Genomic DNA, 58,154 nt, shown 5'->3' with positions numbered 1-58,154 from the left:
CTTGGTTCGCATCACCCTTCATGCCGCGGAGAGCCCAGCGGTGCCATCCATTCGAGCTCACAGCAGAGGAACGCTTTGGAATTGTTGGCTATTTGGCTCCCCAGCTGAGGCACAAAAGGTCTCCTTGCGTCATCCCAAAATCCGCTTGGCAAATGGCTGGTCCCGGGAGGGATGGGGACCAGTGGCGCTGGTACTGATGGGGGTTTGGGTTTGAGGTGGCCCAAGCACCCAAAACTTAGCTCTTAGCTCTGTGTTAACCCACTGAGCAGCTTTTGGAGAAATCACACGCTTCTCAGGGTCTTATTTCCCCTCTTCAAGCTGCCTGGTTTAATTAGTTCGTAAAGCCTAGTTTGTCGTTTGGGATTATTTTGCAGGATGCTCACGCCGCAGCCAGTATGATCGGAACAATTCACTTTTCCACGACACTTTTCATGAATTGCTGTAAATCTGGTATATGAAGAAGTCAGCATCACGCTGTCGCTTCTGACACACGAGAAAGTCAAGGCCCTGGGTGGGGAAAAGATTTTCCGGGTGGGGAAAAGAAGTTAAAGATAAAAGGTTCCGGCAAAAGCTGGCTGTGCCCTTACAGCAGCAGTGCTCTGAAAGCAGGCTAATTCAGCACGAAATTTTCTGCAGCTTCTAATAACAACACGGTGGAAAAGCTGCACACGTGCATGGAAGCTGCTAAGTTACATTCTTTTTGGATGAATGTAGACTAAGGCATTTCTACGGAGCGTGCGAAATCCCCACCGGCTCCTCGCAAAACGCTGGCACAACCCGGTCCTGGAAAGGAGGGTCCCGGAGCTGACGGTGTCGTGGGAAGGGTCTCCTGGGCCAAACGCTCTTTGGGGCTTTCACAGGCTGTTGTGTTGTGTTTGGTCTCTGCGTGTTCCTCCCGATACGTGGGCTGTGACAGGTCTCACCAGGTATTTGTAGAGGCAGGGACTGCAGAAAATACAGGGCTGCCGAAGGTGTGGCTCATCAAAAAGCCAACACACGTCAAAAGAATAGATAAATCTGAATACTTCGGGGAGGAGGAGGAGGAAATGGCTGAGATGGCCCCGACACGGTGATGTCCCAGTGCCCGACCCGCAGCTGCAACCGTGGGGGGAACGGGGAGTGGGAAACCCCCGCCTGGCCAGGGACAGGCAGGAGGACGTGGGATTTGTCACTTCTCTCTCCGTCCTGTGGCCTCCAGAGGAGGGACGTGGCCATTGCACTGGGGTGTGCAGCTGTAAACGCTCCGGGGATGTGCCCGCCGGGTGGGAAGGTTGGGTTGCCGTCCTCCTAATCCAGCTGAGACGCGAAAGGAGCCGAGGGAAATGTGGATTGACAGGTATAATCCAGAATTGCATTATCTTGTCTTACGGTTCTCTTTTGTGTCTGTACAGCAAATAGACCTCTGAACCCTCGTCTTTAGTCTAGCAATTTAAGTTACTATTTTGTCATTAAATCTTGTTTAGGGATAAAGCTGAGTGTGATTAACATTCTTGAGTGGGGGCCCTGGGGGATGGACAGCACAGGGGGTGCCTCAGCCAGAGGCCGACAGGAGCTGGGCTGCTCCCCGTGTGAATCCGGGGCTCACCCGAGGTGAGGAGAGACATCCCCGTTGGCAAGCGTTAGCCAGAGTGTCTGAGGGCCCAGCCACGGTCTCTAACTGAAATCCTCTCAAGTGTCCTTTTCTTTGTGGTTTTACAGCGCTAGAAGATGCTGGAGACCCCGATTCTGATGCGCAACCGGAGCGGCTTTGCAGGAGGCACTTTGGTTGGGCAGAATTTACACCTGAGCGAAGCCTTCTTTAATATGATGTATTGGGCCTTGATAATGTTGGATCGATGCGCTGGGCAGGGGGGGACGAGGGCTCAGAGGAGGCCGGGAAGATGCTCAGACGGCTGGAGAACCTCTGCTATGAAGATAAGCTGAGAGAACCGGGCTTCATCCTTCTGAGTCACTGGCTCAGATTCCTCTGTGAGCTTCGGTACGGGCTTCTGGTGGGGCAAAGCTGCCCGCTGTAACAGCGACACCGAGATGGGACCCTCTTGGCTACCAGCAGACCCAGGGGGTGGAAGGACATGGCACGTCGCTGCTATATTTTACACTACTACATAAATAGCAGGTATTGTCCAGGAGGGGCAATTCATGGGGAGAACCTGAATAACCAGGATAAGGGGACGACAAGAGAGCTGGGGGGGTTCACCCTGGAGAAGAGAAGGCTCCGGGGAGACCTTGGAGCCCCTTCCAGTCCCTAAAGGGGCTCCAGGAAAGCTGGGGAGGGACTCTGGAGCAGGGAGGGGAGCCATGGGATGAGGGGGAAGGGTTTTAAGCTGAAAGAGGGGAGATTTAGATGGGATATCGTGAAGAAATTCTTGGCTGTGAGGGTGGTGAGCCCCTGGCCCAGGTTGCCCAGAGAAGCTGTGGCTGCCCCATCCCTGGAGGGGTTCAAGGCCAGGTTGGACGGGACTTGGAGCAACCTGGGCTGGTGGGAGGTGTCCCTGCCCAGGGCAGGGGGTGGCACTGGGTGGGCTTCAAGGTCCCTTCCAACCCGAACCATTCGATGAGAAAATGATCGGCTTTCGGAGCCGGATGCATGGCAGCATCCCGCTCGCCCACCCTCGCCCCGGGGTTGCCCGCGAGCCCGTACGGGCCCGCGGGCAACCCCGGGGCGAGGGTGGGCGAGCGGGATGCTGCCCCGACGGCTCGCCCCGCCCCCACCTCCCATCCCCTCCTCTGATTGGCCGCCCTCCCGGCTCATTATGCGGCAGCCGGCGCCTGCCATAGGCTGAGAGCGCTGCCCGTCCCGCCCCCGCCTCCGCTGCCTTTCCCTGCGCTGCCGGCGGCGGCGGCGGCGGGGGGAAGAGCGGCGGGATCGGGGACGGTGGCCGGGGCTGAGCTGCGGGATGGAGGGTGGGTTTTGCCCATGAGACGCCGGGCAGAGCCGAAGGGAACCCGGCGAGCTCCAGCCATGCCTCCCGGCCCGCCCGCCGGCACATGGGGCAGCGCTTGAACCGCTGCCTCGATGTCCCCGTGGCGCTGCCGCCGCTGAGGCGGAGGCTCCTGCTGCTCTTCATCATGCTCTTCCTCTGGCTCTACATGTTTTACTCCTGCGCCGGCTCCTGCGCGACCCGCGGCTCCCCGGTGGCGAGGGAGGAGGGCAGCCCGGAGGAGCAGCGGGGACACCCCCCCCTGCCCGCCGCCGCCGCCAGCCCCATCTCCAGCTTCTTCAACGGCTCCGGCACCAAGCGGCTGCCGCAGGCCATCATCATCGGGGTGAAGAAAGGAGGGACGCGGGCGCTGCTGGAGTTCCTGCGGGTGCATCCCGACGTCCGAGCCGTCGGGGCCGAGCCCCATTTCTTCGACCGCAACTACGAGCGGGGACTCGCCTGGTACAGGTACGGGACGGGCTGGGGCGGGCGGCGGGGACGGCAAGGTTAGGAAGAGGGAAGGGTTCTCCCCCCCCCCCCCCGCTCCCCTCTTATCCCCCCCAGTCCCCCCTTTATTCCCCCAAGCGCCCCTTTATTCCTCCCCGGTCCCCCTCGCCCCCGTCCTGCCCATGCCGGCCGGGGGCAGCCGCCGCTCCGTGGCCCCGGTGCGGGGGATGCGCGGGGAGCGCCCGCTCCGCAGCTCCGAGGCGAAGCGGGGATGTTCCGCTAAATGCGCACGCAAACCCCTCCGAAAAGAGGTAAAAAAAAAAAAAAAATAACAAAAACCAAACCTTAAAATCCCACCCCAACCCTGCGCGGAACTTGCGCTCCCCGTTAGCCCAAGAGGCGGGTGGGCGTTTGCCGGCTTTACGCTGCCCAAACCGCGTTTAATCTTTAAATAAAGGTTAACTATCAATTCGAAATTATATATTATTTTTTTTTAGCACTGATTTCGTGGTGCTTTCAGGGCTTTTGCTGGAGCGTGTGTTTTTGCCTTCAGCCGGGGGTGTTGCTGCGGGATGGCCGAAACCCCCCTCGGGTCGGGGAAGGCGCAGTTTTCCCAGCAAAAGCAGGGTTTTTTTTTTTTTTGGGGGGGGGGGGGTGTCCCGTTTTGGGAGCGCCAGCGGCAGCCCGGGACTGGCGGGCGGCAGCTCCGCGTTCCAGATGAAACTCCCTCCATCGCTTCATACGCTTTTCCCCCCCCCCCCCCCACCCCCGTTAACTTTCTCCTGCCACTATAATCAGCTTTATGGCTGATAAATTGCTCCGGCTGGCGATTCCCAGCCGAGCGCCGGGGACGAGATAGCGGGGGTGCTCTGGGATGCTGTAACGCGCGGTTTGGGGACGGGATGGAACTTTTTGGCTGGGGGGGGGGGGGGGGGGGGGAGATGATAAACGAGGGGATTGCATCCTGCGAGGGTGGATGGAGAATTTTGGGGGGGTTTTAAGGTCCCTTCCAACCCAAACCATTCTATGATGATTTTGCAGCCCTGAGCGTCGCGGGGTCTGCCTGCGGGTGGGCTCGGGGAGAATCAGGAGGTGATGGCGCGGGGGAACCCTCCGGGGCTCCTCAGCCCTGCTGGGACACCCTGCTCCCGGCCGAGCCCCGTTTCGAGGTGTTTCAACCCTAAAAGGATGAAAGTTCCTTTATCAAGAATATTTTGCATAGGTCTTTCTGCTGAGCGTTTACAGGGAGGCTAAAAGAGCAGAGCTGGAGACTTTGAATCTGGATGGGAGCTGTGGAGTTCTGCATTTTAACCTCTTTGTAGTCGTGAAGCTCCCACCCTGCGAGTCCGATGAGCTTTATGTCTCTTTTTTTTTTTTAAATGTTGTCACCCCTCAGCAGTTAGTGAAATGCCCGCAGGATAAGATCCGGCGAGCAGGAAGTCGTTTCTGAAAGCACTTTCGTTTTATGAAATATTAGAATTTTGGTGGAGGGTGCAGCGTGTCGTCCCGTAGCGACCGAGGCGAAATCTTTATAAATTCGGTTGGTTTTAATAAAAAAAAAAAAAATTAATCTAGCATTTGGAAAGGAGAACTTGCGTATAACAGAGCAGAAGACCTGTCAGGATTTATTAGCAAAACGGTGTTGTACGTGTTGAACTCTGTTTTTAATTAGGCACCTAAATTAGACCATAAAATGGTTGATTAATCTTTTACAAGTAAGAGGTGGAAGGGGAGAAGGAGAGGATAGTGCTTATGATTACATTAATCTGTTATCCCAGATGCAGTGGGCGAAAGTCAATATTTAAAGGGTACACGCTATTTTTAAATTTGGGGAAGCTGGCATCCAAGCTGCATGTAACTCCTTCAAGTTTCACCTTCTCAGCCGCTTAATTTTAAGCGGCAGGGGCCCCGGTCCTGCAAAGGCACTGCTACGTTATCACGTAGTATTTTTGCAAAAGAGGTGTTTTAAGTGAAACGGGACAAATCTTCAGGTCCGAGCGGCGACGCTCCCAAGCAGCGAGCGCGAGTGATGCTGAAGGTCTTGAAACCGCTCGGGGACGATTCGCCCCGAGGATCGGAGCGTGTCCGTCCGTCTGTGGGAGCGGGACCCCGGTCGATTTGTGGGAGGGGAGAGTAAATAATGCAAAATATACGTTAGGGGGAGGATGTGTTTGCTCCAATCAACAGACAAGTTGTTTGGTAATTCTGCGTTGTTTCTAACTTTAGTGTGAATTCGATGCAGAAGTTTGTTCCTGTGAATTGCAGCGATCGAAATCAGATACGGTACAGCTCAAAACTCCCACTGACTTCGGTGAATCTGGGCTTCTCAAGAGCTTCCTTATTTCCCCAAGCCCTAACGAGGCTTTTATGTATTATCTTAATGTCAATAGGGAGATGCGTTTGTATTTTCTTGTTAATGGCCCAATAAAATCAGATTAAAAAGATGCTATAAAATATGCGCTGTGCCAGCCGGCGCGCGGTGAGCGGGGCAAGCCTTGTCTCGGGGGTTGGTTGGTTGTTTTTTTTTTTCCAGATACTTTTGCCCAAATTGACTGAACTTTGGAACTGGGGGAGTCGCCCGTGTCCTCAGCTCCCGCTCCCTGCAGTTTAAATCCACTCGCCTGGCTTTGAAATGATGGAGATGCAATTTTTGACCCCCGTCTCATTGAAAGTGTATTTTGTTCGACTGGCTTCTGGCTAAACGTGGTTATATCTGGTAGGAGTTTCTGTTTAAGCTGTTCCTGCCATATCATGAAGTGTTCCAACGTGGTTTTTTCAGATTTCCGAGAGGCAGACGGCATCACAAATTTGCTTATTTAGCCTTGTATTTTGGGGCTTATTTGCGATTAATCATATTTACGTGAAGTGCTGATCTCTGTCTAGAGTTTTCATCTGTAGAAAATAACTTTCGAAGGAGGGAATGCAAACTTGGTTTTTTTTTTTTCCTGCTCCGTTTTCTGTCAAGCGAAACGAAATCTGTGGGTTTTGGGTTGGGTTGTTTTGTTGGGTTTTTTTTTTTTCCTCCTTTGCGTGGAAGGGAAAATGGCATCAAGTGGTGCTGACCCACCGTCCCTAAAAAGCCGGGGGGGGGGGGGGAAGAAATTGGCTTTTCGATAGCGAGATAGCTAGAAATCTAATGGAAATAACTCCTGTAGGCACACTGCGGGGTTTTCCCTCCCCGGTAATGAATCCAGCATGTTAACTGCTTCAAGTGAAAATATGTACCATGACAGAGGAGAAACGGGATCCAGCCACTATTGCAAACTAATTCGAAGTAGCGCCTGGAGATTATTTGTATTTTTTTTTTGATAATAAAGAATTTTCCCCTTCGCAACAGTAAGGAGTTCAGCTCCACAGCCCGTGCGCGCTTGCGTCCGGCTGCCCGGACCAACAGCCTGGGAAGTTGTTATTTTCTTATGGGTTTATTATATCAGTTTTGGGGGGGGGTGTGTTTTGAAGCATTTCTTGCAAGCCTAGAAAATCGGTTGAGATTGTTATTTTTTTATTATTATTATTATTATTTCCTTTCTTATTTCATGCAACAATGATGCATTTTTAAACATACTAGCGACTTGAAAGCCTTTTCTCTTATAATTAATGTAAATTAAGAAAAACGGCTCATGTCGTTAGTGTTATGTGCGGGTTTTTTGGTGTTTGTGTTTGTTTTGGGGGTTTTTTTATATCATTTTAGGCCCAGTGGGCTGTAGTACCCCGTCCCTCCTGCCGTGGGCTGAGCGTTCCCAGCCCCACTTGACATCACTGATTTATATTTCGGGTCTGAAGCCCTCTGCGAGGAAACCCCGTGCCATGGCTACTCCGGCTGTGATCTCGGTAGCGGTGCTAGCCCGAGCCCCTCCGCCCCTAGCAGCGCAGAGGGGAGACCTCGTTTTCTTCCTCTCCTCCCCCTCCCCCCTTTTTTTTTTTTTTTTAACTTTTACATTTTTTTTTCGTAAAATTCTTAGAACGCTGGGGCTTCATCTTCCCGCTCTTGGGTCAGCAGGATGAGGCCTCGTGGTCTGGTGGTGTGCAAGGAACAGCTTCAAAAATGCATTTTTTTTTTTTTTTTTTTTTTAAACTCCTCAATCACCTAAATAAGCATTGGGGGCCTTAATGTGCAAAGTGCTGCTTCCCAGCAATTCCTGAATTGGGAGAAAATGCCTCATTTATTTACTTACTTATTTATTTATTTTAAAGTTTATTAATTTTTCCCCAAAAGCCTCTGTTTTCGCCCCAGCGAAGCGCGTCGCGGTGCGAGCCGCGCGGGGCTGGTGCTTGCAGAGGGCCGGGCTGGCAGCCCGGGAAGGAGTAACGCGATGATGGTTAAAAGTTCTGGGGCGAAAGCCTTGCAAAACTCAACGTGTTGTTTCCGCCGGGTGTCGCAAGGTTCATTGGCCCCGGGAAGTTTGGGAAAGGTCTTGATTTTTTTTATTTTTTTATTTTTTTTTTCCCAACTGGGCTTTGTGCGCAAATGACCGTATCCGAGTGAGGACCGGTTCCTCCAGTGCCTTCCTGCGGGCTGCGTTGGCTTGGAACGAGCGTATCCTCAAGGAGAGTTGCGTTCTCTGGGATGGCTTTGGCTGGCAGCTTTCCCGTTGAGATTTTGTTTTCTTGATTGTAAAAAAAGAAGTAAAAATCAATTATTGACCTTGCATTGTGTTGTGTTTAAGCGAGCGGGGACTTTTAGTGGTCCCCTGGACACACGCACAGGGTTTGGTGTCCCTTTGGCCGTTGCGGCAGCTCCCCATGACGTTGCCTGAGCCCCTGTGCGTGGTTTGGAAGAAAACGTCCCCAAAAAAGAAGGGCTGGGCTGCTATAATCAGTCAGCAAGGCCCTTGTGTTTGCATGGGATCATTCCTCTAGATCTGAGGAGGGTTGAGTTGTTCAAACAGATGGCAAAGATTATTCGTGTTGCTGGGGTTTCAGCGCGCTGCTCCGTTTCAAGCATGTTGCCCGATATGACGCACGTGACAAGTTCTTCCCAGCACGACGCTGGGGCGGGGGGGGGGGGGGTGGCGGGGGGGGGACACGACATTGTCTGCCGTGATCGGGTTTCATGGCCTCACCTGTTGAGCTGCTGAACTTTTCAAAGTTGACCATGCGTTGGGGGTGACTTATGGGGATGGTGGATCTGCCTGGCTAATCGCGTTAGCGCAGCGCCGCGCCGGGGAACCTCGTGCTCCTTCTTGGCATGAAAATGATGGGAATGAAAACCCACGGGCTCGGCTCTGGGTTTGGGATTTTTTTTTTTTTATTTTTTTTTTTTTTTTGCTGTTCAAGTGGGCCATGGCAGATGTCTGTAACACACACCAAGCTTTGGATACCTCAAGGCGCTTCCAGCAAAGGCTTTGTTTTTGAAAAGCATCCAGCAAGCCCCGGATGCGGCGGCTATAAAAACTCTACCCAAAGCGCCGTTCTTTTGAGCTGTGTTTCCAACCTGGCCGGATCCTGCACTTGTCTCGCCATCAGACCTCACTTGTTAAACTGCTCTGTCTGCTGGGCCCTGGATTTGGTGCTGTTAATTCATCCCAAGTAGGAAGAAGGTCTAATTTAGTGATCGTTCAGCCCGCGTGTTGGTGTCTTCTGCTGGTGTGGCCATGGGTGGTCAATGGGTTCAGGGGATAATGAATGGGCCAGGGCCGTGCGGGACGGTGACCATATGGCCTCAAAGAACAACAAATAGCAGGGCAGGTTATTTCAGAGGTGTAATTAGGGGGTCAGGGGCTATAGGCTGCTACCTGTTGTCACCATGTGGTGTGCGAGGAGGGGCTGGAGGAGCTGCTTTGGTTTGTGAAGTGACTAAGTGCTGAGCTGGGTCCTGACTTGCTGCTGCTGATGACTGTACTGGGGCTTGCCCACGCCGTTGCAATTTCAGGTCTTTCAGCAGCTCGCTCGTGTGTTTCTTAATTAGCTCGCGAGAAATGCCATGTGACTCTTTTTTTTATTTTTTTATTTTTTTTTTAAAGGAGCTCAGCCCAGTAGCTGCCACCAGTGGCAGCTGGAAGGCAAATGAGTAAATGGACCTTATTTTGACTTTCTTAATGGAAACGAGGGCTCCCGTGATGAAACATATTGATTGTCAGCTGCCTCAGAGGAAAGGTGGGGTTAATTCAGGGCTGGGGTTTACTGGTGGCATGGTGTTGCCATTAGGGAGTTGCTCCTGGACCGGAGGTGGTTGCGAGGACCCATCACATCTTGCCATGGGTCAGGCGAGAAGAGGAAGCCAAGGTCAGGAGCTTGGTCCCTCTGTCTTGAGGACCTTTCTGCCTGGGGATGGTGGGGACTGGTCAGATGTGATCCTCAGTAGACCTTAGTTCATTCAGAAATGTTATGGGAAGGAGAGAACCTTTTCTGGTGCCACGTTGGCTTTGAGCATTCACCGTGGTGGTTTTCCTCTTGGGTGAGGAAGATGGAGGAGGAAAATGGACTTGGTGGTAGTGATTTTGCAGGTGGTGTCCTCGTGCTGGGAGGGGGTGAGGGCCACCGAGGGGCGAGGATGGGTGCGTGGGAAGCTGTGAGCTGCCTTGCTTGAGACCTTGCATCCCGGCCCTGCAAGCACGTGTGCTTCTGTCTCAGGAGTCCTTCAGAGGGCATCGGAGACTTCGGTGCCTGGGGGTTTAGATGGTGCTGGTGAGAACGTTAGAGGAAAATAAGTGTAGAAGTGCTGCTGGCAGAAGACCTCACGCTGATTTCTGGTAAATGAATAATTCAGTTGTTTTAAACTTCTAAAGTATGTGAGAATGGCAGCGCTCTGCCACGTGGTGGGTAGCAGGGGAAGAGACAACTTTATTTAGAGGAAAAAATAATGCCGTTTTCTGCTAAATGCTTTACATCTGCGTTAACCTCCTCGGAAACGCCCTGGAACCGCCCTGCTCCAAAATCAGTTTTGTTTTCTCCTCTCCCTACAGAAAAGGGATGGAGAAAGAACGTCTGTACCGAGGGATGCTGTGACTTAGGCTTCGAGGGAGTCACGACACTTTGTGGCAGCGAAGGATCTGACCCAGAACTTAATTTGCAGCCGGTCTTGGCTTCGTACAGCAGCATCCACCGCGCTGGGCTCTGCGAAGCCTCGCTGGAGGGAGACGCCGGTGTCCTCCTTCGTAAGGACACCCCCTTCGCCTTCCTGTAGATCTTGTGCTGCTGAGATTCGTAAAGCCAGAGCTGCAATCTGGCCAGTCCTCTCGGCTAGTGCCACCGGGGACTTCTGCAAATCCAGCAAAGCGACTAGTTTATAATAAAAGCGAGCCGTTGTAGCCTCTCCCTTGAATTGGCACGGCCTCTCCCCTCCGGTGCGCCTTCCTGGCAGGCAGCGCTTCCAGGGGAAAGTGCGAATTGTGCACGGGCTTGTATTTTATATCCCGACGTATAATATTATAGGTGGACGGCTATATTTTATGCATCCCTTGCTGAATATGAATGCAAGGCCAAGTCCTGCGTTGCCGCAACGGCAGCCCAGCAGTACTGAGCACGGCTGGGGTGAAAACACTGATTTTCTTTAAATAGATGTGCTTTTCACGTGGGAAATTGGCTCTGGCAAGGAGACGAGTCTTCGGCAGCGTGCTGGTGGCCAGGACTGGTCCAGGTCCCCAGACTTTGCAGTGTTTAATGCAGTCCAAAGCCCTGCCCCGGGAAGGGACTCCAGGATCGGGCCCTTGGCGTGTCACCGTAAGTGCAAAAAATATGACCCCAGAAGCCAAAATCCATTACAATGATTAACTTTGATAAAGCAGCTAGTCAAGCTTTATATTAGAGCCCCGGGCTTACAGCCTGTCTTGAGTATCGAATACAAACTTGTCTCGAAACTGGAAAGTCTGCGAAGTGCGGGCGAGCGGCACGTGGAGGCGTAGGAAATCTTTAGAAAACTGCTGATTCGGCGGAAGACTGATTAAATGCGGGGAAAAGCAGAATGCACGGGCGTTACGCTGAGGTGAAGTTGCGTTAGTGCGTTTGATTTGGAGCGGGGTCGGGCGATGCGGCGGCTCGGTGCAGGGATCTTCCCGACGCTAGGGGGAGGACGAAACCCCGGCGCTTTATTAATTAAGTGCTTTGCTGCTTCGTTGAGCTCTTAAATATTTGTTTTAAAACTGGCAAGGCCTGCAGCTTTGGCGTGCTTTTGGTTTGTTTTATTTAAAGGTGTACTAGACTTGGAATGAAAGTGCTGGAGGTGTGTCCTGGGACTTCGGTCCCAAACGTGGCTGTACACGGTCCTCGGCTGGTTTTCCCGTGGGACTGGGAACACGGTGGCTGTGGGTTGCGGAGGGACCCCATGGCTTTGCTTTGCCCCATGTCTCTGCGTGTCGGGGTGAAGGTGATGCCGAGATGCCGTGCCTCTCCGCTCTCAACCCCCTGCACCCACCTCTGGTGCCACGTTTAGGGAATTGTGCCGGATCGGAGCCGGTCTGCCCGAGCTCCGGGGCTGTCCCCATCTTCTGCAGGTGGGCTGGGACGGAGGGACCTCTTGAAGGTCTCGCCAGGGAGCAGCAAGGCGGTGGCCTTCGTGGGTGCCTGTAAACGTCCCCGAGCACCTGCCCTGGCTTCACCGTGGCTGGACCGAGCTGCCCAAGACGCAAACAGCCTGAGCATCGCCCCTTCTCGGGGGGCAATTGCAAAGGAGGAGGCCTTCGGGAGGGCTTAGCAAAGTCCGACTCCCTCCCTCTTCCCCAGCACTGAACTTGTTGCAACTTAACACAAAGCTCCTAGCTTTTTCCTTTTTTTTTTCTTTTTTTTCCTCCTTTTTTTTTTTTTTTTTTTCCTGTTTAATTTCCCTCTCGAGCTGGTCTGGTAGCTAATGAGCCTTGTGCTGTCTGCCCGGCGTTTTGAAAAGCAGAGGGAATAGCTAATCGCCGTGTGTGGGGGTGCATGTGTTGAGCGGGGAGCGAAGCCTTGGCAGAAGATAGCAGCCTTGCCAAAGCAGAAGTGGAAGAGCCGGTTAGGGTTTCAACCTGGGTTTTGCTGCAAGCCGAGAGGGGCCGGGAGCTGCCGTCGGCTCCGAAGCCTCTCTGTGCCGGGATGGGGCTGGCCGGAGAGCGGGACGAGCCGCTGCTGGCTCCCCCCAGAGCTCATCTCAAGGTCACACGGCTAAACGCAGTGTAATAATTAATTGAGCTATATATAAACAGCAAGCTCATATGGTCCTAAAGCAGATTAAGAGCCCGGGAGTTTCCTCCCGCCCGCCTTCCTCCCCACCGTCTTCTCCGTCCTCGGTTCCTCTGCGGGCCAGCCCCACGGTTGTCGGACCCTCCGCCGTCCCAGCAAGGCTTACAGGTTGGGTTAAGGACCTGCACGGCTGGGTCTGAGCCCTAAAAAGGGTAGGAACAGAGCAACACCGGCTCCAGGGGACTCCGCGGCTCAGCCAGTTCCCCCATCAAGCCCAGTTTCCTTCTTGCTGGTGCTGGAAAGGACACGTGCAGCATCTCCACCCTCCCGGCGGCGATCGCTTCGCCCTATGTCAGTGCCTGATGCTGGGAATAGCCTAATACTGGGAATAGCTGCTGGGGTTTGCCTTCAGCAACAGGCTTTTCAAGACTCTTGCATAGGCTCAGTATAGCTGAGCTGTGTAATTTTATTAGCCCCACTTTGCTGTGGGGTTAAAACCTCCGCGGAAAGCAGGTTTGCGTGGGGCTTGCAGCACGGGGGTGGAAGGAGAAGCTGGGCTGGGTTTCCTGGAAGAGCTGCAGCAATGGCAAGTTTGTAATGAGCCTTGAGGCTAAAGCCAAACAAATACTCGTCTTGCGACTCCTGGGGAGTTGAGATTTGTATGGTATCGAAGCTGATGCTTATTTTTTTTACTCTTGTACCTGTCCAAAAACTGTTCAAAACCCTAAAAGTAAAAAAATGTAAGGATTAGGTTTAGCTTAAACTCCGGGTTACTTTTTATGTAGCTGCAGGAACACCCCAGGAAAATTAAAAACGATGTCTCTTAATGAAGTGGAGGTGATGTGCGCTGTCAGGTGTCGAGGTACTCGGAGACGGGCAGAGCAGCTTTCAGCGCTTCCAGATCGGTCCGGCTCTTGCAGTCGGGGCACGTGCAGGGCACGAACCCACCAGCAAAGTCTGATCCTGGGCTTTGCACAGCGAAATCCTGGGAAAACAGGACAGACTCCGTGGCTGGCTCTGGGAGGAGTTGGGGGAATGTGTCTGCACCGCCCGTGCTTGCTGCTGTACTGCTTCTTGGGCCATCTCCTCCTGCGTGTCCAGTTGACCGAGGGCCACCATCGGGGCTGGGGGCTGGTGGGAAGAGGTGCCCGGGGCTAATGGCCTTCGTGCGAGAGGTTGCGTTTGGGAAATTTGGGTTGCCCATCTCCAGCTCTCCAAGGCAGAGCTGGCTTGTCTCCGTTTCCAAGTGCCAGGCTGTATCTACATCCAGGAGATGGAGGCAGGGAGAAAAGGCTTTGTGAGGGCTCACAATGGAGTCCCGAATCAGTTCAGCCCTGATCAGAGGGGGCCGGGGTTCTCTTTGGGAACCCAAGGGTGTAGAGATCAAAGGTGTGGGTGAGTCAATTACAATTCACATTTGGTTCATCCATATGTTTGGGTATTTGAAAGGCTTCAATAGTAACCCATTTTATATCTCTTATGCCCATTGATTTGTTAATCTGACACTTGGTTTCATCTGAATAACAATAGCTCTCATTCAGACTCCTCAGTGTTCAGGGAAAAGTCATTTCGCTTGGGTTGTGCTCCAAGGCCTCAGCAGACCGGCCCACTGTGCTCTTTATGTAGAAGGGCTTGAAGGACTACGGGAGAATTCAGCCCCGTCGCCGGCTCTGGAGGGAAATCGGCTCTCGATGGAAACGGGGTGGGATGCTGAAAGTCGGTGTGCTGGGTTTTGGCACGTGTGGTTTTGCTCCGTGAGGTCCTTTCTGGTTGCCACCGTAGCGGTGGACCTGCCATCGCAGCCTGCGAGGTGCGAAGAGGCGGGCAGGGTTACCAAGAAAGACAACCCAAGCAGTCAGAAGTGGAAAGCAAGCGTGGAGAGCCCTCTTAAATACAGCCTGAGCGAGCGTGCTGGACTAGATCAAATCATTGGTATGGCGATGTGAGGTCTCTAATTACGTGAATACCTTTTTAATTAGAAGCAGCGCTTTGCATCTGTTGTACTTGCAGCAGAGCATCTCCACCAGCTGAGCCTGCTCTTTAAAGAGCTCTTGACTGTATTTCGTTGACTGTTTATGACCACGTCACGATCCCACGTAATGACTGGGGCAGGAGGGGTGTCTGCAGACAGACCTGCTCCTTCATGTTTCCCTAATTGGTGCCTGTCTCCCTCCTTTGCCGGGAGTTTCACTCCTTCCCGAGGCTGTCGTGGTTCCTTCTGCTCTACCCTGAGTCCTGCAGCGTCGGTGGGGACCCGCCTTGGGATGTGGTGGCACCGTGAACCTGTAGCTCGATTGCCTCAGTGGGCACGCTGCGTTCTTGCCCTGGAACTTAATAGTATTTTCTGTCTTTGATGTTTGGGGGCAGGTGAAAAGGATAGGGAGAGACTGGGGAGGGCTATACTGGTCTGATTGGAGATGTTGGGGGGGAAAAAATCCCATTCTGGACAAACGCTTCTCACACACTGCCCTGGTCTGTTTACCATGGAGCGTTCCTAATTTCCAGTGCTCCTCCTTTATGACTGTAAATCACAAATCCATTAACAAATGAGTTGAGGGGACAATCCCATTTCTGTGAAAATGCATTTAGGGATCAGTACTGAGAGGATCACCGGTGTATTAATTTGCCAGGCCTTTTGTTCCGGCGGGTGGCAAATATAGCTCATCCCAATGGGGGTCACGCTGTCTGGGCCAGCATCCAGATTGCCACCGGTTCAGGTCATGGTTGGTGCCACCCCTCCTTTGCTGGGAAGGAAGCAGGAGACCTTTGGAAACAAATCGTGTGGCTCAGCTTGGAATAAAGTCTAAACCAATTGTGAATTCTTGACCCACTCGATGGATGCTCCGGGTAATGAGCAGCCAGGTGGTGAGTACGGGATGCGCTTCCTCGGTTGGGCACCTTCCTGCAGAGCCGGTCCTCCTCTGATGAGTTTGTTCTTCACCACCTTTACCGGCCACCAGGAAGGTGACCCGTCCTCTGACGGTCAGATGGGGGCATCCCCTTATTTTTAAGGCTGTCGAGGAGGAACCTCGGTGGCGCACGGTTACGTGGCTGGTTTGGGTGTTGCTGAAGAGGCAGGTGGAGTCACGCAGCTGGGGTTTGGCAGCAGCTCGCTGGCATCGCTTGCCCTGTGTTAGGAACGTACGTGTATTATCAAAAAGGGCAGAAAAAAATGTAACTTTCTTTTTTTCCATAGTGAAAATGGAAAGCTGGCCACTTTCTGAGCTGTTATTTTGAAGGCCTCCACCATCCAAGCGATGCTGGATGCCCATAGGATCCCTTTGGGTGCAGAAGGTGGATTCCTGGAGACCATGTATGGCTTTTTTAAAGACTTGTAGATATATTTCTGCTGTAAGGCTTGTTTCAAGCCTGCCCTGGCCCTGCCACCCCGAGAGCTCCCTTCCCACCTCCTGCAGAGGAACTAGCGGGCTCTGGCTCAGCCCTTGCATGGAAAATGCTCCATGGGCTGTCGGTGCCCGGAGGAAAGCGCTGCTGGGTGAATAAAGCAGTTTGCCTGCTCTGCTGTCCCCACGGGGAGGAGGAGGAGGAGGAGGAGCGGAGTTGTCACACGACTGCTGTTGGCACAAGACCCTTTTGGGGCTCTTAACCCAGCAGAGTGGTTTAAGCCCCCGCTTTGGCGTGTTTTTGGCAGACGAATCACGGAGGATGCTCCTCCTGCATGGGTCACGGCCCGAGGGGTGCGAGCTGGGGCGTCGCTCGGGGCGGAAGGGGGCTCCGGGGCTTATCAAGAGGCTTTTTCCTCTGCTGGCGGCTGTAAAGCCCCAGCGCAGGAGGGCTGGGCTTGGTTGGGAGAAATGCGTGTCAAGGTGGCAGGCAAAGCCCTCCCTGTGCAAACGCTGGGCCGCTCACGCGGGCGTTTAACAAAAGGCGGCATTATCAGCGGGACTTGTTACCTGCCCATGCAGGCACACAGATTAGGGCATTAATTTCTGTGTTGGGGGAAAACACAAAAGACCTCTCAGCAGGGGCGTGATTTATGACCGCAGCAGTAGGGGAGCGTGGTCCTGCCCGTATCTCGCTGGGTCGGGTTTGTTTGATGGGTGTTGACTTGGGCAACGTTTAGTTTGAGGTTGGCTCAACCCAACCCTGTTCGTGGGTTGGGTTTGGGGTGTTTTTGTTGTTTTTTGTTTTTTTTTCCCCCCTCTTCTAGCAAAATCAGAGCAGGTGAGACATGGTGGCTTGGCATTGCCTCAGGGGAGAGGGACAATGTGGGAAGAGTTGCTGAAGTTCGTCTCTTTGTAGTCCTGTGCCGGGTTGAAACTTGTTAGGTGCTCCTGAACCTTCAGCCTTGGTGTACCAGGATCTGCCACCCACGTCCAGCTGGTTTTGGTGGTTAGAGGGAGGCGGCTGCAGTGGTCACTGCTGCGTGCTCATTTAACCAGAAAGTTGATTTATAAGTATGTGCCATTAAAATCCATGTCCATATAAACCCGACAGACTGCTGTCCTAAAACAGCCTCCCAAAACAAACTCAGGAGGGCTTGCTCCTCCTGAATCAAGCTCTTTTCTGGGAAACTTCTGCCTAATTGCAGCACAGCTATAGAAACGCTGCAGCAGTGCATAGCTCCCATACATACCACTAGGGTGACTACGTGAAGTGACCGTCTCCCCCTGCATCAGAAGCTCCAGATGTGCCCTTTGGGTCCAAGCTGAGATGTGCTCTGCTCGCTGGGCTCCCCACCACCAGCAGACGGCATAAAGGTCCCCGGAGAAGGGCCTCGAAGGGATGTTCTGTAGGGATGGGGCTGATGGGATAACCTCCCACGGGCTACCTGGATTAGGAATACCTCCTGGTGTCCTAGCTGGGGAGAGGAGCCCCAGGATGCTCTGGTGTGACAGGTCATGGGTAACGGTGTCCAGCCCCATGGTGAATCCCTTTGGGGAGCCAGGAGGATGCTGTGCTCCATTGGCAGTGACGGGCAGTTTGGCTCTTGGACGAGTCATGATGCTACCTGGTTTGGGTGTCTAATTCTTGAAAGACTCGGTGCTTCTGGGACACCAGCTGAAGGCCGGCAAGCTGTACGCAGTCTGCAGTGCCGGCTCTGTGCACCTCAGCGTACGCTTCTGGCTCCCCCATGGCCCAGATCCTCACGTCCGTGGGGTTTAACCCCATGGAGATTTATTTCTCTTTTTGCCGCAAGGAAGCGTTTTCCTGAGACCTCTTGAGGAGGAGGGATGTCCAGAATGGTGAGTAGTGATGCCTGTGGGGTTTTAACGTCTTTGAGAGGATTAGCGCCGTTGCTGCAAATTAAGAGAGCAAATTGGTGAGTGTGGGAGCGGTTCGGGGCTGTGGACTCTGTGCGGGGCTGGCAGGTGCATTGCTGATGGCTGAACACTGCCGTCGCTGGGTGATGCTCCTGTGTCGACGGTTGTGGCCGTGCCTTGATGGCAGGGACGGGGCGAGAGGGAAGAGCCTCGGGAGGAGGCTGCGGTGCGAGCAGTGGGCACCGGTGCCGCTTGGCCATGGCCGAGCTGTCACTGCATGGCAAAAGTGCTGACGGCAAGCGGTGGGCTTCGTGATGAGAGTTATGGAACAGCCTGGGGTGTTTTTTTTCCTGATGGAGCTGAAGCCAAACCCCTGAGATCAAGGTCTCTGGGGTTGGCTGGAGCCAAACGACAGCCACGTTGGCCTCACGTCCTCTTCCCCAGGGGACACTTCTGTCACCTGCATGTACCACGGCTGTGTTTTGGATGTCCCACCAGCTATGATTTCTTTATCCTGCTTTTAAGCCGCTGCCAAGCCAGGCTTCCTTTGCTTAAGCCTACCCTGAGCTAGTAAAAGCCTTGCAACAGCCATGGTTTGGGGTTTGCCCTGTTGATATCTTGACACATTTCAGCTGGTAACTCCAGACCTCGACTCTGTTGCTTTGCCTTTTTCTCAGGATGGGGACATTACTTCTGCGGTTGCAGCTGCAAAGCCAGCCCAAGCTCAGCAGATACTAGTTCCAGCTTCCCGCGAAGGGCAGGGTCAGTGGAACCCAAGTAAAGCTGGGTTCGAGAAGAACCATCTCTGGTAGAAGGATGTGTCAAACCAGCAGCCTCCGCAAGAGGCTCCAAGAGCAGAGCTTCGTCTTGCAATGAATTCATAAGTGGATCTACCAAATCTTTGCGTGGCAGGAGCTTAGTACACATAACGTTAACTCAAGGCTATAAATTTTTGAGGGAAGAGAAACGGCTGGTCCTTCTGGTTGCAATAGAATAAAAGGCAGAGGCAGTCTGGGGAATTTATTTTTCCCCGGGAGTGAGTTGTGAGCACTGAAATCTCTGCAGATGCCTAAAATTCTTCCTCTTTCCTCCCTTTCAGGCTGTTGTCTGTTTAATTTATAGAGAAAAATGTTTCTACCTCTTTGCAATAAACTCTTGGACACAGTGAAAGTAATCTTAGCTTGTTCCGGACCCGCACCGGTGCCACTCTGGAGTAGCTGCTGACTTACATCCACTCCGGGGCAAGCAGACCTGAGCCACCGGTTTCTGGTGGAGGTGGCGAGGACTTGTACTGGTGGCCTTCAGGTGCGGGGAGAGAGGGGAGGAGATTACGCTGGTGCCACTGGGGCACTCCTGCGGGGATAAATTCCAGTTAAACGCTCCAGCGGGGCGCCCTACGAGGCGACGGGGCGCAGGAGTAAGACGCACAGCGTGGCGGCGGCCGTCGGCCCCGCGATCTGCTGGGCAAAAGTCTTTCGTCCCAGTTTGCCAGTTAGCTCAGTCATGTTCCCTGCTGGCTTTAGGGGGTTTTTTCCCCGCCCCCCCCCCCCCCCCCCCCTTAAATCATGAGTTTCACAGAACTGCCCCCTCGCTGCTCTTCTTTTAAACAAAACCAGTCTTTTTTCCTTTTTTTTTCTTTTTTTTTTGGGGGGGGGTGGAATGGAGACAGATTAGAGTGATCTCACATGACTTGACCAGTGGGCAGTGAAGTCCGGTGATGCTGGGCGATATTCTAAAGAACTCGCCCATAAACAGCAATTAGCCTTTAATCGCGGCGCTGCTCCCCCCCCCCCGCCGCCGCCCGCAGGAGCAGCAACGTGTGCCCTTTATTGGCCCCGGGGGCCATGAAAGGGAACCGGGGTGTCGGGGGGGGGGGGGGGGGACCGAGAGGAATAAGATGCTCATTTCAGCCCCACCCCCTTACTGCGCTCCAAAAGCTCTTATTTTCAGAGCAAAGGACTATTGAAGCATCCGGACAATGGAGACCAAATCCTTCTGGGGGAGGGGAGGTGCCGGCAATTGCATCCTTTGTTGCTTTTACTTCTTTACTTGCCTCTGGCCTCCCCCATCCCACCCCTTCCCAGAAAAATCCACATAGATGCTCGCTAGATGATAATGCAATCACTTTCTTGGGACCTTGCTAATAGGATTATAATTATTACTGGCGATGGACTGGAGTGAATAGAATATTTACCACTTCATCGCAAATTATTGTAAATCCCTCCAAAGCAGCCCTTTGATATGTAAAGTGCTGCCCCTCTCCCCTCAGTGAAGATAATTATTTAGTGGAAGTTCAGAGCTTTTAAGTATGACGGGGGAACAGAAAGAGGCTCCGGTGTTTACATAAAGAGGGCCTATATTATAATTAACTGGTGGAGTTGATGAACGTCTTGCCTGGCTCCAGCAAAGGAGGAGAGAAAGTTCTTGCTGAGCAGTTGTAACATCTCAAGCTGTTGCTGGGGGAAGAGGGAAGGAAATAATTGCAAACTTGGCCCTTCGTAGTCCAAAGAAAGCCCCGCATCTCTGCAGCCCGCGTTCAGTCGGTGCATGAGTCCACCTGGTGACAGCGGCAACGTTTTGGGTTTGTTCTTTAGGGCTGGAGGAATTTCTGTCTGAGGAACGGCGAAGTAGGCTGGGAGACCTCAGCCTGGCAAAGAGGCATCTCGAGGGAAGATACGGTGCTCTACGAAGTCAGAGCTGGGCTGGAGACGGAGGGATGGATTGGTGTCATGCTGCAAGGACTGGGGCTGTGGAAGGAGGCCAGCAGCTGGTGCACAATGGGCAAAGCAAGGGCCCAGGGTGGGCTGTGCATGTGGAGGGTCTGCGTGGGTTCAGGGGGAGCCTGGACAAGGGGTTGGAAGAGGATCAAGGGTTACCTGATCAAGGGTTATCAGGTAGACAAACTGCATCAGGGCCAGGAAAGCCCCTGCGCTGAATTTGGGTGGAGGCCGGAAGAGCAGTGGGGGACAGGGGGTGCTGCTTGCCCTGCTCTTGCTCTGCCCTTAGTCCTCCTATGGCCAGGGCTGGAGATCCCTGGGCCGTGGGGGCTTTGGCCTGAAGGAGAGGGCTGCACCCTGCGGGCGCATCCACGTGAGCGTCCACAAGCAGGGTACGTTTCTCCCAAGCTTTCAGGCTGGTCTCGTCCCCTTCAGCCCTTCTTCCCAAAGGCTGCCGGCGTGGGGCGTCAGCTCTGGGGTGGGAAGGGGGATTGCTTCAGCCAGCCATCTCCAAGACCACCATCATGCCTTTCCATCCATCACCAAGGATGGGCACGGCCCAGGAGTGATGGCTATGTCACCCATCAGTCTCAAAGGAGTCTTTGTGGCTCTTCGGCCTCTTTATTATGCTCTCTGGTGAAAGCGCAAACCCCGTCCCCATGCAGCCAAGACTCCCATCAAGTGTTTCTGCTGCTGTAAGTTATTCCTCCCCTACAGTCTACAGTCCCTTGGTCTAGTGGGAGGTGTCCCTGCCCCATGGCAGTGGGGTTGGAACTAGATGGTCTTCAAGGTCCCTTCCAATCCAAGCCATTCCATGATTCTATAGGCTGCAGCTCTGTGGTGCACCATATACGGCACTTAGTTCCACAAGGCAGCAGCCCTGTAAGGGATAACATGTCATTATCTTGGTTATGAGTCTGTGCTTCTAATTAAGCCACTTAAACCCGTGGGGCGGGGGAGGTGTTTGGGAGGGAGGTAGGTTTGGGCTGGCGCGGGGCGGGAGGCAGCATTTGCGGCAGAGGCTGGTTCTGCTCATCACACCCATTGCCGTTCCCTGGTGTCACAGGTTTTGTGCGTGGATCAGGCCCTGCTTTGTCCCGGTCGGGTGCTCGGGTGCCGCTCAGTGCTGTGGTTGGAGCCAGGCAAAGCGCCCCGTGTCCCTCACCCGCATCGCATCCCTCTGCGGTGGCTCCTGGATCTGCTCTGCCTGCGGTGACTTTGGGGGAGGTGGATAAAGTTTTGTATTTAAAAAAAAAAAGAAAAAACAAACCCAAAAAACAAAGGAAACCCCCCACCCCAAAAAAAAACCAAAACAAAACCACCCCCTGGTGACTGCGGCAGCATGTTGTCCCCTCCTCAAGGCACTGCCTGCTTTGATTTGCCGGGGCCGTTTGGTTCGACCCGGCTCTGCCTGCGTGGAGTGGGGAACCAAAGGACCATCTGCCGATGCCCCACGTCTTCCCCGCTCCCCCCAGCCTTTGATGGGATTGTTTTATCCGCATCAAAGGAACTTAGATCAGACTCCAGGGCTGGGATGGACCCTGTTGCCGTGGGGTTTGTGGTGATGCCACCCATGGGCACTGGCTCTTTGGCCCCATTGAAGCCCCAGAGCAGCTTCATGATGGGGACCCTTTGCCCGCTGTTACCCTCCTCTGTCTCCTTTAATCCCCAAATTCCACAACAGGTGAAGGGCACCTGGCAGGTTTGGGGGCAGGGAGCAAGGAGAGTGAGAAAAACATTATTTTCAGGCCCCCATATTTCGCCCCCCCTCCCCGCTCCTTTACCTACCCATTCCTCACCCCAAAACTTCATTAATTCCCATCATCTGGTTCGTGTAAACGTCGTGGCGAGTGTTTGCCGGAGCTGGATTGGGTTACACCCATTTCAAAAAGGCCGAGGCTGGTTCCCAGCCGTTCCCTTTTATTGTTGTATAATTTGCCAACCCAAACAACGGGCTCCCGCTCGAGACAAAGGCGCACATGTTGCCCTCACCGCCGGTCGTAAAAAAAAGAGGAGAGGCTGCCTGCTACTGTACAGGGCCTTGGTGCAGCGGCACCCCGAGCCGGCGGAAATTTCGGTAAGAAAAATGTGACCTATCAAATAATAAACCATGAAGCGCTCCCACCTCCAAAGGGGAATTTGGTGTTGCCCCTTCTCTCTCTATTTCTTCCTCCTTCATCTTCCTCCTTCCCCCACCCGGAGCTGCTGCCACCAGAAAGCAGAGTCGAAGCCAAGTGGGTGATTTCGACGTTGACCTTGATGCTGGTGCCGGGCGCCGTGATGTGATTAAAATGCTTTATTGCTTTAACGGGCTTTTCCTGGCCTTGCCAGGTTCTTGCTTTTAAGGAGCGTTTCTGGGATTTGATGATTTTGTGGTCAGTCCCGCAGAGAGGAGGGCGAGGTGGGGTTGGGATGGGTCCGGTGTGGTGGGTTTGGGAGCTGAGCTGGTGGTACTGGTGATGCTCTGGGTCTCTGCCTCCCGGGGCATGGCCGAGCTCCTGCTCACCGTCAGCTGCTGATGTGGGGCTACAAGTGTGTGGTTTGAATCCAGCCCTTGGCTGCTCTGATCGCCACTGGACATTTTTCCTGCCTTCTGACAGCCACGTGCTGCCTCGGAGACTGGGAACAAGTGGGTATCGCCTCGGCAGAGCGGGTGGGCTGGACGGCAAAGCTGCCAGCAACGGAGATGCGGCCCCCATCCTTTCCTGGCTGTCTACAGCTCTTTTTCAAGATACCAGATTTGGTTCACTTGGTCTAAATTTGTTTCTTGGGACGAGGGAGGAGAGGAAGAGTCAGGGAAGCAGGGGGATTTGGAATGGGAATTGGCTGTGCTGGGTGGGAATGGCAGTAAAGCCCTCCTCAAAAGCGTGTTTGATTTAAGGCAGCGGACGGACGGGCTGTGGTTTGAAACAAGCCCTTTGGCTTTAGTGGGAGCAGAGCTGAGCCGGACCGTGCTGGGATGGGGACAGGGGGCCAAGCCACCCCTGGGGACAGCACAGGAGGGGACGCAGCGATCTGGAGAGCATCAGTGTGGGAGGGGGTGAGGCTTCAACCTCATCTTCTGCATTTGTTTCCTGGAGAGCTTTTCTGAGCTGGTCCCAGGAGGCTTGTTTGCTTTCCAACCTGCGAATTAGAAAGTCGTAACAAATCATCACGTGCACCAAATTGTACCATGTTCTGGGTCGTGCTGCCTGGGCTTGGGGTCACCTCGGGTTTTCAAACCCCCTCTTGCGACTGTGGAGGCTAAAAACGTGTCTCCTCCCAGGACGGGAGAAGAGTTTTTGTGTCTACCTCTTGCACTTCTGTTCACCTTCTCACCGTAAGCTTTCAGTTTAACCTGTGTGGTTTCTTAGACAGCCTTTTGGGAGGATTTGGGGGTGCTTTCCCTGGAAACAGTCGGGTTTCCAAAATTTCGTTTTCTGGGAAGAAATCACTTTTTGTCTTCTTGAAACACTAGTCAGGAATTTGGGTAGAAAACTGGCCAGAAATCGGTTGGATGTTCTGCACATGCACCGCCGGGCAGCGAAGCGAATGGTTCTGGATTGCAGGCCTGAACTCGGCGTGAATGTGGCTGATATCCAAAACAGTTTGACTTGCTTTTTCTGCCCTTTCCTCTATTTTCCTCGCTTCTTGAGAACAGCTGGGAGGGAGAAGTCCAGAAATTCTGCACCAAAGTTGATTCTCGTGGTGCCTGCCGGTAGAGCTGCCGCGGGGACCGCTGCGAGCGCTCCCCAGTCTGCATCTCGTAGAAGCATCCAGATGCTACCAGCGTTTTATCCTGGCCGTAGCAACGCTTCTCTTGCTTTTACGATACCCTGTACCCAGCTGTCCGTCACCTCTTGGAGAGTTTTGTCGTCCTTGCAGAGGGAAACTGAGGCAGCTCGGAGGGTTGAGCAAGGAGGGGGGTGCGGAGCGGAGGGTTTGGGACTGGAGGGTGCCGTTGTTGCAGCGTGGAGCGCTCCGATTTTGACACTTGCAGGTGCACTGGAGCACGCTGGGGTGGGGGGAGCATCTCCAAAAAGTGATGCTGGGTGGGAATATATCCAGCATGAAACCCTCCCCGGGATGGAAAACATCATCCGCTGGGCTCCGGGACTCCCGTTGGGCAGCAGGAGCACCGGAGCGTGCCGGGGCAGGGCTGGGCAGCCTGACGGCGACCTCGGCGCGGGCAGACGGTCGGGGGCGGTTGTCTCCGCAGCCCCCCCCCAGGGCTGAGCCCGGCCGCGGGGCTTCGGCAGAGCCCGGAGGGGTTTATCCCAGCGGGTGTTTGGGAATGGCAGGAGGTGCGTGGGGGGGGACCGACAGACGTCCCCGGGGATCAAGTTGAGTAGCGATGTCTGCGCTCTGCCCTGCGCCCCGGTCTGTCCCACCTGCGGCCAGTCACGCAGCAACAGGTTGGGGGGGTTCCCTGGGCACACACACCCCCCCCCGGCCCCTCGCCGTTCCTCCTTGAGAAGTGGCAGCAGATTAGCCCAGAGCCCCTCTGCGCAGACAAAAGCTGCCACAGAGGGCATTAGGCTTCAGGACTGGATTACCGTGTGGCCACCTGCCATCCCCCGCTTTGTAAATTTATCTCGCTCTGGGTCCGGTTTTCGCACTGGAGAAGTTTGCACTTAAAAAAAAAAAAAGATACATATATTGAATTCCCCCTCAGCCAGTGCCTCTCCAGCAGCCTGGTGGAGTTCGTTTGAGCATCCCGTCTTATTCCAGGCTTCAGAGCGGCGTGGGGCTGGGGATTAGGGCTGTTTGAATGGAGAGAGCCTTTATTACATTAGTCTGAGTGGTTAATAGGTAAAGTAGGCCAATCCATCTTTACGCTAAGCCTATCACTTCGCCTACGAAGGGTGCGGGCTTCGCTGAGGAAATATTCATTAAAGGAAAAGCTTTTCCTCTGTCCCTCTTGACACGTTAATAGCTCGAGGTTAGGGGCTCTGCTCCCTGCCTGCGGAAGATTCATGGCAGTGCTCACACCGCAGCTCCCTCCTCTCGCTGGGACCCCCGGGGCCGCCGGCAGCTCCGCTGGCTTCGGCACAGAGCCCCACCGGTGCTTTGCTGGGCTCGGCGGGGAATAAGGGATGCCGGGTGTCTGCTGGCGCTCCTCATCCTCACCTTCCTCTTCCATGCTCCGGAAGCAGGTGCCTCGTCCCTTCCCATGCAGGGAGAGGGTTCAAATGATGGGTAGAGGCAGTGCTTCAGTGGTGGGACTCTCTGCTGTGGGATGTTCTCAAGGCCAAAAGTGTTCATGGGTTTGAAAGGATCAGACAGTTCGTAGTCGCTATGAAATGGGGTGATTTGGATGCAGATGCTGGCTCCAGAGGTCTTTGAACTCCAGGTTGCCAGAAGGCAGGAGGATAACAAGGCAGGAGGAACTGCTTCCCAAGCTTTTCATACTATCTTTATTTTCCACTACAGTATCCGCTACAGCGCTCAGTGGTGTCTCCATCCAGCCCTGTCCCGACTGGTGCGGCAGCTTTTGTCTGAGGGCTCAGCCGAGCTCCCCGTTTCCCACAGCCTGACTCCCTTTATCATCTCCCTTCCCTCTCCCACACGGATGGCGGTGGTGGCTGCACCCACGCTGTCCTTCTCGTGCACCAAACAGTGCTGGCAGAATCTCCCCGGGTCTCTAATGTGCCTGTGAAGCCTCCATGGAAACAGAGGACCCCACAGCTGTCACGAGCTGCCCCGGGGCTGCACTGTGCACACACCATTGAGCTGAACGTGGGTTTCTGCTGAACCCTGCTCCTTTTGCCCAAGGGGGTTGCATCCTGCCAGGGCGCTGTGGCTACAGCTCTTCTGACCATTACGGCTCCTCTTTCTCCTCCCTCTGCCACGGCTGCCGTTTAGTGCAGCCCTTGCTGCCTTGGAGCCCCAGGAGCAGATGTGTGTTCAGAGCTGGAATCTGGTCCTACTTCCACCAACGCGTACATCCAACGTGTTGTGTTGGAGCTGCAGGGCTATATGTGGGCCAAGTTGCCCTTCTCCAGTTGTGGTTTGAATGGGAGTAAACGCTTCTTGGTGACTTTTCCACCGATGTGAGTTCAGACCAGCCAAATTACCAGTTCCTCCTGTCCCTGAGGCTCTGTTGTCTCTGGCTGCCAGCATGACGGATGATGCCTCTATGGGAGATTATGGAAACCATGGGAAAGCTCCTCGCAACTGACAGGCCCATGCAATAAAACTTTGTTTTCCTGGATGCGATGCTGTCAGAGGTTCAAACCACATCCATGGGCCACAATATTTGGCGTCGCTGGCTGCTGTCTAGCTTTCATGGCAGCCACTTTTCAAACAAGGCAGCGTCTGAGACAATCTCGAGGATCTTAGTTTTGGGCTATGCGCGGCACCCGTCTGGGTACAATGATGGAAGAGAGAGCTGGAGCCAGGGCCTGAAGGCTGGTTTTGGTGTAATCAGTTCTCGTTCTTGGGTTGAAGGCTCCGTTTCTATCTCCGCTCATCTTAGCCTGTGCTGACCAAGCCAGACAGCAGCAGCAGTGTCAACGTGCCTTGTCTTGCTTCTCTCTCTGTGATGGGTCACCAGTAAGATGTTCTGCAAATGCCAAGGATTCGGGTCCTCTCCAAAAATAATAATTTTGCGGGGGTCTAGACCTGCACAGAACTGCGTGCTGTCAGCTCTGTTGGGTGTTGGATGTCCTCAGACACAAATGGAGTGTGGGTTCAGGAGCTGACTGGTCTGCAAAGGGACTGACACCAAGCTGGTGGATGCCTCTTAGATGAGGAGCTGGTCCTTCCTTTCCTCCACTTATACGGTACGCTCCTCTGTGTTTGTTGAAAGACTAATTAGGAGCCTGTGTTTCCCAACCAGATCAACTGACTCAGCACCTCCACCCCCAGCAATTTCCTCCCGTTTCACGGCCCAGCCCTACCCGATGCCTCTCTTGTGCAAGGGGGAAAAAATAAGCCTTGCGTCATTCCTGGGAGACTGATAAATACTGACTGTAGTATTCCTGGAGGAGAAGTCGGTCTCGAGATGCAGGGCCCTGTGCAGCAAGCAATCTCATGGACCCGACCTGAAGCCAAAGGGCTTCAGTGCAGCGTGGCCATCCCGAGCACGTCCTGGGAAGCATTCTCCTCTAGGCAGGTCCCAGACCATTAAGGACTTCATGGGTTGAAACCAACCTCTTAAATCAAGCTGGAAGGTGGTTGGTGGCCAGCGCAGGATGTAGAACTCGGGTTTAATGTGGCCAGAAAAAGAGACACCAATTAATGAGTAGACTGTCGAAATCCACATCAGCCCACGATAGATTTAAGAGATGCTCTCCAAGCGTTATTGACTGGCTCTGTTCTGAGACGGCATTACGGGTTTGCCCAGTTGGCCAGAAAGGTGAAGGATTAGTCAGAGTTTTATTTTGGTTACTATTTTTTTGGCCCGCGCTGGCTTCTGACTTCCAGAAGCTCTCCCGTCCCAGGTGTGTCAGGTAGACCAGCGTGATTTTCATCCGCATGTGGAACTCCACTTGCATGGCCTTGAAGTCACAGCCCTAGGGGTTGCCATCACTCTTGGGCATGGGTGGAGGTTTCCACGAGCTGCCACCTCCTTCCTCCATAGTCCAGCTTGTCCTTCGTCGCTTCTCCCAGTGATCCATGCAGATCTGGTACGGGGACCATCTCCCACCATGGCTCTGTGGAGAAGGGCCTTCGTGGGCAGCCCCCAAGCGCAGCTCGCCTGCAGCGTGGAGGTGTAGTCATTGCGTGCCCCTTGCCAGTAAACGCGTTGCATAGAGCTAATGCCAGAAGCTGATGAAGTGAAATACCAGGTACAGTGTAAGGTAAATAGTAGTCGCATAAACAGCTACTGACTAAGTTTAATAGGCACGTGATGATTTTTATTCGATCAGACCTCTCATTCCTGGTTCTCCTGTTATTTGGCCTCAGAACAGATGGGTCCATTTTTTTCCCTTGGATTCTAAGTCAGGGCAGACATTTGGCTTTAGCACAAATTATCAGTGGCTTTTTTAATTGCAAGAGCCCGTGGTGATCTATGCTGTAGACGCATAGAAGTGGTGAGGGAGGAGATGGCTGTCGGGGAACAAATAGCCTGTGTGTGCAGACGTACGTCTGAGGGAAACGCTGTTTGAGGCTTGCAGATCATACCCTGGCTGGTTATTTCTCTGTGCTGGGTGGATGCTTTGAAAACTTAATCAAGTTTTATAGCTTTAATTTTGTGGCTGACTCCCCTCTTGCCTTTTTTTTTTTTTTTTTTTTAAAGAAAAAAACTGTCTCACAACCCAGCGCAAATGAGTCCCGTTGGGTTATAGAGGGGAAGAATTGGCAAATGATCTAAAATATTTAGGCTTGCCTAGTGAATGATAGGAAAAAATTACTCTTCCTGCTTCGTGCCGCTGCCATCATTTCTGCGAGCTCTCTAGTTTTTCCCCACATGGTTAATTAGACATACCCAGGGAATAAGGTGGAATTGTTGAAGGCATTATGTTTCAAGGCTGTTTTGTGAGGGTACGTCCTACCCGTGAGCCGAGGTTGTGTTCTCCGTGGTCGTATCCTGGATCCTGACTTGCCGTAGCCTGTGTGGCAGTGGAGGGGAGACGTGGTCCTCATGGGGTGCTAGACCGGGACATGAAGATGCCACCAGCAGCTCTTGATGCTCCTTCTAGTGCATATTAGGGAGCAAGTCTGCACAGCGATAGGGAATAGTAAAGCAATCGGTGAAGCTGGGCACAAAAGGACCCCTGTGGTGTGTCCTGCTGTTGACAAGCGGGGTACGAATTGCACCATCTTACCTGAATTGGGAACAGTCTTGTGTTTGGGATGCTAAGGGAAAGCAAGGTGGATGTGCTCCAATGAGCTCCTGCTTTTCTGCTATACCATTCCTCTCATTCCCGTGGGGAAAACAAGCCCTGGGCCAGGGCTGAGGGCTCTCTGGTGTTGACCTGAGCCAGGAGGGCCACCTGGTGCAGCTCAGGACTCATCCTGACCCGTCTGGAGCCATCCTGACCTGGTACATGTAGCCACACTCCAGGTGCAGAGTGTAGCCCAGCTAATCCACTCATGGATAACTGAGAGATTACGCAGATGGATTTCTAATACAGTGGCCTTTAATAATAATCCCCCTCTAATCCCTAAATCAATGGAAAATGGATTTATCTGGACAAACTAAATGGCCTGTGCAGGCATTTTAGGGAGAAGAATTCTTGTGTGTCTATGTGTGAACATATATATATATATATATATATGTATGCGCTCATGCATATTTTTCTTCCTGTTACCTGCTGTTCTGACACAAGTCTGTGTGTTTTGCTGGCAGGGACCTCATGCCCAGGACCCTGGAGGGGCAGATCACCATGGAGAAGACCCCCAGCTACTTCGTCACCAAGGAGGCCCCAGCCCGCATCTCCTCCATGTCCAAGGGCACGAAGCTCATCGTGGTGGTGCGGGACCCCGTGACCAGAGCCATCTCGGACTACACCCAGACGCTCTCCAAGAAGCCCGATATCCCCACCTTTGAGAGCCTGACCTTCAAAAACAGGACTACGGGCCTGATCGACACCTCGTGGAGCGCCATCCAGATTGGCATCTACGCCAAGCACCTGGAGAACTGGCTCCTCTACTTCCCCATCGGGCAGATCCTCTTCGTCAGCGGGGAGAGGCTGATCAGCGACCCCGCGGGGGAGCTGGGCAGGGTCCAGGACTTTCTGGGCCTCAAGAGGATCATCACCGACAAACACTTCTACTTCAACAAAACCAAGGGGTTCCCGTGCCTGAAGAAGGCGGAAGGCAGCAGCAAACCCCACTGCCTGGGGAAGACGAAAGGCAGGACCCACCCCGACATAGACCAGGAGGTGGTGCAGAGACTGCGGGACTTCTACCGGCCCTTCAACATGAAGTTCTACCAGATGACGGGGCAGGACTTCGGCTGGGACTGAGGCTGGCGTGGGAAAGTCCCCTGTAATTACTTGCCCAGCACGGTTTGCGTATATAAAGAGATATATATGTATGTAAAATGTACAGAAATCTATTTTATAATAATTTATTTTTAATTCCTAAGCAATTAATTCACTAAGCTGCCTAACCGCACTGGCTAGAACGGTAGCCCGTAACCTGTTTAACATTCCACGGTGTTTAATTCTAATATGTTTCTCCTTTTTTTTTTTTTTTTTTTTTCCTCTCTCTTTCTATTTTCTCCTCTTATTGGTTTGGTTTGTAACAGACGGTGCTTCCATTTTTCCTAAACAAAATTTGTATTTTAAAAAAAAAAAAATAATCAAAAAAAGCGAGGGTGGCAGGGGAGGGGCGGGGAGGGCGGGGAAAGCACAAAATTTATTTTTGTTACGGGTATCTGGCCTTTATAAACACTTGCTTTCCCTATTCCGGTGTCCCAGTCTCTGCTCCGCTGTTGTACTCCCTCGTCCCACAGCTTCCCAGTTTGTCCCGTGGCCCCCGGGGTGGGTTTCTCTGGGGAGGGTGGGGAGGGAGGCTGGGCATCTCCCTGCAACCCACCTACCTCTGCTGAGCGGCAGCCTGTTTCCCCGGCGGCTGGCGAGCGTGGGGGACCCCAAGCCCTACAGCTCCTGCCCAGGGCCCTGCCGGGGGGGTGACGTCCCCGTTTTCCAGCAGAGAAGCCGAGGAGCCCGTTGTGTGGGGCAGAGCTGGCTCCTCACTGTGCTTCTCCTTTTTTGCCTTTTGTCGAGGAGGCTCCTTCCCCCGGTCCCTCTGTGCATTGGAAATCTTCACTGTGGGACAAATGTAAAAACGCACGTTATCTGTACGTGACGCGCTCGGCGCTGGTTGGAACGACTCGCAGGCAGCGTCGCTGCGGGGCTGCCCGTGCCCGCAGGGCGCCGGGGGGTGGTGGCTGTGCCGGCAGCGTGGGGAGCGGTGTCCGCACACCAAGGATGCCGGCAGAGAAACGTGAAAACGCCAGGTCTCTGCTGGGAGCCGTTCCCAGCGTGGAGGGTGTCCCAGGCCAGTGCTACCTCCAGCCCTGCAGCCACCGGAGCGGCCCCCGGTGCACGAGACTGGGCAACATCAGCCTTGGCCCTCTTGGCGTTTTGGTCCAGCACCTTATCCATGGTCTCTCCCAAGGAGCAGCGTTTGCCTGGAGCCTGGAAGAAGTGCTGCTTTGCCAAGGAGGATGAATCTGGAGAAAAGCAGGGGGCTGTACTTGGGTTGGGGCATTGGTGGCAGCCCAGGCACGGCCAGGTGCCTTCCCGGCGGCCCAGGTGAGCGCAGGGGAGGCCAACCAGGCAGGACAGGAGACTCCGAGCTCTCGGCCATCAACCCAGGTACAATAACGAGGAGATCCTTCACCTCAGATGGAACCAAATGCCTTGGGGGGTTAGGACAGGTTGGCGAGGCTCTCCTGAGAGCTCTAGCCACGTTCCGTGTGCTCAGGAGGTTTTGATAAATACCACGTGTGTCCGATGCCTTATCGTTACTGTCGCAGGTTCTGCTAGCTCAGCTGGAACATTTTCGGAGCAAAGGTGACAGCGGAATTGCTTTGCTCCTTGAATTTTTAACAGAAGCAGGGCCGTCTTGTCTTTGGGCAGCAAAGACCCCGTGTCCCTCACCTGTGGGCACTGCAAGGACGTCCCGCACCCAGCGTGGGGCTTGCGGGATAGATCTCATGGCGTCACCGGGTGAGCGCTTGCGTAAAGCAAGGCAGTGAAACTCCAAACAGCAAACGCACCAACAGGCAGAGCACGCGCGAGCTGAGTTAATGCTCCAGTTTCATAAGCGTTGCCCGTATAAATCCATCCCCTGCACCCCTCCCCAGCCGCCCATAGCAAACATCGCATTGAGCACATTGATGCTCAAACATTTGAGCATCACATCGCCAAGCCGTGCCCAGCTGCGGTGGGGAGCAGTTGGTGGCGTTTCCCAGATGTTTCCTTTCCTTTGGCAGCCTCCTTGCCCTTGCCTGCCCCTTCCAGCTCTCTGCTGCGGCTGTTCGGTGGTGAAAGGGCTCTTCGGAGCCTGGATTCCTCTCCCTGGGTCTTGATCTGGGCCTGCTCAGGTGGACACGGCGAAGAGCAAACCCTCCTCTGGGTGCGCGGGAGGGATTTGCAGGTGAAGCTCTGCCCTTCGGTGCTGTGGTTGAACCTGAGGGCTCTTGGCTGGGCTCAGCGGTGTCACAGCTCCGAAGGGATGTAGGGACTCGCGCCCCGTCAGTGCCGGTGAGGTTGTGTGGGTTCATGCACGGGGTGCAGTTCTCACTGGGGTGTCCTCAAGGAAGGGGAGATGCTGAGCGTTAATACCAGGACCAAGCTGCTGGGAGCAGGATGCAAATGCCTCTGTGGGGGGTTTGCCTCCAAGCACATCTTCCTACAAAAAAGGGAAAGTTGGTCAAATCCTCCTCTTTTTGCCCTGTGCCGTTTCTAGCAACGAAGCGACACTTCAGGCTGCCGCAGTCCCACGTCCGGAGGTCACAGCTGTGAGTGTGGGACCTGCTGGGCTGCGCAGGTTGATGGACCACACGCACCAAACCCCCCCCGCCCCGGCCCCGTCCTGCAAAACGCAGCTGCAAACTCGAGTGGTGGTTGGATCTCCCTGCGTTTGGGGTCGTTGGGTTTAGCTCTGGCCAGGTCCCCGCTGCCAGGACAGGCGGTGAACGCACGAGCACGTCTGCTTCATCCCGAACCCTGCTGCTGCGGGGGACTGAGGGGAAGGGGCTGCAGGGGGTGAGGGTTTGGGGGGAGAAAAAGGTACTTCCCGATGGAAAAGAGTGACTTTATGTTTGCCAAAACCTCAGTCTTCCTACTAGCCGGCTTACGCAATGTATGGAAAGATGCTCGTCCTCTCCACTTGGCCGTTGGACAAGCTCCTGGGCGAGAGCCTCCGGGATCCCCCGCCTTGGCGTGGCTCCCTCTCCCCGTGCTTCCCTCCCTGCTCCCGAGCGCTGGGAGGTTTTCCCGCATCCCCTACGTCTTCCTGCTTGTTTTTTTGGAAACCACTTTTTAATATCCCCGTGCCTTCCTCAGCTCTACGGCAGAGCGCGGGCGTAATTTGTATAATCGAGCCCTGCTGCAAAATGCTCTCATGAAGCAATCTTGTAGGAGAGGGGAACTAGAGAGAGGGAATAATAACTCTTCTAACCTTAAGCAAATTGTTAGCCCTGGCTCGATATCCTGCGTAATGAAGTCTGCACTCTACTTTTAACGTAAAGGCCTTACCTAACAAATAAGACAATGAAGGTGCATTCCCCGTGGTGTGGTGGCTAATACTAGAATCAGCGCTATTGTCATCATTTTTTTTAACACACTTTTTTTTTTTTTTTTTTTTTTGAAGCTAAGCTCGGAGGTGTGATTAGACGTTCTTTTTTTTTGTTCTTCCCCCCCCCGCCCCCGCCTTATAACATTAATTTATGGCTGAGTTTCATTCAGTCCCGTGTTCAGAAGTGCAGTGCAGGTTTTAGTGATGTGTTGTCTGTAACACGGTACTGTAGAGTAGCCAATTTGTAAAAAAAAAAAAAAAAAAAAAGAAAAAAAAGAAAAAAAAAAGAACAAAACATAAGGAAAAACAAAAAAAAACCCACAAACAAGAAAACCTGAAAAAAATTGTAAATCGAGTATTTTGTGGTATGTACAACACAAATTAATTTTACACAGAGAAAGATGTTTCTAGGAAAATGAAATTCTGATAATTCATACTATTTGTATGAACAAATAAAAGCTCTATTTTACCAAGCGTTGGGCACGGTTGTATTCATTCAAGGCTGCGGAGGTGGAGGTGGCCTCCCCACGTGGGTTTGGTGGTGCTGCCCCCCGACGCTTGCGTGCCCACCAGTGAATGTCCTTGCAGTTGTGGTGGCCCCGTGGCAGAGCCCAGAAGCCCACGGTATTTAATCCCATACGTGAGCTCCCACCTGGCACAGGGCTGGGTTTGGGAGCCGGAGGCTTTGCTGGGTGGTGGACGTGGATGTGTTTTGCTCGGTTGGGTTGTGGGGGCTGATCTGTCCCATCACCCAGAATCACAGACTGGTGGGGGTCGGAAGGGCCCTCTGGAGATCACCCAGTCCAACCCCCTGCCAGAGCAGGGTCACCCAGAGCAGGCGGCACAGGAACGCCTCCAGGCGGGTTTGGAATGTCTCCAGAGTCAGAGACTCCACCACCGCTCTGAACGCGCGTTCATCAAACACTCTTTCAGTGAAGGAGACCTGAGGGATTGCCCTCAGCCCTGCCGCACAAGCCGGATGGGCTCGGTGGTTGGTGAAACCAAAAACTCCTGCGTCAGGGATGCTGGAGGACAAATTCAGTCCTTTATAGCCGGTGGTGGGGAACATTTCCGTGCCAAGTTTCTTTTCAAAAGTATTGCATTTACAGTAGTGATGCTGGTCCAAACCTCTGGGGCCAGTGGTTGCTATTGCTCCACTACACACTCAGCACTTTATGATGTAAAAATTCATTATCATTAAATTCAGAAGAGTCCCAGGCCAGTGCTATACCAAGCAGTGCCTAAAGAACATTACAGATTTATGTAAGGCAGCAATTGCCACTTAACGAAACTGAATTAAAAGAATTTAATTTTTCTTAGCAAGTCTTGCATCCGGTGCAGAGTAATTGATGGGAGTCTTTCAGGCTGACCATTTTTCAGAGGCCTTCGAGAACAGGAGTCAAAAAGTAAGCACAAGATTTAATACAGCGATTTAGGAAGAGTTCAGCTTGGAAACCTCCAGCTTGTCAGGATTGTAATTAGCTGCTCCCAAGCTCTGGCCATGATTAAACCCGATAGGTGCCTCAGTATTAAAATACATATATATATATATGTGTAGATTTTACTTTAAAATTCCCACGTGCCTTTTGAGCAGCACAGCTGGGTGTGCTTCGAGCTGACCTCAGCTTGATGGAGTTGAGCAACTTGTTACCTCATTCTCACCTCACCTTGATTGCATCCAAAGCCAGGTGCTCCTCCGCTAATGCCCCAGCAGACGTCAATCCTGTAGGCGGCCGAGGTCTGGTTTTGCAGCAACTCAGGGAGTGCTGTCCCTCATTCTTGTATTTTATAAGAGCTCTTTGGTGCGGGGAGGGAAAGAGCGTGGGTGCTTTTCCTTCACAGAGGACTGGTGATGCAGAGGGAAGGGAAGGTAAGTCCTTGCGGGGTTCAGTATCCGTCCTGTCCTCTGCCTCCCCTTTAGGCGCCTGGGCTTGGGGATACTGGGGATCTTCCCCCAGTTTGGGCTGGGCCGTGTTCTCAAGTGCTGTGTTGGGAAGAGCATCTAGAAGATAAAAATAAGGGTGTCTGTATGGCTTATGGGGTCACATCCTTAATACAGTGAAGTGTTTGCTCTGAAGAAGATGGGCTGAAGAGTCTTCTAGTAGCTCTGGGGACCCAAGGTGAAGGAGGAAGCTCTTGAATAAAGAGAATGGCTTGATAAAGAGGTAGATGAGGCTGAGGCAGCGGTTGCTGCTAATGATGGTGGTAACTAAGGTGGATTTACTTTTTCTCTAGGTCGGTGGAAGAAAGGTGATGAACTGTTGGTTTAGCCTAAAAAATCAACCAGGTCTCCAGGTTGTGCAAATGAATGTGATGTTTCTAGTAAAGGTGCTTGGGCTCTGGTGCCAGCATCCCGGAAGGGTGTCACGCTGCAAAGATGCAGATGTCAGGGGTGGGAAAGGACAGAGCAGGGAGGAATTAGCCTGAAAGGGCTGGTGCTGTGGGCACCTGGAAGGCGTGGAGACCTTTTTGAGGAGAGTGAGGGAAGGTAGAACTGAGGGAAGAAAGAGCTGGGGTGGCCTGTAAGCACTAGGGAAACATCTGGGCAGGATCTGCAAAGGCAAAAGAGAGATGGCAAAGCTTGGAGTTGAGTCCATACTAACAAAGCCATTGAAGAAGTTGGTGGATTTTGTAGGTAGCTTCATGTTTATTGCGCTTTGGACCACAATGATGTATTTAAAACAACCTTGAAGCTTGAGAAAGCTTTTACCAGGGCCTGGTTTCAGGAAGAACCCATTATATGAGTGCTTTTTTACCTTGGGACTGGTATGCAGCTGGCTGAGGGTTTGTCCTGCTGGCAGTCCCCGTCCCCTAACCACCAGGATACTGCAATAGCAATTGCTTTGCTTCTCTGTCTGAGTTTTTGTTATTTTTTTCTCCCCTTCAAAAATCTTACTTAGCCACTAGATCTGTCCCTTAATAGCTTTATTTAAAGCTAAACTTTATTATCCTCCAATTTCTCTCTGTGGTTAAGAACCACGGTGTTAACTCTTTTCCTAATGCATATATTTAAAAAGGTAATAATACTGACTAATTAGTTATAAATCATTCAAACATTTCTACGCGAGGTAAGCGTTCAGCACCTTGTTTAATGGCCTCTTTATTCAAGGGAGGAATTCTTGTGTCAAATGTTAGTGTTGGTACCTTCAGCTGGGATAAAACCTCGTGGCCATCGCAAGTCCTCAGAGCTTCCCGTCAACCAGGAGTTCCCTCATTTGCAGGTTATAATCGATTTTATTAAAACATCCATTCCAGATCATTGCAGGGTTCTACACCCTAATTCACTGGGAGGGAGCAACTGGTACCAAAGACACAACAGGTTGGTTGATCTTGCTGTTTCTCAACTCCTCTCGCTAAGCTATTTACTCCTGCTTTCCCTTATTTTCCAGCAGACCCTGATTCAGTCCCAAAGGGTTTTTAGATCTCAACTTCTGCCTTCACAATTCCCCCTCTCCCTCTGGGGGCTTACAAATAGGATGGCAAGAATCGGCCGCTGTCACCGTAACGGCTCAGTTAAAAACTGAAGAGCATCCTCCAGGAATATTATTTGCAACTATTTATACAGTCAGCTGGGATCTTGAGACGTAATTTGTGCTCATTAAGTCCTCTGAGGTGCTTGATGAGCGGCACTGCGGCAGTGCTAAGTATCGCTGGCTATTCAGGCTGCTTACGGCAACGAAAGCATCACCATTTGTCTTGGCTTGATCTTTTCCCCATCCCACCAGGAGCCAGTAGGGAGGACATCGGTACCAGCTGTCCCCAGGAACAAAGCTTGACCTGGAAATTGGGATCCTGCCAGAAATTACATGCCGTGCCCTGGTAGCAACCAAAATCCTGGACAAAGGAATGAAGTTTTAAAATAATCTGCTCAAAAAAAAAAAAAAATGGCTTGGCAGAGAAGACGCAACTGGCTGCTCTGACATCCAGGTTATTTAGCTGGGAATTTATGTGTCAAAAGCTTAAAAGCTTCACCAAAGAAAATTTAAGAAAGCACCGTGTTTCCAACTAATTAAGTAATGTCAGCCAAATATAACTTATTTCTCACCATCACTCATGTCTACTGCAGAATTATCTCATTTTTGATTTCTAATGACTTTCTCTCTCCCATTAATCTGGCCATGAATTATTTTTATTTAACTTTTTGGCATTGAAGCAAAGAAATTTTTTTTTTCTTCTTAATAAGAACTGCATCCCTAGATAATTCTGTGTCACCCTTGAAAGGGGACAAGGAGTCTAGCATGGGTTTGATGACTCTAGTCTCCCTCCCCAGGAACCCTGGTAGGTTCTACCCCAGGGATTCCCCAGGACCTCACCTTGTCCTTGCTCCCCGAGGCCTCCCTTGTCCTTTCTTCTGGTACAAGTTTGGTATACCGATTCTGGTTTGGCCTTTTATTCTAACAAAAAAATAAAAAATAAAAAAAGAGGCTTTTTCCTGCAGTTCTCAAGGAATTTTATAAAGTGCTTTTCACAGAACATCACCGGCTCTCCCGTTCCTCACAGCATCCCTGGATCTTCTCATAGATACAGGCTGTTGCAGAGGTTTTAAATTTTGTTCTCCCACCTATTGTCTGTGGCTCTGTCCCAGGCACATGTGTCCTGGCTATTGGAAGTGTCGGTCTTCTTGCTTTACTGCTTTAGTCCACGTCTTGGTTCTTACTAATGGTTTGTTAACTGAAGTTCAGCTCGTTTCTACGTCCCTGGAGCGAGCTCTTGGGATGCTCCCATACAGGGCTGGATCAGATACGTAGTTTGCATCCAGCATCCCATCGCTGACCCCAGGTAGCTCCGAGAGCGAGGAACTGGAGATAAACCTTTCTTTTCTGCTGCTCGTAGGTGAGCAGGGCTGAATCTGTAATTTAGAGGTCCACACTCTGCCTGGGTTTTCTCTAGCAGGGCATCCGAGTCCCTTCTCAGGTCAAGGCAGACCTTGAACGTAACCTAAAGAGATAAGCAAATACCCCTTCTTAGGAAAATTCCAGTCCCAGCTGCAGATCAAAGCAACTCAGGTAATTTAGAAAGGCATCCAAATATTGGGTGCTTTACATACATTGGCCTGAACCTCCAAAAAATTCCTTTGTTTCCAACCACTGCAGAAGCTCCCCGCAGTCACCGAGAGCAATCCTACTGCGTCTCCCGTGGGAGGAACTGCCGTTTCCAGCCAGCCCGGGTTGCTGCGAGGTAACCTGGTTGGCAGATGACCCGGGCAGACAGCTAGAGCTGCTCCAACACCTCCCAGGGGAAAGCAGGAGGGAGTGCGCAGCCAGACGTGCCAGGCAGGCAGAGCCGCAGCTGGCAGAGCTTCGCTGCCTTCAAAGGCTGAGCTGGGAGGAAGCTGCAGGCAGTAAACAGATCGCTGAGGGGTGATATGGAAAACGGAGACGGTGGCACTGTATAGGGATACCTCAAATACTGTCTTTGGGTGCCCTTTGCATGGGCTGGGGTTTCTTGGAGGCTCTCTCTATGTAAGAGTATTTCTGAAACCTGGTGTATCATGCCCACCGAGACAATAAGTGCACAATTTAAGTTGAATATGGCTGACTAGCACAACTCCGGAAACTGTCATCAGGACTGAAATTGCACTGCTGGTTAGTCTGGGCTAAGAGAAGTCACCTACAGCTCAGCTTTTCCCTAGTGCTTCACCAACAGCTTTCAAGGGGAATATGGTTACAGCTGGCTTGGATTTACTGCAGTTGTCCTCTCTCACCTGTGTCTTCTTGGATGACCAGCCAGGCTTTGGTGCTGAGTTCCCAAAGCTGAGCTCGGCGAGGAACAGGGACAAAGTGGGCAGGTGAACCACATATGTGGTTGCAGGCCATCAAGCTGGAGGACTCTGGTGGGTGCATGAGATGTCACTGACGACTGGGAAAGGCTCTGCCCAACCTGCTCTAGATCCAGGGTCCTACATCTCAGTGGGTGCAGGACACACCACGTTGTTCACAACCTGCTGTAGGAGATGCAGAGCTGCTCTACTCTGTCTTGCTCTCCCCTCCTCCTAAGCCTGACAAGGAAAACTCCCCCAAAACCTAAAGGAGTTTTTTTTGACTCATTTCTCCTCCCCAGATTTTCATTATTTCCTATGGAAAATCCACTTCACCCATGGAAAACTGCTTTACAGAAGCTTCCATGTAGTTAAAAACTAAGAAAACAACTTTTTTTGGAAAATGGAGTGGCACTAACACTTTTGCTAATTCTGACCCAACATAAGGCAGCCAGATGGGGCAGCGGGGACAGGAGCAAGGCCCCAGACAGCTGGATGTGTCCCTGCAGCAGGAGGGGAGGTGAAAGCCCGATGTCCCAGCTGATATCTGAGCAGACTTGCAGATGAAGGTCTATCAGGCAGGCATGGAGGTGTGCTGGAGCCACTGGGCTGCACTGGTGCCCAAACCCATGCTAACTGCCGCTCAGTGGATGGATTAAAATAGAATCGACAGCAGAAGTGTGAGATTGCACTTGGCTTTCTTTAATTCAAGAATGATGGAAAAAGTAAACTTGAAGCCAAGTGCTAACACAGCTCTACCAGGAGGAAGCTCCAAAGCAGAGATCTCCCAGGGCCCAGCAGCACCATGAAAGCACGGGGAGGACAGCTCTGCTGAAGTGCGGTGTCCAATTTAGCAGACACCTACCCAAAAGCTGGGGCCAAAGTCATGTGCAGCTGTAGGTCTGTTGCATCTCCATCTGCGGTGTGGGCTGCTCGAGTGACCCTGGGACGTGGACAACTCATGATTATCATATTTATTTTTTTTTCAGATCTTTGCATCAAATTCTAGTGTGGAGAACTAGACCCTTGGTTTGGTGTAAATCAGCCTCACTAAGCACGCTGCAGCTGAGGTTGTCCAAGGGCCTTCAGTGGATCCCCAGGGCTTATGGCACCTGCTGGGATCTGCTTCTACAGAGCTTGCAGGTGAAGTACCAGCCTTCAAAAGGCAGCAGCGAATGCCTGGGCAGTCTGGTACTTTCCTCCCGCTTCATCCTGCGTAGCCCTGCGGTACTGGTGGAGATGGACTCATTCCATCGGCCTTGACAAGGCCACAGATGTATGAAGTGATACAGTTGTACAAGAAATCCAGTTGGCTCTCAGTCCTCGGGAAATTCATATGCCGTGTGTCAGGCTGGCGTTATTCTTCCCTGGAGGGGCAACAGCACAGGGATCTCATTACGCTTCCTCTGTGTGTATTTGCTTTATACCGCTTCGTTTGAGAGCACGCTCGGCAACTCCGTTGTTTGAGTATTGTGCTGGAAAACATACAGTATTTGTGTATCAACAGTGAATGGCAGCCTCCAGACAATCAGAGGGATGCGGTTCAAATGGCACAGTGGTATGGGGTACGCAGGGTGAGGGGTCTTGCACGGGACCTTTCGGAGCGAGGAGGTCAATGTGCTGGGACTTGGGGCGTGAGGACTGGGCTCCCTGTGGAAGGGGACATACGAAACGCTTGCTGAGTCTCTGTGTGGCCATTTGTGGCAGAGCCCATGAGTGGTCACCGGTGAAAGGGTTTAACCCTTGTGCTCACGTGAAGCCAACAATCCCTACTTGCGCCTGCGCAGATGACCAAACCAAGGGGTCGTTGCGGAATTTCAGGTGTGGAAGTTCTGACTGCTTCAGGGACTCACCTTCACTTTCTGCCCTTCTGAAGGAAGGATAATGGTGGGAGACTTGGATCTTCTGGGTGTTTCTTGGCATTTCACTGGCACTCTAAAAGATTTATAATGAGGTGCTTTTCCAATTCTGTACAATCACATTTTGAAAAGCAACTTGGGCTCTTGGCATTCATTTTCCTATGGAAAGTTGATGAGGACTAGGTTCCTATGGCCTCTAGCTCTAAAATATAAAAGCAATTTTCTTGCCCTGGCACTGCTGGCAGTTAGATGCCTAATTGGGATCTGGCTTCAGCACCAATCATTTCTGAAAACGTTACCTCAAACATTTAAACCCCGGGTGCTTGGGCAGTTTCTCTGGTTCCTCACAGGCCCACAACCCTGTCAGGAGGCCATCTAAGAAATGGAAATAAAATCCTGTGTTTTGAGAGGCATGGTTTATGTTTCTGGATTGCTTGGATGGTGGGTTTTTTTTTGGTTTTGGGTGTTTTGTTTTTTTTTTTGGCAAGCTGCTTACCCTGCCTGCACGCCTCTGGTTTGTTTCCATCCCGAAAGCAGAGCTCCTGGTTCTGCCCTCGTTTATCCGGATGGTGTTGTGAATTCTGGTGCAGCGCTCGGATACTACACCCGGGTGCACGTGCATCTCTTCTGCTGTTCACCCCCTTCACTCCCCTATTTAAAAATGTAAATAATGATGTGTCCTGGGAATAAACAGTAAGTTCAGGAAGAGCTTATAGGTTAGAAAAGATTGACTAATTCTTGGCAAGGGCAAGTTGGCATAGCCGCGTTGACTTCAAGGGAGCTGAATTGATTAATGTTAGCAATGTGGCTGGCCCTGTTTCTCCAGATGTTCTGGTGAATGCCTGCAGATAATGAATCCTGTCTGGAAAACTGCAGGAACTTATGAATATTTGTGGGGTGAAGATGGTGTTACATGGGTTACTACGATCAGCTCCAGGCATAGCCCAATGCGGGGCTCGCTCTGCTTGCCGAGGCATCGAATGCTGCCAGAGAGACCCTCGTTCAGCTGCGGACAAAGCTGCTGCAGCCGCTGCTGAAGGTGGATTTATCAAGTGAGTGATCGTAGCTTGCCGCTTCTCCTTGCCTCTGTGTGTGTGTGTGACATAAACATCTATTATCTTCATTTGTAAAATTTCTCTGCGGCTCACCTCAGGGCAGATACTTCTGAGAGCTCAATTACAGGCAGTTAGTAGCTTGACAACACTTGTAGCAAATGCCAGCAGAGTGCAAGCCCCGTATCCCCGTCAGACAGCAGATCTCTCTGTTTATTAATGTACTGTCATCAAGCGGTGCCTAAAGTCACCTGGGAAGCTGCTGGGTTTCTCAAGGGAACGGAAAGGGATGCAGCCTGGAGCATGAGGTCCTTGTGGCTGCTACAGGAGGGTCCCAAGAGGTCTTTGGCCACATGGAGCTCCATCGGGATGGACGGGCAGCATCCCAATGCAATGGTCAGTCCTTGCCCCCGAAGACCGTGCTGTTCAGACACAAGAAATTTCTTCCCTGTGCTACAAGTGCAAAGGGATGAAGTGATTTGCCCAAGGACATGCAGGAAGCCCGTGGCAGAGCTTGCAATCAAAAGCTGATTCCTGGCCCTCAGCCCACAGTTCTTTTTTACAGCATTAAAGCAGATACAAATCCCATCTGAGGACTGGACCTCTGCTCTCCTGAGGGATCAGAGAGCAGAAACTCTGTCCTTGTGCCAGAGCCACCAGCTGAAACAGTCCCTCTGGCGCCTGAGGGGATGGTCCTCAGTGTCCTTCACTTCAGTGTCTCCCCACTTGGTGGTGAGGAAGGATCTCTGTAGGCTTACAGCATCCAAATGATGTCTTCTGAGGCAGCTCTCAAGCGACCTCCTGCTTGGCTGACTGACACAACGAGGGTAGGAAGGGGCTAAGAGTCTCCTGCTAGTGGTCTGGGATTTTTTTTAAAGTTTCATTTACTTAGAGAGGCTTTCATTCCCCTTCTAAAAGGCAGTGGAAGGGCTCTGCGTGGCCAAATGGCAGCTCCAGTGATGGATCAGTTCTTCTTAACGACCAACATCCTGCAGCGGTGAAGGGTCACAATCAATCACTACCTATTATTATTACATGATGAAATTGTAATTATGGGAGGGAAACACTGCGTTACACTTTCGCATCCATCATCCCAGAGCTGCCGGCTGAGGTGGCACCTCTCAGTCAAGTTCAACGAAGTACTTAATGAAGAAGGTCCATTAGCCCCCTCTTCCCTCCCGGCCAACAGGCCTACCCACCTCCTGGTTCCATACAGGCAGGAGCCGAGGCAGAAACAAGTGTGCAAAAGAGATATTATTGCACCAAAACTCTTCTGTAAAAAAAAAAAAAAAAAAAAAAAAAAAAAAAAAAAAAAAAAAAAAAAAATCCCTCGAGCATCCTTACTGCTTCTCCGTTGGCAGACAACATATCCCCTAACCAACCCATGTCCTTGGTCCTAAACGAACGATCCTCAAATCTGTGCAAATAGGAATTATTTCTTTTTACTGACAATTCTAAACTTTTTTTTTTTTTAAATGAAAACAGATTGATGTTCTTGGCTGATCAGAGAGCTTAAAAACCAGAAAAGAGTAACCCCCTGGAGTTTTGGTTGCCCCAAGAGGAATTATTTTCCTAGAAACAATGTGGAAGTTCAGAAGGGCCTCTTTTGATCAGCACATTAAAAAGTTTGATTCTGTTTTGAAAACACCTGAAAAAGCACCTTTAGAGACCTTTTATATAGGAGAGAAATTAAGTATTTTGTAGCCAGTGAGAGAATATCTTTGTTAAAAAATTGGTCAGAAGCTTCCCTCTTATTTTGAAGGGGTCAAAGATCTGTCAGAAATGAGCCTTTTGTGGGGCGGTTGGATGGATTTAGGTGACCTCAAGGTCCCTTCTGAACTGTCTTCTGTGACCCTATGACATTAATCTCTGTTCTAATGGCCTGATCATCAATTATTGCTGGAGAAAAGAAAATGTCATTTGATAATACCGCCACACACCCCCGCCCCCCCCGGCTGCGTTTGCACAGGCTGCTCCGTTGCCCTTGCTTTTGCCACGCCATGCAGGAAAGGGATCTGGGACACACCTGTACTGATTTTTGGGTTCTACTGAGGGTTGTTGGAAAGCTGTTGGGGTTGGATATGTTCCTGTACGACCCTGGAGCACAAGGAGGATAAAATGCCTATCATATCCCCCAGCCTAGACCTCCCCAACAAACTGAACTGGCGTAGGTGAGTCCAGGTGCCTTGCTGCGGCTAGTGAGGGCAGAGGGGATCCAGGGCAATTATAGCCCTGAATTAGGCATCTCGTGGGACTGAGATGGATCTGGACCAAAATAACCATAGGGCTGATCTCTAGTCTCAGGGCAGATCGGGGAAAGTGGAGAAGAGGGTTTTTGCCTGCAGCAAAACCGCAGTAACTCTGGTTGCATGTACATGCGTAACCATTCCTCTCTGTCAGATGACCACAGCCAATACAACATATCTTTTCTTTCTTCTTCCCCCCCCCCCCCCCCCCCCCCCTCAAGGGCAATTGAGTCTCCAGCCCTTCTTTTCCCCATGTACAGGGCTCCCAACAACGGCAGAAGTCTTCCCCTACCCCCATGGGGTGACTTTTTTTTTTTCTTCTTTCCCTCTCTGCCCCCGGTCGCTTTTATATTCACATGATCCGTCTTTGCACTTTCCTGCCAGGTGCTTTGTGATGTTAAAGGGTACAATCATTTTTTTCCTTATCATTTCTTGACCGTTTCCCCCTATCTCCTTCAATTGTAATTAAAGAAAACTTGCTTGTGACGTCTTCAGCATACAGGTGGCAAGGCTGGGGCAGAAACAGTGGTTTTTCTGCTGCAAAAACATCCAAAGTGTCTCGTGGCTGTCTCTGTTTGGGCTAACCCTGTGCTGTGCCAGGTACTTGGGCACTTAATCTATTTGTCAGCTTCTCTTGATCCTGAAGACTGGACTTGCACTGAGCTCTTGGCAAGCTCTGCCTTGAGGAGGATGCCATTGAGCTGGAGAAGGCCCTGAGTGGCTGGTCCAAAAAACTTTTGAAGTGTTTCTTATCTAGAAAAACAGAAACTTTTTGTAAGACAGAACAAAAAAGGAGAGGGGGGGAAAAACCTCCAGCATCACTGAGGTGCTTGTGACACCTTCCTCTTCCTCTTGCGGCAAACTACTGGGAGTTAACCGTGTCCCCTGGCAAGGGAGTCTCTCTGGTTATTCTTAGACAGACCTTGTTTATAAAAATGTTAGTACAGAGTTCACAATAACAGAACCCCAACTGACCTAGAGTGTGTATTAAATAAATAATAAATGGGAATAAAGTATCAATGAGTGGTGTCTATAGCAGACATCTGTTTTCTCACTGGCCTGCAGCCATACCTCTCCGGGCTGTGATCCCACCAGCCAAGCGAGGTCAGACGAGTTCAGCTCTTGGGTGAAGAGAAGCCTGCGGATGGCAATGCTAACGGGAGCCGTGGGCTGGTACAGGGAGTCTGGGGGCTTGTGCTTCGCCGCTACCTGCTCCGCCTGAAAGCAGAGGGAATGACAGTCGCCGACCTCCCAGGGATCATCTTCTTGAAATCCCAGATCCGCTGCCAAACCTCGGTGGGTAGGTGTGTGCTGCAGGTGGGTTAGCAACAGCTTCTGTCCAGAGATTGTTCCTGCGGGGTAAGACACACTCCAATGTTTTTATGGGGTGCTGAATGGCAGAAAGGCGTCGGAGTCGCTTCTTGGCAAGCGAACAGCATAAACACCCAAACAAATGTCAATCGGTGCTATTCCCAGGAAGGAGCCAAAGGTGTAGCAGATTTCGGAAGGGTTTTAATAAAAAGGAAAGCAGAAGAATGTTTTCACAGTGATAAAGCAGTTTCAGATGGTGCTGACTGATGTTAGTGGGGCTTTGGCAGAGAGCAGCCCGTAGGATAACCAGATGTGGGCTCTGAATCCGCCTGATCATCAACAGGAGAGGTTTTGGTTTGGAGAACTAGATTTTCCTGCCTAGAGCACAGACGTTAATAGATGCAAAGGCCTTTCCTGAGGTGAAGAAGAGGTCTTTTTCAGTTTTAGCCCCTTACTCCTAAAAGTAGACTCCGCTGTGCCTTTAGTCCCCTTAGAATTGTGGAACTGCTCATTGTAGGCAGCCCATAGCTGTCAGTCCAACACCCCTGTTCTGTGCACGCTGTGAGCAGAGCCGAAAACATCTTGCGAGGTGAAAAACAGCGCTTGTGTTGCAGCTGGAGGAGGAAACAAATCTGCTGCCCCAAACAAAATATCCCCTTTCAGGCTAGAATTTCCCTTCCCTGCCCACGGCTGCCAACTGCACTGGCTCGGGGCTTCCCCTGGGCTGAGAAGAGCGCTTTGCTGCACTTCAAAGTGCTTTTTCCTTTCTGCATCTGCCCTCTGCCATCCCTAGTGCCATCAGCTGCTCAAAACCAAGATTTCTTTCCCATCGCAAAAGGCTACTCGGGGGAAAATTTGCCAGAAAGGCAGCATCTACTGGGCTCAGCCTAGAAATCCCTTCTTTTCCTATCTGATTATCTCTCCTTCCCAGTCTTTGACTTGGTGGCACCGCAGCTTGCCTGAGGCTCCGTTTCTCCTGCACGGTGTTTGGTTTTGGGGCAACGGATAGAACACCCGGCATGCTCATCCAACCCTTTGGGTTTGGGAAGAACGAGGTTGTATTGTCCAGCCAAGCTCAGTCTCTTGGGCTGTCCCAGCACAGAGTGGGATGTGGGAGATGGTACGAGGTCCCTCCGTGCTTTTGGGGGCTTAGCGCTGCTTTCGGTGGCTTAGCTGCAGCCAGAGCCTTGTTCCTGACACATCACTCGAGCTGAGTAATATCTTAAGTGATTCTGAGTCTAGCTTTGCTGTTGGAAATGAGGGCATGGTGGCAGGGGCGGGGGGGTCTGTTTTGCTTTGAATTAGCTTCTACTTCTGAGGCCTCAATTACACTCGGGTCATGATTTCTAGAGTCTTTTTTTTTTTCCTTGCAAGCATTAATGCTAGAAATAGAATTAAATTAGAGAGTTGAGAGTTGCACGTATAATAGTGTGCGTCCTTGTGCTAGGGATTTAAGAGAAATGCCAAATATAATGGATTTCATGATAAAACCTGCAAAAAAAAGGGTAGCTCTGTGTGTTGACAGCTCTTAGAGTGGAGCAGAAGTTGTGTTGATGTTATCATCTACTTAATTAGATGTTTTGAGCCTGAAAGACTTCACACTGGAGATGTCATTGGCTGCATGTAGTTTGAAGGGAGGGTTCATAAGTAGTATTTGGCCTCTGAAAAAGGCCAATTAGTCTAAATGACACTTTAGCCAAAATGACAGAACATGAGCAATTGCCTGGGAGACGGGTTGCTAATGGGTGGCTTTCAGTTCATGTCTGTCTGCTTAAAAGCTGTCAGAAATCTTATGTCGAGACAAGCAGTTTCTTGTTTCCACCTCCTCGATGGATTGAGGGGAAATGGTTGCTCCTCTCGGGTGTGCTCCCAAAGGTACCTGCTCCGAGGGGGTGGAAATGGAGCCAGAGCCCTTCAGCCGCTGTCAATGAAGGATCAGGGCAAACTCCAAGGGACTGAGCAGAGCGTTACTCGACGCCTCCTCAAACCCAGGGTCTACCCAGTACTGCCATGGTGAACTACTTTCCCCTTTTCCTCCGTGGTTTTCCACCTTCACCCAGCTCCTTGCAACTCAGCTGGTTCCACCTCCACAGCTCCTTGCAGGGTCAGCACCATGAGTCCATCCTCACTGGGCATAGAGAGCAGTACCTAGGCATCAAATTCCTCCTCAGGTGTTTGTCCCTGCTGGTTTCTCCTTGGAAGAGGTCAAAATGAGACACATTCATACCTTGGAAGGCCTGGGTTAGAGGCCATGAGGGGACTGGGAGAGTCTTGGGAGAGCTGGTCTCTCCTGGCTGCTGAGACAGGCAGCTCTGGAAGTTATGAGTCTTAGAAATGGACATCTGGGGAAAGCGCAGGTCTTTGTTTCATCAAACTGATGAGAGAAGGAGCAGGGCTCCAGGTGTTCCATCCATCCATGGGGGTGAGTCAGGCCAAGAGTCATACTAGATTTAATTCAAAGTAACGAGCTATGGAGGCTCACCAGTCTGTGAGGGAACATGAACGCTTTCAGGATCCTCACTCACAGTATGGTCACTGGTTTTGGAGGAAAGCTGTCACACGCTGTGTCGCTTTGATGGGAAACAGCAACCCAGCAGGGCCTAGCACCGGAAAGTCCTCTGCAAGGGCCATGCTTCAGCTCCCAAGCACTGCAGAAGTGGAAATGAAGAGGAATGTCAGGGCTGACTTCCCCCTCTTGAGGCTGATAAAACTCCACCGAGGTTGTAGCCCAGCAGCCGGGAGTGACAGCTCTGAAGTCTGGGGGGATGGAGCTGGTGTTCCTCCAGCGCCGCGGTAACAAATACGGCCCAGGTGGGTCCATCCTATGGCACCGTGCTGAACTCCATAACCTCCCACTTCTCTAGAATTCTGCCTTTAAACTTGCCTTAATTACTAATGCAACGCATCTGTTAGAAATAGTATAAGCTCAGGGTAAGGGAAGGGATTAGGATAAGGTTTTGGATACATTTAAAGTGCCTACCGTGCTCAGTACTTCTAATACTGGAACTGTCTCAGGGCCCTGAGTCATCAGCTCATTATTGAATTTACGGCACAGTGTGCCTAGTTGAGATTTAGGAGAATGCATCGTACATGTAAGCACCCTTTTTGGGCTTGCACGTATGAGGGGACACAACGTCAGAAAACCTGCCTGGGCCACGGGCTGCGGTTTCCGTACAACCCCTGGAGCCAGGAGCAGGCGCGAACCCCGAAGGGCTCCCACGTCCTCCCTGGGCACACGCTGCGGCAGGGCTGGGGGGCCCGGGGGCACCTTCAGCCCCAGCCCTCCCTCTGCCCTTGGAAAATGGCTTACCGTTCCCGTCCCTGCAAATGGGAATCATCTTTAGGCAATCACAGAGCTTCTGAAGGCCTTTTACTAGTGAAAAAGGGTTGCGGTGTAAGGGTGGGCAGCACAACCAAAGAGGGAATCATACCTCCAAAATATCAAGGACTGCGCCAGAAGCAATCTTATATAGCTGTGGCGTCCTAAATCCATGCTTAGGCTCCCTCAGAAGTCAGCAGAAAACTGGGGATGCTTCCAAAATGTGGCTGAGGTTAGCTGTGGAACATAGACCCAAATGTAAGGTGTGATACACCTAGGCCAAAGCTAATTATCTCAAAAAAGAATAATTCTGTTGGGTGCAAGTGAAATACTGTTTGGCTTGCATTTACATGTTGTCTGAAATCATTTGTCAACAATCTTCTGTAATTAGATCTTGATTTAGGCTAATCATTATATGCCTTGTTAACTCAAAGTGTGTATTTAAATCCCCATTGAACGCAATAGGACAAAAGCACGTGCTGAAGAAATGCTAAATACTTTTAGTGGCTTCACAAAAAACACTGAACTGAAATACTCAGCCTTTTTGCTGTTTCAACCATTCTTTCCACTGGCAAAGGAAAAAACCCAAACAATCCATTAATCAAATATCATGAGCTGTCTCCAATTATTTTGCCAAGCTGGGAAATTAGTGCAAATTCCACTCTGGAAATGTGAAAGTAAAATGTGCCAGCACAATAAAGCGTTTTAAAACCACTGCTGAAAAAGTGGTGACACGGTGGCTTCGTTCCAATTTTCTATCTATGTTGTGGGTTGTTTTTTTACCTTTTGTCCCTACAGAAATTCCAGGACTGAGTCAATTTTGCAAAAGTCACTTAGACTCCGCCAGGACTGAATTTGCAGCCTTGCTAATGTAATTAACGTCTATTAAGCGAGTGTGTGCCCTGAGCAGCTTAATAGGAAAATCTAATAATGTTTCCTATTGGAATGTTCCCTGTTAAATCGTCAAAGTGCTTTAGTGTATGTTTTCTGTAGGCAGCATTGTTTAATGGAAATGTTACACAAATTAGTATTAGGCCCTTGGTGAAGTGGGATCTTTAATTTAATTTGATTTTACAGCCAGGACGCAGAACGGTTGCCGCTTTGGCCTTGCCAGCATGCGGCCAGGCAGAATTAGGTTTCGCTGGGATCACCTTTGTAATGAGTCCTCCATCGCTCTCGCCTACGGAGCGGCAGAGGCTCGGTTATTAAGCTGAGCTGTAAATGGCATTAATAACGTCCTCGTGGAGCAATAGCGTGGCAGGATGGTCTCCATAAAAATAGGAGCCCTGTGGCTGACCACTGTTTTGGTTTGGTTTGGGTTTTTGTTTTTTTTTTTTAAGGTGGGTAATAAAAGAAGAAAATGGAAAGCTTGTGCCTTTGTTTTTGTTTGGCCTGAGGGGTGATGGGAGCGGAGGTGCAGATGTTTGTATAAAGCCCCACTTTCTGTTTGCTGAAGCCCCCGTTGAGTTTGCTGGGGGTTTGAGCCGTGGCGGTTCATGGAGCAAGGCCAGAGCTCCCCGAGGGCCCGGGGGCCGAGTCCCCTCCCTGTCCCGAGGGTGCAGAGCAAACAGCCGGCTCTCCGTCCGGCCGTGGGGGGACAGGCGGGGTGGGAGAAGGGAGCCTGGTGTGGTTCCAGCCCAGCCATGAGTGCCCACACCTGGGTAACGTCTCTGTCGTCCCCGGCTCACCCCTGGGGGAACTGAGCTGTGAGGAGGGCGATGCTCCCGTCCCCTTGGACCTGGGAAAGTGGTGAAATCCCAAAGGAAAGGAGCTGCTTCTCTTTTCTGTAACTACACAGTCTCCTTGGGCAGGGAGTTAGCTGGCTTGCGGGGAAGGACGCCAGGACTAGTAAATGCCCAAATTTAGCCTCTTCCCTACGCAATCAGAGTAGCAAATGGTAACGCTGCGTGAGGGAGATGCTGGGATTAGCTCAGGCTTGGGGTGGTGCAGCTCTGAGAGTCCAGTCCCAGCAAAATACTGACTAAAAAGACAAGGTTTCTTCCTCTTTTAGTCATTTGTCTTCTGGAGAGAGGAAGGGATGAACATCCCCCTGGATTTGAGGCGAGCAAGGAAGGCAATTTGTTTAGGAAACTCACTGAGATGGTTCAGCGTCTCTGCAGTTTAAATGTAAAGGGAAAGGTCTGCCTCTCTCTTCAGGCTGCTGCTTTAACTCTCCCCAGGAGAAAACTGCCAGGCCAGGGGTTCTTAAATTTTTCATCATGCAGGCAAAGCTGTTTCCTTCCCTTGCACGGAGAATTTCTTCTTCAGAGCAGACTGATTAATTCTCTCCCATGCACCATCTTGTCCTTTGGGTCTCGCAGCACAGTTCCTGCAGCCCCTTTGGCAGCGTCAGAGACTTCACAGATGTATCTGAAGTCGAGGTCTCCTCCAGGAGCAGCTCCCGGTGTAAATCAGGTTGGTTGTGCCGCAAGAACAGCAAATTGCTGAACACTTTGCTGAGCAGCCCTCTCCAGCTCTGCTTCCCTTAGAGAACCAGTATTGTAGACTTATGGAACGCTTCGGGTTGGAAGGGACCTTAAAGCCCACCCAGTGCCACCCCCTGCCCTGGGCAGGGACACCTCCCACCAGCCCAGGTTGCTCCAAGCCCTGTCCAGCCTGGCCTTGAACCCCTCCAGGGATGGGGCAGCCACAACCTCCCTGGGCAACCTGGGCCAGGGGTTCACCACCCTCACAGCGAAGAACTTCTTCCTGCGATCTCATCTATACCAGTGGAAGAAGTTAGTGCTGGGTTGTCCAAGTATCCAAGCCAGCCCTGAGCCCAGGATAACCGGGTTTGATTTGGATTTAATTGCGATTTCCCCTAAAGCACTGGCCCAGCGACCCACCCCTACGTGCTGTAGCATCTTCCAGAAAAGCCCCGTGAGCAAGGCGAGGGCTTCCCTGGGTACCGATCCCCCCTGAACACGGAGATGCTGAAACAAACCTGAGAGCTGAGGAATGGCCACAGGTTTCCTGGCACGGCGAGCTGGGGGCCGGCTGTCCTGTCCTGAAAGAAAATCGGCCTTTTCTTACCAAAAAAAGTTGGGGGGGGGACGGGGGACGACACGGAATTCTGACACAGACAAAATTCTCTCCCTGGCTCTCAATAGCATTTAAACAGAGCGAGATCTAAATTGATAGCGTTGATATATAAGGGCGGGGGAATAGGAAGGGGGGGTAGAGAAGGCAAATGATTTGGGCAGTTTTCACTGGAAAATGGTTTTTATAACAATAAACCCATTCTACCAGCTTGTAAAACAATGAACTTTAAAAGCTGGTGTCCTCTGAGAGAAAAGGCCCTCGAGCAGCGGCTACTTTGACCAAAAGCATTGAATAGGGAAACCTGCACTTCCCATGTAGTTCCCGTTACCAGCTACGGGTGCCTGTACCCACAAAAAGTCTTTATTGCAGAGTTCTGCTGTTGCAAAGGAAATTAAATAGTTGTCGGTTCCTCACGCTGATGACTCTGTAAGACCTTTGCTTGAGTTTGGTAGTGGTCTTTTTGGTAGGTTGTTTGTTGTTTTTTTTCCCGTGAATATTAAAGCAGTTTTCAGAAGTTGGCCGGGCTCACTTCCGCTTTAAATTAGGGAAACTGAGGCAAAAATGCGGTTGTACCTTGCCGAAGATCATAAAATAAATAAGTGACAGAGGTTGGGGGTAGAACCCGTTGTTTTTCCTGCCTCAAGCTGGCTGTGCAGAGACTCGAGGGGACACTAACGATGCTTCCCTGGAAGCACAGGCTCAGGACCATTTCCCTCGCCCATGAGCCAAGCTCTCTTCCGGCAGCAGGGCCGTATGCCCCCCTCCACACGCCTTAACTCAATGATTGATACGCTCGCTGGAAGACCTTACACACAGGCAGATGCAGCAGTAGTGGTACTTGATAAAATCCTTCCATTTTCTTGATTTGGTAATGGATGTTAGCAGTTTGATGCCCGCACGGAGCATGTTTCCATACTGTCAGCACGAACCACGGGGCAATGATCGATGAGATGTTGGGTCCTTGGCAGGAGTAGGGGCGAGAGAAGACGCCGCCTTGCAGTATTTGGTTCTTATTTGCTACCTGCGAATGCAAACAATCAGGCTGGGGCTTCCCTGGTCATGAAACCACCTGGTCTAGGAGCAGCACATAGGCAGACGTCTTCTCACGCCTGTGGCGTTGCTGTTGGGTCCTCACGGCTGTTATGCTCTTCTTGGTTGAATATTGCCACCCAACTAAATTTAAATTAATTTATATCTTGTGGGATATTGTGTTCCTGAAAGTTTTTGTGAGTGCTGGGTGAAACAGGATTGGTGGGTTAGAGGAGAGTGCTATGTGCGTCCTTGCTGGTGTCATCTGAGTGTACTTGTCCTTGCCGCACACCTTCTGAGAGCATGAAGTGGCTACAGAAACATGATATCTGCAGGACCCGAGTCACTTCCATAAATATGAGAAAATAAAGATGCTGTTCAGGAGGAAAATTAACAGAAGCTGTTGTCTGGGGTAGTGGGACACGATGCACCGACCATGTCCCAGCCATGGCACATGTTGTGGCTGTGGGTAAGGCTGTCCAAGATGTTGTTACTGTTTGTCCTCGTAGAGGTTGCAGCTGAACTTCCTGACGCAGGGTTTGGAAGCTGCTGTGGTTTGAATCTTCCTGTGGTCTGGGGCAGTGAAACTGGAAGTGGAAGAGTGAGAAAAGAGGCTGAAAGGTGGAAAAGAAGAGACAAGGTGGAATATTCTGCTAGCTTTTATCTGCAGAAAAGCCTTTGTGTGTGTGCTGTTTGATTTTGCCGGAGATGCTCTTGTCACAAAGACCTTTTTCTGCAGGGACAGTATCTGGGTGCTGCTGATATGAGCAGGGGTTTGGGATTTGTGATGGGCTATCTGGTTTGAATCAAATAAAGAACCACTCTGAATCCCTGCCCAAAACACAAATGAACCCTGCAGCATGTTAACAAGGTGAGAAAGTCTGGCCAATTCATTTAATCTGTTCCAGGCTCCTCTTGGCTTCCAGGTGTTCATCTCGGATCAGAAGCCAAAACATCCTGGGAGAGGCTCTTGCTGTCATATTTCCAGCCCATCTGATAAGGCTCGCGCCTCCGAGCCGGCATGCTGCTGCAAGATTCTCACTCTGCCTTAGCCAGGGATGTCAGGTTAGGCCTTCAAGGCCAGATCCAAACTGGAAATGTAAAAATAAAGGTTGTGTCGACCAAATGCCTCACCGGCTGTAATGCATTTGACCTCATCGCTCTCCTTTGGGACATGTGCTTTGTTTCACAGCTGGGCAACGAGTTTTCTTGTCCAAAGTCACATCAAATCCTCATGGCCGTTTCTCTATTTAAAAGGATGTAGGGGACTGTGCAAGCAAGTGGCAACCCCACCTATACATCAGCCAATGCTAAAGAGGTCCAAGCTCACCTCTGTCCCCAGATAAATCTACATGACAGACACATGCTTCCTTGCTGACAGAGCCATGCTAGGACTGCTCAGGTATGCCCAGGCTCTCAGGTGGACTTAATGAAGCAGGGAGAGCCCTGTGCTAACGTGGGAAGTGTTTTGGGGCTGGTGATGGCCATGGTCTTTAGCTTGAAGCACGTCTGCTACAGTCACATCCCTTACAGCAGAGCAAGGAGCACTGAGCTTGGACTTCCCTGTTCTTCCTTGGCTCTCTGAGCTCTTACTTACTTTGGAGAGAGCAGAAGACACCGTGGTGGGGCTCAGCAGCCCATGCTGGAAGGAGGAAGCCCTCTGAGCTGTGCTTTGCCTCCCCAGGTGCAACCTCCTCTAAGGAGCCCGGTGGGGTGGAGAAGGGGGAGCAGGGGTAGCGAGGAAAGGGGGAAGACTCGTCCCTGGTGCTCTTCCTGAGCACTCAATGGGTGTTGGACTGCCCCAGGCAAGGCTAAAACTCAACCCAAGGGTCTTGTCTTTGCCACAAAAGCCTGGCTTTTCTAATAGTTACATTGAAGACGCTTCAGACTGACTTTTCGGTGTATTCTCCTACCAACACCATAAGCACTTGCAATTTTTTTCCCCCAAAGAGCTGAATCTAGTCACTTTTTTCCTCTAGGCTTCAGAGGAAACGGAAAGGTACTTACCTTATGTTTTATTCATTGCAGTCACTATCTCTTGTTAATTTACTTACATTATTTACAGAATTTTAAAGTATTTTGTGTGTCAGGCAGCATCCCAGGCCCTATAAAATGCTAATTTTCAAACCGTATCAGAGGCAAACATCTTTCCTGGGCCTCTAGGTAGATGAAGGGTCATCCCCATTCTTAATTTATTTTTCATGATTCTATATATAAATGCAACAAAGCCTGCTTGAATGGCAGATCTCAGCCGGCCCACTTCTCTGTGTGGTTAAATTTTATGAAGATTCATTGTGGTTGTGTTACTGGTACAATAAATTTAATTTTTGATCTAGTGCCCTTAATTACTAAGGATGACTGAACCTGGTTTAAGCACAGGAATAACTGTCTTGGATCTTTGCCCTAAATGGGAGTGAAATATAAGGTTCAGAAAGTTCAAGTAACTTTCTGAAAAGAAACTAAGTTTTATTTTCACAGTTGCTTCTTTGCACTTCCTGATTCCAGCCAGAGAGGAAGTGGGGGGAAACCCAAACCCCAGAAGGCTCTTAATGTTTTAGGTTTTAATCTCGTGTCTGTGAGCTCTCGGCAAATTGGTCCTGTTCCCAGCCTTGGGATGCTTGAATCTTTCGAAGTGCCGGGACAGTTGACACCATAAAATTGGGCAATACACAAAGATTTAGGGACATTTTAAGATAGTCTAAATCATTTTGATATGCCTGAGCCATGTGTTTCCTGCTGGTCAGTTGTCTCTCAAGGTTTAAGGGCAGTCAATAGGAAACACTTGATGTTATATTTGGGTGGTTTTTAGCCTGGCAGAGTGTGGACATGTGTGTGTAGTCACCATAGCACATCCTATGAGCCCCTTTGACTCTCGGTCACAGTGGTTATTGCCACTGGTGTTTGCTGTACTTCTCCCAGATGTCCTTAGGTGCCTCAGTGGTCCTCTGCCCAGCTGGGAGTAATGGGTGGTCTCTCCACTAATGGGGAATAATGGCCCTAGAGAAGTCTTAGGGGGAAATGAGGTATTTTGGCATGAAGCATTGTGTTCCCGCTTGCGGGACATGGGAGCAAATAACCCTGCAGGTGTGGAGTTGCTTCAGGAGAAGGGAGGCCATGGCCGGGGACGCAGAGCAAAGGTGGGTGCAGATGGGTGCAAGGGCCAGGCATGAACCTGAGAGCGACCAGGGCTGGATTCGGCAGGCAGTGCCAGGACACTGCAGCACCAGTGAGTTCTCCTTTGCGGACAGGGCCTTGGGCTCCTGCTGTTGTTTAGAAGGGAGAGCATTTCTGCTCTGCTCCTCCTGACGTCTGCCCGAACAAGGGTTCCTCTTCTCCTTCTGCTCAGTCTCTGGCGATCCTGGTGTGTCAAGGCCCCACCATTCCCTATGGGTGTCATGTCAAGGAAAGGTCAGTGGTAAATAAAGGGGTAAATAAAGTGATTTAATCTCAAAATTAGTTTAAAGGTGGCATTGTTATGGCTTTTCCCACCAGAGGGGTATGCTCTGATGTAATGCCTCTGATCAAAAAATGTTGGCAGACTTGAAGACTTCGTTTGAATTTTGTAGCCACTCCGAGAAGCAAAGCAGGGATATCAAGTTGCAAACACATGGTCTTGGCAATAATTGCTCGGTGCTTGGAGTTTCATGAAAGTTTCAAGATTTTTCCAGTAAACGCATCATGGTATGTAACGTACGCCAGCTCTGAGCTGCCGCCTCAATTAACTGCGAGTACAGGGCTTTATTGGCGAGATGATCTTGGGTGAGGTAGAGCGATGCAACCTGCAACCTGAGCACAGGCAGCCTGAGGGTCACCTTCGAACCCTTGCTCCTTGGAGGCTGGAGCCAAGCTCCCGGCACCTCACAGCGCAGATATCTCTAGCTACACAAAAAACCTAGCTCAGTGGCACAACCAGGCTCGTGAGCCAGTGTGTGTAGCAGTGTCGGCAGAAGGAGACGTGGCCCTGCATGCGGTACCCGTGATACGTGATATTGTGATGTGAAAGAAGGTGGCTCAGCCCTAAAACAGCACTGGGGCATCTTGTGGTGAGGGGGCAGTGACTCTTGGAGTTCCCAGTGGCACAGCAGCCAGGCAGTGATGGCTGACACTGGGACAGGGTAGACCAAGACACTGTCTTTAAGGCCCAGCTTCTTCCCTCCGTACCACTTTTGCCATTCCTGAGGTTGTTTTAGGTGTAACTGGTAAAGTTCTGGTGAGGCTGGTTAAAGTTCTAACACATGTTTTTGGGGGGAGCAGTTGTTCTGTTTCCAATTGTGATGATATCTTTTCTGGAAAAATGGCAGATACTTTTTTTGGAAATGACTGCAAAACCTCAGAGGTTTCCTACTGCTGAAAGCCAGTGAGGTCCGATGGTGGGGCTGTTACGTCCTTCCAGCCCTCACTTCGGAAACAAATACCTACAGGCCAGTCCAGCCCAGTGGACACCATGGGCCTGACTCCTGCCTCTAAAAGAGCACGGCTAAAATTTTTTTGCCACTTTGAAGTTAGCCACTGTGTTCCCACGGAGGCGCACACCTCTGGTGGACACTGCGAGGACAAATGGTACCACTCTGTTAAACACTAAGAAGAGCTGAGTGAAGTGTGAGTTTTTCCAAGACTGAGGACTGTTAACAATAACTAGCTCAGGTTTAGGGGTCTGTCCTTGATGTTAGGCTTTGTTTGGGGGGTTTGCTTTTCCAAGTTAGCAACCTGCATGCATGTGGCACTGTGCTGCTCAAAAATTCTTTGCACGTGCGCTGTAGCTGGAAGGAATACGCTTAACATACAAAAGTTGTCACTCTACTAAGGAAAAAAAATCCTATTTTTTGCCTGGCCCTGCTCAACTCAGTGACACAGTCCTTGGTGCCGTGTTCCAGTCAACCCATGGACCTTCATCACCACCCATCCACCATACGTAAGACCACCATCTTCTCTGGCTGTTCAAGTTGACTTGAA

General features: G+C 51.5%; 1 protein-coding gene across 1 annotated transcript; it reads left to right on the top strand.

Moving 5' to 3' along the window:
- The first annotated feature begins 2,852 nt into the window (after window positions 1-2,852).
- LOC128918048 (heparan sulfate glucosamine 3-O-sulfotransferase 3B1-like) lies at window positions 2,853-30,304 on the top strand. The gene is made up of 2 exons (XM_054221916.1): window positions 2,853-3,389; window positions 29,681-30,304. Exons 1-2 carry the CDS (start codon window positions 2,989-2,991, stop codon window positions 30,297-30,299), a joined length of 1,020 nt encoding a protein of 339 aa, XP_054077891.1. The 5' UTR covers window positions 2,853-2,988; the 3' UTR covers window positions 30,300-30,304.
- The last annotated feature ends 27,850 nt before the right edge of the window (window positions 30,305-58,154 follow it).

The sequence above is a fragment of the Rissa tridactyla genome, chromosome 15 (genome assembly GCF_028500815.1).
Source record: "Rissa tridactyla isolate bRisTri1 chromosome 15, bRisTri1.patW.cur.20221130, whole genome shotgun sequence".
NCBI lineage: Eukaryota > Metazoa > Chordata > Aves > Charadriiformes > Laridae > Rissa > Rissa tridactyla.
Note: the sequence above shows the minus strand (reverse complement) of the source record. Positions and strands in the feature narration are given on the sequence as shown.

Coding starts and splice junctions, on each gene's coding strand:
- LOC128918048 (XM_054221916.1), top strand. CDS start 2,989: ATGGGGCAGCGCTTGAACCGCTGCCTCGATGTCCCCGTGGCGCTGCCG. Junction 3,390..29,680: donor CGGGGACTCGCCTGGTACAG/GTACGGGACGGG, acceptor TTTTGCTGGCAG/GGACCTCATGCCCAGGACCC.